This window comes from Benincasa hispida, chromosome 3 (assembly GCF_009727055.1).
Source record: "Benincasa hispida cultivar B227 chromosome 3, ASM972705v1, whole genome shotgun sequence".
NCBI lineage: Eukaryota > Viridiplantae > Streptophyta > Magnoliopsida > Cucurbitales > Cucurbitaceae > Benincasa > Benincasa hispida.
In genome coordinates, this window is record NC_052351.1 from 53,661,575 (window position 1) to 53,733,663 (window position 72,089).

General features: G+C 32.8%; 2 protein-coding genes across 3 annotated transcripts; one reads left to right on the forward strand and one right to left on the reverse strand.

Moving 5' to 3' along the window:
• The first annotated feature begins 9,684 nt into the window (after positions 1–9,684).
• LOC120074644 lies at positions 9,685–13,672 on the forward strand. 2 transcript variants are annotated; one of them, XM_039027831.1, is made up of 4 exons: positions 9,685–9,819; positions 10,547–10,681; positions 13,047–13,147; positions 13,277–13,672. In XM_039027831.1, exons 3-4 carry the CDS (start codon positions 13,054–13,056, stop codon positions 13,423–13,425), a joined length of 243 nt encoding a protein of 80 aa, XP_038883759.1. In that variant the 5' UTR covers positions 9,685–9,819; positions 10,547–10,681; positions 13,047–13,053; the 3' UTR covers positions 13,426–13,672. The 2 variants fall into 2 exon arrangements, with proteins under 2 accessions (XP_038883759.1, XP_038883760.1); XM_039027832.1 differs by having other exon boundaries at positions 9,775–9,918.
• An 881-nt stretch (positions 13,673–14,553) lies between these two features.
• LOC120074042 (leucine-rich repeat receptor-like tyrosine-protein kinase PXC3) lies at positions 14,554–18,355 on the reverse strand. Its single transcript, XM_039027022.1, has 2 exons — positions 15,309–18,355; positions 14,554–15,216 (listed from the first exon to the last, which is right to left on the reverse strand). Exons 1-2 carry the CDS (start codon positions 17,653–17,655, stop codon positions 14,891–14,893), a joined length of 2,673 nt encoding a protein of 890 aa, XP_038882950.1. The 5' UTR covers positions 17,656–18,355; the 3' UTR covers positions 14,554–14,890.
• Between the last annotated feature and the right edge of the window lie 53,734 nt (positions 18,356–72,089).

Genomic DNA, 72,089 nt, shown 5'->3' on the forward strand with positions numbered 1-72,089 from the left:
ATACAATTATAATAGCAAATCCTTATTGTGATTTTTTTTTTTTATAAAAACACACGCATATATTAGATTATTTTGATATCCTTCTTTCAATAAATATCCACTCAGGCGATTGTACCACATCCGTCCTGATTGTTTCAATTCATATAGTGATTTTTGTAACTTTATTGAATATCATTCCTGGAAATTTTATTTACATGTTTCAAGTATCTTAAATCCTTCTGGGATTCTCATATGAATATCATTATCAGGAGATCCATATAAATATGTTGTGATTACATCCATAAGATGCATATCCAAACTTTCATACACAGTCAGGTCAATTAAATATCTTGGTGTGATTGCATCCACCACTAGAGAATATGTCTCCTCATAATCAATACTATGTATTTGTGAAAAAACTTGTGAAACTAGTCTTTCTTTGTATCTTGTGACCTCATTATTTTCATTTCTTTTTCTCACAAATATCCATTTATATCTCATAGGTTTGACACCTTCTAGTGTTTGGACTACTGGTCCAAAAACCTGTTATTTTGAAAGTGAGTTTAATTTTGTCTCGATTGCTTCTTTCCACTGAAGCCAATCTTTTCTATGTTGACATTCTTCAATAGCTTTTGATTCAAGATCCTCATTTCTAGATATAATATCAAGAGCAACATTATACGCAAAAATGTTTACAATAACTACATTAGTTCGATTCCATATTTTTCCTATCATGACATAGTTGATTGAAATCTCATTATTATCTTTAGATATTTCACTTTCCTCATTAGTCATGTCGAGGATTTCTTCATGGGTATTTACATCCTCAACCAAGTCTTTTTTTTTACTATTAATTATCTTTTGTTTTTTAGGATTTTTATCTTTAGAACCTACTAGTCTACCACGCTTCTGTCGTGTTCCAGACTCATTAGTGATAACTTGTTGTGTTGGAATATCAAATTTTGATGGAACATTTGCAGTTGGTATACGTGACTTAGTTAATTTATTTGCATCTATAAATGTATCTGGTAATTGATTTGCTATATTTTGCAAATGAATTATTTTCTGAACTTCAAGTTCACATTGAGCTGTATGAGGATCTAAATGAGACAATAACGATGCATTCCATATAATTTATTTTTCCAATTTCTTAATTCCTCTCCTTAATGTTGGAAATTTTATCCCATTAAAATGACAATCAGCAAATCATGCAGTAAATACATCACCCGTCAATGATTCAAGATATTTGATAATTGATGGGGAATCATATCCAATATATATTACTAACCTCCTTTGAGGATCCATCTTAGTGTGTTGTGGTGGAGCAAAAAATTCCAAGAAATATTTAGCTCATGACCATAAGCTAATTTTAATCATGAGTACTTACGATAAACTATTGGCCTGATGCGTATAAGTGATGTTGCATGCAAAATAGCATGTCCTCATACAGATGAAGGAAACTTAGCTTTTATAAGTAATGGTCTTGCAATTAATTGCAAATATTTTATAAATGATTTTGCTAAACCATTTGTGTATAAACATGAGCTACAGGATGTTCAACACTTATCCCAATTGACAAACAATAATTATCAAAAGCTTGGGATGTAAATTCACAAGCATTATTAAGACAAACGGTCTTAATCGTATAATCATAAAATTGTGCTTTTAACTTAATTATTTGAGCAAGTAATCTTACAAATGTAAGATTTCGACTTGATAATAAAGCACACTGTGACCATCTACTGGATGCATCTATTAATACCATAAAATATCTAAATGGTTCACTTGGTGGGTTAATAGGTTCACATATATCACCATGAATTATTCTAAAATTGCAGGTGATTCAGTTCCCACTTTAGTTGGTGATAGTCTAATTATTAATTTACCTTGAGAGCAAGCATTGCATGATAATTTATTAGATTGAAGAATCTTCTGGCTCTTTAATGGGTATCCACTTGAATTCTCAATAATTATTCTCATCATTATAGACCTTGAAATACCCAATTTATCATGCCAAATAACAAATATATTTGGATTTGTTGCATATGTTTCAATTACTCGTATATGAGTATAATACAATCCAGAAGATAAAGCAAGCAACTTTTCCAATATACATTTTTCATTTGAGACAGTAGAGATAATATATATATATATATTACATTATTCTTATAACTAGTCTCAATATGATAACTATTGCAACATATATCTTTAAAACTTATAAGATTTCTCTTTGATTAACTAGAGAACAATGCATTATCAATTGTAATTTTGTTCCTCTAGGCAAAATAATATTTGTTTTTTCAAAACCTTCGATCAAGTTTGCAGAACCTAATAATGTATTTACTTTTGCTTTCAGCATTGCCAATTCGAAAAAGTATTTTTTTTATTTGTAAGTATTATGTGTAGTTGCATTGTCTGTCAGACATAAATCTTCTTTGCTCATTTTTGAAACACCCAGCATATGAAAATGATCCATATTTCTTCATTAAAAGAAAATAATTACAATAAGAAAAACAACACTTAAAATATGCAAAAGTTACTTTAAAAAAATATGAAGATAGATAAAAGAAAACAACAACATTAAGTCTAGATATTCTCAAAGTATTAAAAAAAAAAAAAAAAAAAAAAAAAAAAACTTGATGTTCCATCAACTGTGCCAATCTTCTCTTTATGAGATTCAAAAAAGTTCGCCACATCAAATTTGTCATGTGGGATGGGTCAAAATATGTCATTATCCTGGTATACAAAATTTGCTTCCATATTTTTCTCTTTTTCCTTCAAGGAGGCTTGATAAAGGTCAACTAAGTGTTTTGACGTACAACAGGTACGTGAACAATGCCTAACCATTCCGCATCAGAAGCATTTATTTTCAACACTCTTTGAACTCTTATCTTGTGGAGCTTTTCCTTTGTCATCATCATTTTGTGTGGTTCTTTTGAAATTTAAATTATTAGAATGACCACTAAGAAAATAATAATTATTTCTTCCTCTACTACAGTCATGACCTCGCCCACGACCACTATCACGACCTCAACCTCGACCATGATTATTATCATTCACAACATTCACTTCATGGAATGGTGTTGTTCCAGTTGGTCGAGATTCGTGGTTCTTCATCAATAACTCGTTATTTTGTTCGACCACGAGAAGACATAAAATTAGTTCAAAATATTGTTTAAAACATTTCTCTTGATATTGCTGCTGCAGGAGCATATTCGAGATATGAAATGTAGAAAATGTCTTCTCTAACATATTAGCATCAATATTTTTTTTCTCCATAAAAACAATAATTTTGAAGTAATTTTAAATAATGCAGAATTGTAATCACTTATGGATTTAAAATCTTGTAGCCTCAAATGCATCCACTTATAATAGGCTTTAAGAAGAATTACTATCTTTTGATCATAATACCCTTCTTTCAAACTTTTCCACAAGACACGAGGATCTTTTATTGTAAGATATTCAATTTTTAATCTCTCGTTGATATGGTGACGAAGAAAAATCATAGTTTTTTCTTTGTCCGGACTAGATGTCGTATTTTCTTCTTTAATTGTTTCTCCCAAGTTTATAGCATCTAGGTGAATTTTGGCATCGAGTACCAATGACAAATAATTATTGCCATTAATGTCAAGGGCTGGGAATTCTAATTTTGTAAGGTTTGTTATGGCAATACTATCACAAAATATTGTATTTATATTAGAAATTTAATATGTACTAAATATGCAAAACAACATTTAATTTATTAACTATAATAAAGAGGAAAAAGACCGACCTACCTTTAGGACCTACCTTCAACGATGGAAGTAACAGGAGTTCGTGCTGGTAATGTGTTGTGAAATTGAGGAACACAATGGGAACACAGATATGAAGAAAATATAATATAATAATATATTTATATAATAATAAATAAATAAATTATAAAATTGAATAATATGAAAATTAATGAAATTTTGAAGTGGATTTCTCACCAATGTGTATGATCTTAAGATCCACCAAATACCACTACAAACAAGTAGGGTCTGAACTTACAATGACACATGGCTTTTAAGGCACTAAGCATTGGACATCTATTTTTATGATATTTATAATAAAAACATCCATTATTGCAGTGAAATGCTAAATAATATACATGAAGCTCTAAATATAGGAGGGAAAAAGTCCAATTATATCATTAAAACGTAAAAATAGGGGGAATTTGAGTGTATGGCGGAATTTGAGGTTTCATTCTGAAAAATGGTAAAACTGCCCAGGAATAAGAATTATGGCAACTCATGTGACATGCACATGGCCACAAATTTCTAAATCCTTGATTTGCCCTTTCCTTGTTCGTAGATGTTGTTGTTGATGAAACTACAAATGGCAGGTAATTCCAAAATAAGAAACAGGGTCGAGATATATATACAGGATATTGATATTTGTCAAGAACAACTGCCTTCCTAATTTTGCTTAGGGTTGGCAATGGGACCGGGGCGGGGCGGGGGAGAGTCCCCCGTCCCTGGCCCCGTGGGGGAAATTTCGCGGGGAATCCCCACCCCAGTCGGGGAAACGGGTCCCCGCGAGGCCCCATTCCCCGTTTAGGATTTAGGGTTTCGGGGAATCCCCTATTAAATCCTCGCGGGGATTCCCCATTTTTTATTTTAATTTTTTAAGTTTGGGCTTAACTTTTGGGCTTAAATTTAGAATTTATATATTCAATATTAGGCTCACAACACCATAAGTCTATAGTATACATTATAAACATACATATAAATATATAAAATCGGGGTCGGGGCGGGGATATGGGGACGGGGCCCCGAAAAAAATTCTTGGTTTGACCCCATCCCCGATCAAACCGGGGATTTCCCACCTCGATCGGGGCGGGACCCGCGGGAAATTTTGCCAACCCTAATTTTGCTCATGTAGTTAACATAATCTCTATATTTTATTATTATTTTAGATTATATTTAACCACTTTTCGAATTTATTTTACCTTAATAAAATATCCAAATTTTTCTACTAAATTTATATTTGAAATATCTCTATATTATTAAATTCTTTTATCCATATATTTTATTAAATCTCTATATTGTTTTTCATAATTGTATACATATATTTCTAATAAATTAGTGGTATATTTCTTGCATTTTTAATAAATTAGTTGTATATGCTATTTTTTATATTATTTTAACGTTTTGGGAAAAGAAATATCACTTCCTAAAAAAATGATCATGATTGCACAAGAATCAATGGATTGTTGCTTCATACATTGCCATAACTTTTGTTACTTATTATTTTTGCTATAACTTTACAATTAGAATTTGATTTAAAATAAACCAAACTCTTTCTCATTTTTCCCTCTTTTGAAATTTAGATTTATTTTTAGTATAAAAATTAGATTTTGATAACTACTTCACGAATTGATTTAAAATAAACCAATCTCTTCCTCATTTTTCTCCCCTAATTGATTCAAATTAGCTATTAGTTTTGATTTGATTTAACCATTTTTTGAAAATATTCCGAATTAATCAATATTTAATTTGTTTATCACCATTTGGATTTTAATTTCTAATACATCTTTAGATTTTATATTATTTTATTCATTTTTTTATTATTCTAAATTTGGATTAATTTTTTTAATTTTAGTTAGGATTTTTGTGAAACCCGGATCTCCATTTCCCTACTTAAGTAAGTGATTAAGGGGTTAATTAGGAGAAAATTAAATTCTATGTTATGTAAATAATCTAATAATTCTACAATTGTCAAAATAACTATAATAATTATCACCTTTATGTATATCAACAATTAGTAAGAGTGAATGTAAACTATAATGGTTAGGTAGTAACCATATTTGATCCAATAGTACAAGTAGGGAGGACCCTAAAAGGATAAAAAGAAGAGAAAACCGTGGGGACTTAAATCCTAATTAGTAAAGAAAGGATTGAAGAACTGAGGAAAATATAGAAAATTATTTGGAAAAATTCGTGTAGAAGTTGCACGGAAATAAACCATATTCACAGTAGCTAATAAGATTAGAGAGAAAAGTATGAGAGAAATTGGGAGAGAGCGAGATTGGAGAGAAAGTTGGAGAGAAACTAGGAGAGAGCGATATTAGAGAGAAAAGTTGAAGAGAAACTGGGAGAGAGCGAGATTGAAGAGAAAAGTTGGAGAGAAACTGGGAGAGAGCAAAACCAACGAGAAAATTGGAGAGATTGAGAGTGGAAAGAGCGAAACCAGCGAGAAAGATGGAGAGAGCGAGAGCGGAGAGAGTGAGATTTTTTAGCGAGAAAGTGGGAGAGAGCGAGAGTAGAGAGAGCGAGACCGGCGAGAAAGATGGAGAGAGCGAGAGCGGCCTGAACGCCTCATTCGGACGTCACGCCCACGCGATCAAAGGAAACCACCTGTGCATCAAATGGCCGGGCAAGCTTTTATGCGTTGAATTTGGCCACGTTCTTATAGATTATACATTGAAAACCCTAAAATAGAATACAAACAAAGGTTGAAGACGTAAGAACAAACGTTAGCCAAAATTAGGTTTCTTATTAAGAGAAATTCTTAAACATTAAGTAATTGTGGTGGATGCGTATGGGAAGAATACCTTGAGTCAAAGTAAGGTAAACTTGTATTGATGAAGGGAGAAATAACCACTTGGCCATGCAGCCAAGTAGGTGGTGTCAAAACCATAGGAGATTTGTACGCCTATAAATAGAACTTTGGGATTTCATTTTCAAATCACAAAATCATAAAATTCGTAAAAAGAGAGGGGGAGAGTAGAGTACATTGGACAGTGAGGGTGGAGGAGAATGCATCAACTTGAGACGAGAAGATCTCCCAATATACTCGTGTGTTTGATGTAATTCCAAAGTCATCTGAAAGCTAAAGAAGTCTAGTTTTCATGGTGAGGCTATCGGAGAAGAAGCTCTAAGGAATGGAGCTGGAGAATGAGGAAAAGACAGAGGGGTTAAGTTGTCGTGTAAGCTGGACCAGTCTTGAAGTTTTGAAGATTCCGGCCAAACCATGAAGAGTTATGAGCTAAGATTTTAGGGTAAGATTCTATTTTAGAATATGTTTGTAGAAGGAAGTATCTCAAAATAAGATTTAGAACTATGAGTAATCTAAGCTGTAAGTTGAATCTAGATTCTAGGGAGAAAAGGGAGCCCGAGGTAAAAGGAACTATTAGAAAGGCTCCTAAGCTATCAAGGTGAGTGTTATGTTGCTTTGATAAATAGATGCATAGCAGGAGTGTTATTGTGGCTTTGTTATGTACTGTGAAGTTTATGAAAGAAATGCATGTTAGGTACTATCTACGTGATCTAGTTTTAATATATATAACCATGGTACATATTACACAGCTTTAATAAATGAAAGTATACTGTGAAAGTTATGTGATATAGCCATGTTAAGTAAAATGCATATTGTGAATATTTACACAGTTTGATAATAAATGCATATTGTGAATATTTCTTTAACCTATACTTAGATATAGGAATATATGCATAAGTAGATGCAAATTACATGCTTTGATAATATGATGATTGCCATGATCTTGTTTGTATGTGACTATGGAAACTGGGATATAGTTAACATGCTTAACAAAAAGGTGCTTGGTGGGAAAAATTGTCGGCTTCGATCGGCGGAAAATAATTGTCGGTGACGACCAGCGGAAAAAATAGTCAAGTACCTAAGCATGACTAGCGAGATTAATAAAAATAGTCAGTGTGTACTTTGGCGGGAATTGGGTCATAGGAAGGTTTCCATAGGTGATTGTGATGATTGTTGTTGTGATATGCATGCCACGTGTAGCATGGAACTAAATAATGATGATTAAATAAATAAATCCATGATCATGCATGAGTACACTGTGATTATTATTATGTGATTGATTTCCCAAAAATGATGATTTTCAAAATGATTTCCATCTTAAAAGAACCACTCACTGGGCTTAGTAGCTCACTCTCTTTCAAAATGTTTTCTTACCCCCCCAGGTAGAGGAAGGTGAGGAGTTCCATGGTGCTGCTAAGGTCAAGATCTGTCACGTGCCACAGTTACACTTCCGAAGGGTTTTAACGGTTGTTGTTGTAAACTTTGTTGTTAAGTCCTTAAATTGTATAAACGTTATATCATTGTCGTTATAAAAGATGGGCCTACTTAATCCATTGTAGTTTATCTTCTTGACTTAATCATTCCGTTGTGTATAAGTTATAGTATGATATCAGAGTTGTTCCGTAAGAGTCATTAGGCAGTAAGTGTCAGCCCAAGGGTTGATAACTGCTGCTAGTCGCATCCCTCTCCCAAGCTCGAAGGGTGGTCTGGGGGTGGGAAGTGACAATTTTACGAAATATTTTATACATATTATCATCTAATCAATTGTATATTTTATTTAAATTTGATCATTTTTTGTATTTTTTTAATTATCTTTTATTCATTATCATATTATTATATTATTATATCATTAATTTGTCTTTTTGACCAACAAATAAGTATTCACTTTTACAATCTTGTTGTTTTTGCTATGTCTCTACAACGAGTTGAGTTTTTTCATAGGTTTTTGTGATTGTGAAGTTATATACAATGTAATTGTTGTAAATAAACGAACTCTCATCCTGATTTTTCTCCCCGAATTAATTTGAATTTATATTTTATTAACAAATTAGATTTTATCTAATTACTTATCGATTATTTTAATAAACAAAAACTTAGCGTTTTTTCTCTCCAATTTATATTTGAATTTATTTTTTTATTATCAAATTTGATTTTATCCAACTAACTTTTGATTTGTTTATATGTTTGTTACAAATTCAATTGTATCTAAATATTTTTTTTTTATTATTTTATACATATTGTTATCAAATTAATTTGATTTTTTTTTCTTTAAATTTTTTATGTTTTCAATTTTTCATAAACATGTAAAAATGGTTTGTTGAACCTAAAAAGCATATAAATGGGAATTAAATTTTAAATGTTTGAAATGTGTATAAATATATATTTTTCAGTTTATTATGATCAATAACATTAATATTAATAATATTATTATAATAAATATTCTTATTCTTATTCTTCTTCTTGTTGTTGTTGTAATTATTATTATTTATTAAAAGAAGATAACAAAAAAAAAAAACCCTAAATCTCATCTTCATCTTCTTCACTTAGTCGCTCCCAAAATCTCATTTCTCCTTTGAATCTCATGTCTTCGATCGTTGCTTCAGCAACTCTTTCTTGAATTCAATCATCTTGGCTAGCTTTTAACAACCACCCTCATTAGATTGTTGACCTTTTTTTGCTTGCACACATGTTTTTCTGCTTTTGTTTCTAATTTGAACATCATTTTCAACAATGACGTTCTGGAATTGATAGTGTTTGAACAACTTTTTACTGGTAAAATCAACTTTGCTCCTTGGAGGAAGTCCATTGTTGTATATATCATAAATTTCTAATGACCTCCATCGACTGCTCGTCATCTTCCCTTGCATAAAGGACCATATTGGGTGACTTTTTATTTTTCTTCTAGAATGTTTAAATACTATGTATTTGTGGTTCTAGAAGGTCTATAGAGTGTATATATGGTATTTCGTGTTGTTTTTGAAGCAGTTATCTCTTCGTTTTGCTATTTCTATAATTTTGAAATTTATTTACCATTTTTTCAAATAAAACTTTATAATTTGTTATTTCTTATGTCCCCTAAAAATAAGTTATTTCTTATCATTTCCGTTTTTAAAAATGTAGTTTATCCCTGTTATTTGATAGTTGAACTTTTGTGGCGGCCCAAGGCCCAGCTTCAATTAGATTTACATACTCAGAATTCCATCTATTCGGCTCTCTCTTGTTTCTCGACTCAGTCTCGTCTCTCTCTCTCCACATTCTACGGTAAGCCCTGCTCTAGATCTCTCTTTCCCCTTCCATCTTCTTCCTTTTTCCCAATCTTTCTCTGAGCTTCATCGCTTCGAAAATCCTCTATTTTCATCGGTATGTCTCTGTCTTTGAAATATGTCTTAGCATTTATAGCGTTTTGGTAGAAATCGGTGGAAAATAGAAGGATATGTTCATATGGATTTGTTTTTGTTATGCCATCATAATTTCTTTTCTAGTTTCTCTGGAATTGACTAATTGTTTATAGGTTGTTGTTCAATGGGTAATTTTTCTTTTTACTTGTGGAAGGTTTGCTACGTTCGCAGGTTGGGATTTGTTCTCTGTTTGTTGAATTTTTTTCATGGTTGATTGGGCTGTAATTGTGAATTTTGTTGCTAAATTACTTTTGAGCAAAACAGTGCTCATCCCAATCCAATCCAATCCTATGGGGATGGGGTCGGTTTGATAAATTGGTGTTAATCAATAGAATTAGTGATGAATATCGTGTACTCTATGCCTATGTACTCTATCCTCTTAATCTGTTTTGGAATATATCAGAGAATACCTATTCTGCAGTCTTTTTCTTCTTTTCTCTAAATATTAAGGTTTTATACCCTTTTATGGTACCGAAAGAGGCGAGTTGCCATTTTTTATTTGAAGGTTTTTTCATTTTTGTCCTAAGTTAGCCGCTCGTACTCACCTCTCCCTTTCCTCTCGTCTCTGTTAACAACTCACTCTATGGCAGCTCCATTCGGCGTTCGGTGTTCGACTCTAGCTTGGACTTCCGTTCGGCTCCATCTCCATTTTTTTTTTGAAGAAAAATTCAGATCTCCACTTTCTCACATTGCAGTAGCCGATTTCTTGGGTGTGATTCTGTGAGGTATGTAAAATTGTCAATTCTTTGGTGGCTGATTTTATGCTATGTTGGTGGAGGATTTTATTCTTCATACTATGTTGGTGGAGGATTTTATTCTTCATACTATGTTGGTGGGGTGGCTGTGTTGATCCTTTTAAAAGAAATTTATTACTTCAAGTCTTCAATTTTTTGAATTCCAATTCCATAAATCGAAGCCCTAACTAGTTCACGAGATTGGAGTAGTGTTTTAAAAAGCCCTCTTAGGCGTGCCTAGGCTCAAGGTGTTGTTCTGGCGCCTCATCTTGAAAAGGCGAGCCTCACGAAATAAGGCTCACCTCAGGCGTGTGCCTTTTGTATAGCCCATGGGCCTTGGGGCTTTTTCGTTATTTTTAAAAATTAGTAATAATTAAGTTTTTTCCTTTATTAACTAAAAATCAATTTTACTGAGCCTAAATGCAAAAGTTATTGGGTTTAGGGGTCTTTCTTTCCATATTTCCACATCAACTATGATTTCTCTTCATAATGTAATATTTTTAAATATAGTGCGCCTCACAAAAAAAAAAAGCTCACGCCTTCTTCTCTGCCTTGCGCTTAAGCTCCAAAAGGCTATTGCACTTTATTGAGCTTTAAAAAGCACTTGTTTGGAGCTCGTTTGTAGTTTCTTAAATAGTTATGTATTATGTAAAACATTTCAGTAATGTTTTGAATCATAAACTTGAAGCGGATTGATTCTTGTTGCGGGTTATGAGAGAGATATTTTGAGCTATATTAGGGTTTTAGCATGCATATGAACTCGAATATTTGGGGGTTGGGACTAAATCAATGTGGAGTTATTGAGGGAAATCGAGTCCTTAGACTTGGTAATAGTTACTTTGAAAGCTCCGAAAAGGGTTGCAAAGCATTTTCATGTTAGGATTTTGCCTGCATCAGACCGATTTTAAAATATGTCTAGATTGCTTGTAGAATGAAGAAGAAACCAAGTCTTGATATTGTAGCCTATGAATTTGATCAACTTTGATAAATTATATGAAAAAAAGCAACAATTTTCCGAGAAGCTATGAGAATTATGAAAAGGGGAAAATCCCAAAGCCCTAGAGCTAATAGGATCTTGCATAATGACTCCAAATGACATTTATAAAAATAAAATTGTGATTACCAAATGGTTTTGATGGTGCACACCAAGTAGAAGCCATAATTTAGCTTCCTTGGAATTTCCTTATTGGCATTCAACTTCTGCCTTGAAATCTTTGGTTCTCTTTGAATGAGAAGGTTCGTAGCTACTCAATACAGATACCCCAGCACCCAAGCAAAATAATGAACCAAAGAATTTGAGAGTACTTCTCTCAACACTAGGATTTTATAAGAGTAGTGGGAAACCAAGCAACCCTTGAGTTTCCAATTACTACAAAATGCACGCCAGTTGGGTCAGCTATTTTTCATGTCTGTATTAACTACACTTCCTATGACCAACCCTTTGGGAATTTGGTACTCCAAGATGGCCTATAGGAGTCCTCATGGTTGGCTTGAGATGGTTATTAAGGTTTTGCAACAAGTCCTAGAATTTATTTGGTTAATGCTAAGGAACTATTAAGCAATGATATCCTTTCACTAAACAGATCAGGCAATGATATGGTTAATTTGGATATATATTTCTTAAAGTTTGGACACACCAATGCATCCCGATGCAGGACACACAAACACATCAACTCGAAATTAAAAAAAAAAAAAAAATTTAATTTGAGCCTTTTATAATGCTTACTGCCGAACCCATTGCTAGGTAAAACCAGACACTGAAACTTCACTTGGCCCTAAAAAACTGTATGAATGACAAAAAGAAAACGGCACACTGCCACTTACATGTTTTTATGTACTTTAGAGTATTAAATGTCCATAGATCCATATATATTTTAAAATTCTAATAGACCTCCTATATTTAGAAAATATGAAAGAAGAATCAACAAGAAAAATAGGAAGGGGGGTACAAATGTAAATGAGGTAGAGGAAGAGAATAAACGTAGTTAGAGGAGAATGAAAGAGTAGGGACCACTGTAGGGGAAAATCTGTTATTTTTGTTGCTGAATTAGTATAAAGCAAGAGGAAGGGGAGAGGGATAGATATAGAAGTTTTAATCCAAATTTAGCTTGCAAGCTTGTAAGGAGGAGGTCTCGGCTTCCTAGGCTAATTTGAGCCAAAACAGTAAATAGATAACCGAGTTCTTATCAAATTCATATCTTTAACTTGTTTTTGTGTTTGTAGTCCTCTTCATCTTTGTGCACGTGTCTGTCTGTGTTCAAGTCCACATTAGGATACTAGCTTTTGGTTCAGTATGGGTGCAGTTTGATGTAATTATGTGTAGTATGGTTCAATTGATTTGGGAAGTCCATTGCAGTTAGAAGATGGCAGCAAAATACATAGTAGGTTCCTTACTTGGAGCAACTGCTTTGGCATATATTTCTGACCATCTTATTGCTGACAAGAAAATATTTGGAGGTAATTATCATATCATTTGGTCTCGCTGTTTCTTTGGTCTGCTACTGCTACCCTTGCTTGGCTTTGCAGTTTCTTTGATGTGCTACTATTCTCCATTGTCTTCATCTTTTTAATGGATTTCTTATTCAGGAACAACCCCAAGTACTGTTTCAAACCGCGAGTGGTGGGAAGAAACTGACAAGAAATTCCAAGCATGGCCTCGTACAGCCGGTCCACCTGTGGTCATGAACCCCATCAGTCGCCAGAATTTCATCGTCAAAGCTCGCTCTGAAGCTTAAATGTTACTTTGGTTGTCAATTTTTACACTTTTGATTGGATCTAACATTTTGAATGGGGGAACTTTAAGGATTTCTTGTTTGTTGTTCTGATAGATATAAGCATATTCTCATTTCCTGTTTAAGTTGCATCATTGGCTTGTTATGTTGATGGTGTTAGGATGTTGATTCTAAATAAATCAGTGAAAAAAGAAACTTCCCTTCATTGTTCTTATTTACTTTGATTTATAAGATCACCAAGCTCTCCATAGTTGTCTGATCTGCTTGTTTGTACAAGGACAGTAACTTCTGGAAATTCTTTCCTCAGAATTGCTGCTCAAGTTGGTCTCTTTGTGAGCTCAAAACACAATTTGTTTGTAAACTCTAACATGGGGATTAACTTTCTACCACTGATGACAGGTTTATTCTTAGCAGAAATTAAAGAGTTGTTTTATTTGCATGACTTTTTGAAAAATGAGTATTATTATATTTTTTTTAGTTCCTAAGACTTTCAAGAACATTAAATAGTCTTTATGAAGTTTGAACTCTTAGATTTGGACGGAAAACAATACTTATCATTCTTATTTTTTCCCCTAATGTTTTCAAATTTTTAGGGCTTGTTTAGGATTGATTTGAGATTGTTAAATTCATTTTTGTTATGTTTATAACAATTATGAAATACACATTTAATTATTCAAAATTAATTTTAATTTTACACAATTTTTATATCATCAAACTGATTTTCAGTTATTAAAAGCATATTTTAAAGTGATTTTAAAAACGATAAAAATGATTTTAACCAGTTTAATGATACAAATAAAAGATTATTTTGTTTAAAAAAAAGGTTTTATTTTGATGTAAAGTTTCTAAAGTTGATTTATCAATACAACAATGGAGAGTGTTGATTGATTTTTAGTTCACTTTATAATCAAGAGTGTTAGGAAATTTAAAGCTTAGCTTAGTAAAAATAATTTATTTTTAGAAGGATTCAGGAGTTTAATTAACTAGGTATTATTATTTCTGATACAAGCTTCTTTCTTTAGAGTTTATTTTTGTGGGTGTCTTTTTTGTACGTTCATTGTATTTTATTTTTCTTTTCATTTTTTCTCGATGAAAGTTGACGTTAAGAAAAGAAAATTATAAAGAATTATATGTTGTGCCTTCCTTTTCAACTTTACTTCATTGCACAAGTCTCTCAATCTCATTAGAGCAACTCACAACTATCTGTATTCAACTCAAAGAAGAGATTACACATCAACCATTATGTAATATACTTTCTTTTGTCACAAATCCGGTTGGTTGATGATCAGAAAACAACAACCAGACTATACAATTATGTATGGACACTCATTCCCGCCTTCATTAAAACAATTGCATTAGTTTGAAGTACTCGAATTCAACCTCCATTCCGAATCATTTATCTCGCATCAAGCATGGCGTTCCTCGAAAAAATTCACAACATCAAAAACTCGGGAAAGTCAGGAGCCCATCAATTTTGCTTGATCTCCATAAGCATTTCCACCACCTTCTTCATTTTTGGCCTCTTGGCTGGTATGCTATCAGTACAAAGCAATGCAATCTTAAGTGCTGCAAGCATCTCCTTCCTCCAGCCAAACGACACCGTGCTCAGCCGGGAATCGAGTATCTGTTCAGGAGTTTCACCCCTCGAAGGAGCACTATGCACCCACTTCACCAAATCTACTCCTTCACCAAATTCCTCATCAACTGGCAGTCTGGTAGTGAGGATCTCAAGCAAGATGACACCGTAGCTATAAACGTTTCCTGGGGCCGTAACTTGCATTGTGTATGCATATTCTAAACCAAAAACAAAGAGTTAGAACTCAATCAGAAAAAGGAGGGGAAACAAATAAACTCGTCAGAGAAGCTATGGGGATTCAAGCAAGTACCTGGTGGAATGTAGCCAAATGAACCTGCAACTGCACTAATACTTGCAGTTCCTCTTGATGGATCTAAAAGTTTTGAGATCTCAACTTCTCCAACCAAAGGTTTGAAGTTGGCATCTAAAAGAACATTAGATGATGAAATATCAAGATGGATTATGGCCAAATGATGAAGGAAAGCAAGCCCTTCTGCTGCTCCAATGGCAATGGAAAATCTTGTGGGCCAATCAGGTTCATATTCAGGTTGTTTTGTGGATTCATGAAGAAGCTGAGCCAATGTCCCATTGGGTAAGTAATTATGAAGCAACAGAGCCACATCTTCATATATTACATATCCAATGAGTTGCAAAAGATTAGCATGGTTCAGTTTGCCAAGCCTTTCAAGTTCTCTAATCATCTTGCTTTGATGATGAATGATTGTCTTATCCATGGATTTTAGTCTCTTAACTGATACGATCATACCCGAAGGCATAACCGCCTTATAAACACTACTAAAAGTGCCAAAGATGAGCTTGTTTGAATCCTTCAAAGTTGCTTTCACAACTACATCGAGATCTATTTCCTGTCGAAGATTGTTGTCGAAGACATTTCCTGCTATTATCGGTGGTTGATCATTGATCTTTTCATCATCTGCAGTCCCAGAAGATTTTGCTGCTTTTTCCTGCTTTTCTTTCATCACAAAAAGTAAGACAACTATAGTAACCGATACAAAAACTGCCAGCCCAGAACCAATGACAGCCAGTATGATCTTGTATGAAACCTTGTGATGGTAATCTTGATTGATACCAATCGAATTCTTACACAAAATGCTTAGTGGTGCCCCGCAAAGGCCTTCGTTCCCCAGAAAACTGGAATTTGCACTTTTCTGGAATGGAACAAAAAATGGAATAGAACCAGTAAACAGATTATTTGAAAAATTCACCTCGATCAAGCTTAACATGCCCTTGAGCTCAGAAGGGATATCGCCCGAAAGATGATTGTTCGATAAATCTAACGAAACCAGTTTATCAAGTTTCCCCAACTCAGGAGGCACTGGTCCATTTAGATGGTTGAAGCTCAAGTTCAAAGCTATCTGTAAGTTCTTAATACGACCAATCTCGGAAGGGATGCTTCCAGTCAGATAGTTACTACCGAGTCGCAGGTCAAGAAGCTTTGTACATTTTCCAATGTCATTAGGTATCTCTCCTTTTATTGAATTCTGTTCCAAAAGCAAGTATTGCAATCTTGATATATTGCAGATATCTGAAGGAATAGTACCATTAAATCTATTGCTGCTTAAATCAAGCTTGTTGAGATTCTTGCAACTGAGCATCGATCTTGGAATGTCACCATACAGGCTATTACCAGAAAGAATAAGCTCCTGCAGATTCATTAGCTCTCCTAGTTCAGGAGGAATCACCCCAGTGAACCCGTTCGAGGCTAGATTCAGCAGAGTAAGGTTAGAGCACCGTGAAAACTGAGATGCTATATCACCCGAAAGGTGATTGTTATCCACTTCAAAGTAAGCAAGGCTAGTAACATTTCCAATGGCTGGAGGAATCACACCAACAAGATTATTGTTCCCGACTCGGACGCTAGTAAGCCTTTTGCAGTTCCCAATCTCTTTAGGAAGATTGCCAGTCAATCTGTTTTGTGTAAGAACCAAAATCTCAAGCTTCCCTGAAGCAAAAATGCTTCGAGGAATTGAGCCTTCAAGCCTGTTGGTATGCAGATTCAACACTTGAAGTTCAGAAACTGAACCAAGATTGTCAGGAATTACACCACCAAAGTCATTCTCATAGGCTGTAAAAACTCTTAGATGACTCAAATTTCCAACCCAGTTTGGAATTGAACCACTCAACCTGTTGCTAGAAATTTGAAAATCTTGCAACTTCTCTAAGCCTTGAAGCTCATCTGGAATTTCTCCCACCAACAGATTATTGGAGAGGTTCAATGATTTCAGGTTCTTGAGACCACCAAACTGAGGCGGGATCGAACCATCAAACTTATTCACAGACAAATCAAGGAATTCGAGCTCTGGTAAGCTTGCAAAACTCGACAGAATCTCGCCATGGAAGTCATTGTAGGATATGTCAAGCCATTTCAGAGCTTTGAGCTGAGAAATCAGAGTTAAATTACCTCTAAGAGAATGACCAGAAAGATCAAGAGTTTCAACCATGGAGTGATTCAAACCACAATGAACACCTTTCCAAGAGCAGTACTCAGAGATATTTGAGCTCCACCCAGGAACTTGAAGCTCCTCTTTAATGGTGGACATGGTGATTTGATCATCAAGCTCAGCTCTCAAAAACTGGGAATTTGAAAGAAGCCCAACAACAAGAAAAATGGAGAAATGACAACACAAAAAAGCCATAAAGATTAAAATGTTCCAACAAAAACCCCTTTTGATTTTGAAGCTGCCAAACCAGATCTTCCTCTTCCTTTTTCTCTTCCTCTATGAGAAACACATTGCATGGCAAAAACCCATTATAGACCAAAAGCAAACGAAAGCAAAAATCAACTTTCCCACCACATTAACCACTTCAGCAAACAGAGAATTTCTAACAAAACCCATCAAAGGGAAGCTTCATTTCATTTCAATCCCACAGAAAAAGGGAAAAAAATAAAAATAAAATAAAATAAAGTTAAAGCCCAACAACAAACCAATCTATGAAAACAGAGTAATCCCAAGAACATTCCAGACAAGAAAACACAGAAACCCCAAAAATGTCAGAAAAGGCAAAAACAAACCCAAAAACTCAAAGAAACGAAGGAAGAAGAGCCAAAACCCAAAAAGGCAAACAAACAACAAAAACAAGAAATAGAAGCATTACAAGAAAACCTGAAGGAGCAATGGAGGAAACATCGATACCCAGATGAAATTGATGAAAAGGAAGAAGAAAAAGAAGAAGGAAAATGAGATTAGAAGAGAGAAATGGAAAAAGGGGTTTCTTTTTCTGAAGGGTTTTTTTGGTGGGAAAAATAGATTTGTGGGTCTGAAAGAGAAAGAGAAAGAGAGAGAGAGTCACGAGAAACGGAGAGGAAGAGTGAATGAATTGAAAGATGATTTTTATTTGGTTTGGTTATTTGAATAAAAGAAAAAGGGAAAAAGGTCAAAGAAAAAAACCACTATCAATCACTAGTAAGTGTTGCAGAGAAGAACAGAGAGAGTGTGGTGGTATGTAATGTATGTATCATGGGACAAGATGCTTTATTAGTATATTATTTCAGTATCCAGGTTCTGTCTTTTGGATTTTCTCAACTAAATTATCCCCTTTTTTATATATAGATTTTGGGAATGAATCATTATGATGTAACTTAATTTTATATTTATATATGTAATGGTTCTAACCAAAAATAAATTATAGAAACAACAATCAAAATAAATTTCAAACTAGTAAATAAACCTTTGGGTTATTTTTAAATATGGAAAAATAAATCAAAATATTTATAAAATATAACAAAATTTTATAATCATCAATGATAGACGTCGACAGACACGGATAGACTTCGATTAATGTCTATCAGTTATATTGATAGACATTGATATCAGTGTCTATCATTGATAGTTCTAAAATTTTGTTATATCTTGTAAATGTTTTTAACAGTTTTACCATTTGAAATAATTTCCCTAAACCTTTTATGATTTTGAAAGAAGTTGACATATCTATTATTTATAATAAATTTACATTAATGACATTTCTTTTTTATTTTTTATGTTTTATGTTTTTTTTATATTATATTAGAAATATCGATTCATCTCTCATATCGATAATAAGCCTATAGAAACATAAAAATATTGAGATGTTAATGGAAATATAATACCATGGTTCTAAAAACGGGGGAAGTAGACCAAAATGAGTATAGCTCAACGCCAGTAATTGACATATATTTTCTACTATAAAGCTGGAGATTTAGATTCTCCTTATGATCCAAAAACGTTGAATTGGACCAAAATGAATCTAGTTCAACAATAATTGACATATACTTTCTACTTTGGAAATGGTGATTCAAATTCTCCTGCATCATTTATTGTACTAAAAAAGAGATTAAAATCTCTAATCTTTTGATTAAAGATATATTTCTTAATCGATTCAACAATGTTTAGGTTTAGGTTGACCATTATAATGGTTTTGTAGTTTGCAGAATCATATTCCAAAATTTACCAAATTTGAATATAGCTCAAGTTAGTATCTTCCACTAATCTATTAATGTGCTTTAAAGAGAGAGGAAATTCAAAAAGGGTGATAGCTAATTTGTACTCACATGGTTCTTAATGAATATTTTGGTCAAGAAACTAATTAGAAGTCCATTCTATTTAAGGAAAATGTTACATAATTCGAGTCAAAGGATGTTAATAATTTTTTTCACACCACTAGGATTTTTTTTTTAAAATGTTAAGGAATAATTAGGAAAATACAAATTTGACTATAGATTAAAGTCATATATTTTTCTATCATATTTAAAATTGGATAAATCTTAAAATCATGGCGGCAACCTTTAGAAACTAATGGAATTTGTAGGATTTTGGCAAAATATTAGAAAAGTAGCAATCTCACGTCGAAAAAGTTCAAAGAAATGATACTCAAAATACTATAAAAGGCGTCTACGACTTAAATCGTCTTAATTAAAGATACTTTAAACTTATATATATTAACTCTGTTTAAATTTTCTTTTGTATTCTCTAGTATAGTGGTGAGAAAAAGGTGTGAGTGGCACAAATGTTTTGAGAGAGTTCTTGTGATTGAGATCAAGAGAAAAAAATACATATGATTGAAATAATTTTTTATAAAGTGAATTTCTTTATAGTGGGTCGTGGTTTTTTTTTTTTTCATTATGATTTTGAAGCTTTCCATGTAAATACTTGTGTTTCTTATTTTTGTTGTTTTCTTTTTATTTCTAAATTATTTTCTGTTTATTCCGGCAGTAAAATGAGATTTTTTTCAACATAATTGACATCATATAATGGGTCAGGTTGCAACCACTTTGGGTGTGAGTTGTTTTCAAAGTATACTAGCAAACTAAATAAAGAAAATATTGCATTTTGTTTCTTGTTAATTGATTATAAAAAGGGTCATTGATAGATACGGATAAAAGTCTCTCAGTGTCTGTCACCGTCTATCATTGATAGTTCTAAAATTTTGCTATATCTTGTAAATATTTTCAATAATTTTTTCATTTGAAATAATTTCTCTTACAAAAATCACTTTTGTTTCACGAACTTTCATGAAGTAACAATTCAATTATTGGTTTGCAACGATTTAGTTTTTATACTTTCAATTTTGAAATAATCTAATCTCTAAACTTTAATGTAAAACAATTTAATTTCTCTTGTGAAAATTTTTGTTAAAATTTTAATGAGAGTTGTCACATAATAAATAGATCGATCAATTAATTAAGACTCAATATGTTTATAAGCTACCAAATCCCAAATCTTCAGATAATAAAATTTGATATTCAGTTTTGATGAATATTTTAATGTATGAATTAAATGGTTCTAAATTTAAAAATATGAGATTAAATCGTTATAAATTTCAAAGTTATCATAATGCGAAGTTTAGAGATTAATGTATTCAAGAAAATTGATGAACAAAAGTTTTTTTTAACATATTTATAATATTATATCGATGATAATTAAAATGTAAATATTTTAGGAGTTATTTTTTTAATTAAATAGCTTGCAAATAAAATAAACCCCTCCAAAATGGTAGATTAATATAACAAATGTAGATTGTATTGTGTCATTGAAGAGCTTATTGTCTTGAAAGTAAGAATAGTGCGATCTTGATGTTAAACTGCAAAAAATCGGTTGTTTTTCAAGGTTTATACAATTCTCGATCTCTGACGTGGACTTGGCAGAACGGATCGGAATTGATTGAACAATAGCTTAGAAAATGGCCACAAAAATTCGAGAGTATCAAAAAGATGAATTAGGTTTTCTATGTGTGCTCAAGACAAAAGTACATAACCTTTTATTAGAAGGGAAAAAAATGTTTTTTTAGATATGATAATTAATTTCTAGATCCACTATGGTAATAAAACGAGAAATGTATTAAAATAAATATTTCATTTTACACATAACACGATTACGGGAACCCATCCACCCTACCAAACAAGTATCAACGACAATGCACACTTGTGAAAAAAGTTCCTACTTCGACCACAACCACAATTTGGAAATTCCTTTGCAAACCTTTATATATAAACTATTTGGCGAGACAAAATATTTTAATGTGGTACAAACTTCTACCTTCTTTGCCTTAAAATTACTTTTACTTTTTGCTATAGATCAAAGGTCCAAAGTCATTCCCAACATAGATGTGAAGACTACTTGTTGATATAGTTTCACAAAATAATAATAAATAAATAAATAAAAATATTATGAGTTTGGTGTCATATCCATCCCTTCCATTTGACAATATATTGTAAATAGTTCTCAAGTTTGGAGTTAGTCAAACAACGGTACAACTAACTACTCTCTAATCTCCACATAAAGAATGATGAGAGCCTAAATAATCACAACAAATAGACTAATTTAGATTGTAATTTTAAAAAAAAATCAACAAAGTGTTCACTCCTACAAGTTTGATAATGGACACGTTTTCTTTATTTTCTCTCCTACGCTAGTTGTCCTCAAAATTATTATCAAAATTCTCATCATGTCTCTCTTTTTTTGTATACTAAATTCAAAGATCATATTAACACACACTAAACTTCTAATGTACAATCTTATCAAAACATTTAAGTATTAATGTTCCAGATGGTTTTATTATTGTTTCATTATTTTCTTTCTTCTTGTTATATGCTATGTACCTTAATTGAAGAGGATAGTTTTAGAAAGTAGGGAATGGAAGAAGGGTGATATTGAAAAAGAAAAGGGAAAAAAAGTGTTAGGTCATAGATTGAAACAAATGAGAAAGAAAATGAAAAATGAAGGCCATGAGGTGTAGACAAACAATTGTTGTCCATATAGTAACGGTAATGAAAAATTTTCAACTTTTTTATAGGTTAAGAGTATGAATGCAATTTTTAAAAGTTTAGGGGTATTTTTTAAGGTACCAATAATTTTTTCTATCTATATACTTAATTTTAGGTATTTTTTTAACTTTTCTTAAATGTTGATCAACAACTTTGAAACATTGAAGGTTCATTGGAGAAACATTTGAAAGTTCAAAAATATTTTTTAACAAAGTACTAATATTTCCATCTAAAACTAACTATAACGACATTTTTTAACTTATTTTTTTAAAAAAAGTTTGAGGGTATTATTGAAACTTTTGAAAGATCGAGAGTATTTTATGAAATAAAAGTACAAAGTTGTGAAGTATTTTCTACACTCTAACCTACATTTTAAACTAAAATTTTAACCTATTGTCCTAATTACCTTCTGGTCTATTTCTTTTATGCCATCCATGTAAAATCATTCTAATCTCACAAATGTTCATGTTGGTTTTTTTTTAATAAATTATTAGAAAAGTGGTTGTCCTGGACTTTAAGAAAGTGATGAGTTCCAAGTACTAAAAGTATGACTTCGAGTTTGAAGTTTTCTACATAAATTTTCATGTTTTCTTTTTTTTTTTTTCCTTTTAATTTCTCGTTTATCTCATTTTACTTGTTTTATAGTAGTAGTGAGAGATTTTTGCACACACAAATATACACTTTCAAGAGTCTAGGGATCAAAATAAAAATCAAATAAGTTTGTGGTATAATTACAAAAATATAATTCACTTTGAATCAAAATTTTCTTAATATGATGAGTAATGATCATGCATGAACAATTAATTATGATAGCACAACGCAGCATTTCATAATTCCAATTTTAATTACTTTTTATTTTGTATGTATGTATGTATATATATATTAAGTGAATCAAAATTTTCTTAATATGGTGAGTAATGATCATATATGAACAATTAATTATGATAGTATAACACAACAATTTTGATTACTTTTTATTTTGTATGTATATATATATTAAGTGAATCAAAATTTTCTTGATAGCATGACGCAGCATTTCATAATTCCAATTTTGACTACTTTTTATTTTGTATGTATGTATATATATATTAAGTCAATTAAAATTTTCTTAATATGGCGAGTAATGATCATACATGAACAATTAATTATGATAGTACAAGACAACATTTCATAATTCCAAATTTGAATACTTATTATTTTGTATGTATGTGTGTGTATATGTATATACGATGCTTTATTTATAAACTTTTTTCCTTATTTAAAAATGAAAACAATATTTTTGAACGCTTTATTTATAAACTATATATATATATAGTCATTTTTGTCCTATTTGGTAACTATTAAGTTTTTTGTTTTTATTTTTTGAAAATTAATTCTATTTCATTCACATTTCTTACAATGATTTACATATTTTTTTAAGTATAATAGTTGAATTCTTAGCCAAATTTCAAAAGTAAAACTAACTTTTTGAAAGCTATTTTTTTTAGTTCTCAAAATTTGACTTAGTTTTTTTAAACCACTAGTGAAAAGTAGATAATACATGAAGAAATTTGGAGGTGGAAGTAGGAAAATTGGGAGAAATTGCCTATTGAAAGTTTTTCTTTGGCAAAAGGACCATTATATCCTTTTTTTAGGAAAAATATTCAAAATGTCAATCCCTCCCTCTATGACCGTTGTCTTGCAAGCCTTCAAATTCCTTTCAAAACTCCTCACATTCTTTCAATTTTTCTTCAACATTTTGGTTTATCATCTTCAAGTTCATCAGTTCATCTTCATCAAGTAAGTATTTATGCACATTTTAGGATGGTTTTGGTTTTGGATTTTTTGGCATTGTTCTTGATTTTATGAGTTTTCATGGGATTTAATAATTTTTTAGATTTTTTCTAAATAAACGTTGCATTTTAAAATGATTTTGAGACCGATAAATAGTATATGAGCTGATTTTTACATTATAAACCATTTTTTTTTTGCTTTAAACTCCAATTTTCGAATTTTGAAACATCTCAATTCGATGAAGCCCCGGGCTTCTTTAGATCTTGACCGAGCGGGCAATTGGGTAGGACATGTTGTGGGAAATTGGGATCGGGAAGGGGGACGGGACCGAGAAGGGAGAAGTGGGCTTGATCGGGAAGGGGGGACAGGGTCGGGCGAGATGGGGCGAGACCGAGCGAGAAAGGGAGTGGACGATTTTTGGCCCGGTCTCGGGACCGACCGGGTATGAGGCTGGATGACTTAGAAAACGAGGCGAGACCGGCAAGAAAGGGAAGGGACGTTCCTTTTGGCTGGGTATGGGGCCGGGCTAAAAACAGGAATGGGGATCGGGTAACTTGGGACTGTGAAGAGGCAGGTAGGACCGCTACTGGTTTTTTACCCAGTCCCAGGCCGGGCCGGCTATGGTGCCGAGCCAAAAAACCAATAGCTATAAGGTTGGGACTGGGTGACTTAAGACTGGGAAGGGCCCGGACCGAGCAATCTTCAAAGCTAGGTACTAGTTTTTGGCCTGGTCCTGGGCCGGGCCGGGCCAAAAACCAGTAGTTTACATTTATTATTTTTTTTTTGTATTTTTAAATATTTTGACGCATTTTCGTGTTGTATTGACTTCTAATTTATCGATTTGATGAAAAATGTATGTTATAATGGAACTAGAAATGAAGGTTCATCCTAATGATCATTTTCCTGCAGCCATTTCATGTTGTTCCCATATACTAAAATTAAGAAAAAAATTAACTCTGACACAATTAGCCATGTTTAGACAAACATGTTTTGATCCTCTCCTTGACACAAACATCATCTTTAATGGACCACTGATTCATTATATTTTTCTTCGAGAGGTAGAGGAACCTAGGAGAGATGTTATTAGTTTTAATCTTATGGGGAATAAGGTATCATTCAACCAAATAGAGTTTAACCTTATTATAGGACTAAAACATGAAACTAGAACTGTGATGGGAGAAAGTTCTTTTGTTAGACTCAGAGTTAAATATCTAAATGATAATGAGGGTATGAAGGTATATGAGTTGAACTCTATTTTTCCAACACTTGAGTTTGAAAACGATGTTGATGTAGTGAAAATTGCATTGTTTTATTTTATTGAGTTTGCTACGGTGGGTAGAAAGAGGGAAAAACAAATGGATTTTGAAAATTTAGCGATCATAAATGCTGGAATAGATTTTTTAATGAAGATTGGAGCAAGGAATTTTTTTGGAAATACAATCAAACGATTTAAACAAGGATTGAAAGATAAAACACTGGTGTATAAAGACAATGCAGATGGAAAACCCCCGCAACTCAATGTTAAACCCCCGCAACTCTCCTCCATCGTAATCCTTTTCCCTTTCATTCCAAATACCACTGAAACAAATCTAAACACGAGGCAGTTTCCTACAATTTATAACAAAAGTGTATTAATGTAATGTAGTTAAAGAAAAAGCAAAATGAAAAAAAGAAACTAAAAAAAAATTGGCTCGATCGTCCACTCGGTCGGGTACAACACCAGGCCAAAAAATAGAATCCTTACTTTTTGTGCACCTGGCCAGGCTGGGTTAACTCTACCGGGCCCAGACCAGTCTCAACCTGGTTCCTATACCGTACCCAGCCCGGTTCCTATCCTGTACCCTGGAAGACTGGGTCAATCAATTTATTTGATACCCAGTGAAGACGTGAAGCCTGACCGAGAATCCAACTTATTCCAACAATTATTTTGTATCCGGTGAAGCCTAACTGGGTAATTTCAACTCATTTGATTTCTACCCGATGAATCCCGGTCGGGTATCCTACTTATTTCATCAATTACTTTGTACCCAATGAGACCTCATCGGGTAATTTTAACTCATTTCCTTTCTACCCGGTGAAGCCCATGCCTTGGTAGACTGGGTCAATCAACTTAAATATCAAATGCATGACATTATAAAGAAGAAGAAGAAAAAAGAAACAATTAGTAAAACAAACATAAATCAAACTCATGAAGTACAAGTGTACAAACATAAATACAAGGTCATTTATCTTTGTCAATTTTTCGAGAAATTATCGAACTATTGAATATATACAAAATGAAATACATACCTTCTTAAGAAGTGTACAAAATTACAACTTCGTGAAATATAAGTTTTGGACTTGACGAATTTTGTTCTGGAAATAATTTGTGAAGAGAACTTTTTGTGGGGTTGTAAACAAATCAAATTTGGTAGAGAATTTTTTGTGCATAATTTTTTGTTAATGATTTTTGGATAAATTAATTTTTTGCGAATAAATTTAGGTGGAGAATTTTTGGTCAATTAATCTAGTCGGTTGGTTGTTGAAATTGAAAGTGAAAATTTAATAAGGGGCATATGAGTAATTGGATTTTTTTTGTGTGAATAATTTTTTGTTAATGGTTTTTGGATAAATTAATTTTTTGTGAATAAATTTAGGTGGAGAACGTGAATTAACATTGTAGGTCATGGTTGAAATTGAAAGTGAGAATTTAATAAGGGACATGAGAGTAATTGTACAACCAATATTTACCTTTACAGCATTTTCATCATCAAGGGGTCAAAAAACTTGTTTTTAAAAAATAGGTCAAAATGCAAAATCAAACTTCCAATGGATCATTTTTGTCAATTCTTCGTGGAAGTAGTGTCCATAATCTTAATTTTCAAAAATAAAAACAAAAAACATGATTACTAAACTGGATTTTTTTTTTAAATTTAAGTCTAGCTACTTCTACCTTCCAAATTTTTTTATTTGATATCTACTTTTTACCAATGATTTAAAAAGCTAAGCCAAAATTTGAAAATTAAAAAAGTAGCTTTTCAAAAATTAATTTTATATTTAAAATTTGGCTAAGAATTCAACCATTATACTTAAAAAAGATGCAAGTCAAGGTAAGAATTTTAAAAAAATATGCTTAATTTTAAAAAATAAAAAACGAAAAATAAAATGGTCACTAAATAGGATCAAATTAATGGCTAGAGTCCCATGATCTCTTTCATTAAAGGAATGTTCTTAGTAATGACTTTAATGCAACTCAAAAAAAGGGTGCTACCACATGAATTTTTAATTGAAATCCAACTATTTAATTTAAAATATTTGAAGGTTGCATTATTTGAGAATATTCTCGAGAGTTAAGAATTTGAACCATTTTTTGTGTTTCATATTTTACCTTATGCGAATTAATTTTTTCCCCATATTTAAAGTCACTTTATAATATAGGTTTATAATGCCAAATCTTGTCTATTGAAGTATCATTCTCACCAAAATAAACTTGATTCTATTTTAATTTTAAACTTTTAAATGCCTATTTTAGTTTCTAAACTTGATTTTGATTTTTAATAGTTTTTTTTAAACCAAATATAATTGTTGGAAAAAAAACCTTCCACTTCTATCGCAAGAATAAGTCAAAAAATAACTAAGAAATTAAAAGAAACAATAAAACTGGAAACACAAGAGTTTATGTGAAAATCTCCCAACTCGAAGAAAAACCACTATCCACCAGAAAGAAATCCATTATGTGAAAAATTGTTACAATCACACAGAACAATTCTCTCTCCCGATCTCAATTACAAGAGTATTCTCTCAAAACTTTTATACTAATCGTACTTTTTTCTCACTCTCAAACTAGAAAATACAAGAGTTAGCACACCCGAACTTAAAGTGGTTTTAACTAGGACAAAAAAACTCAAAGGCATAGGCTTATTTCATAGTGCTTAGAGCCCATGATTTTCCTAAACTTTTTCAATATAGCATAAGCTCATGACTTTTTTAAACCGTTTTTATGTGGGACAACTACACTTCTAATATTTTGCCAAAAAAATATCCAACAAATTCCATCTTAGAAAGGTATTTGAAGAATCGATAGCTTCTGTAACATCAATTGTCTTCATTGATAATCATAATTCTCAACTCATAGAATTATAACCTACTTTACTATGAAAAGTAGACCACTTAGAATACCACTTTCCAAGATTCTTTTTTGTCACATGTCGATAAACCTTGCTAATATTTATGGTGCAACTTCCACTCACTTGGCTCATTTGGAAGTCCTTCAGCCATCGATATTTCCACAACACACCTTGCATAACTGCCAAGTCAATGCTTGTATGCAAACTTGTGGAATCGCTAACATCACATCCTCTATCATGATAAAGCAAACATACCATGAGGATGAATTTTCATCTTCTTTAAAGGAAATCATCATTTCCCTGACAAGAAATACATTGTCAACATCCGATCTAGATAGAGCCCTTTGACGAACCTGTTATATTTTTCATGTGCCTAACAACCTATCTTGTACTGGAATCACTCATGATCTACACTGGAATACCATCACTGCTTAACTTGCACTTATGTAATCCAAATTGTATTAATACATCCTTGACTTGCTCTTGCCAAGAATCGAAGTACATCCTTCCACCAAATTTCCCCACGTCAAACTTTACTGAACTCATAAAGTTTGATATATTTGTTTCTCGTCCTAGCAAAACAACAAATAGTGAACAACTCACACTATTCACAATATTGCAGCCTGTTTCAAGAATTATTTTTTGACGTAGAAGGTCAGACAATGCTGCTAAAAGAACCTTGTAAAGGGACCATAAACGGAAGCGAATCGTCCCAATTCCCAAAATTTCACATAATACTAATTTCACAGAGAACATAACAAAAAGTATGCATATAACAAATTATACAACATGCTTTTAATAATTTATAGAAAAATAAAATGGGCTCGAAACCCTTACCTTTGAAGAACGACTCTTCAATTGAACAAAACCCTCTGTGAACCCCGAATCCCAATTTTACACTTAAGTATATTTTCTTATTGAATTTGTCTTAATTTTTCACTTAATTGTGTGTTCCTATTTAAATTTGTATAAATAAGTTGAGTTTTAATTGGTGAAATTGTAGTGGAATTTGTATAATAAATAGGTTGTTGAAAATAGTTAGTGTGATTAGTGAAAGAAGGAATGGAAATTTGAAAGGAGAAAATAATATTGGAAAAGTTGGGAAAAAAGATTAAGTGGGAATAAATATAGAAATTAAGTACGTGGAATTAATTGGAATAATATGAAGATTGAGTTTGAAAATTCGAGGAAGAATACGGCTAAGTATGAAAAATTAGGTGAAGTACGGAGTAAGGAATTAAGGAAAAATATAGAAAATATTATTTTGGAATTATCCTGGAAGATCCGTGTAAAAATATCATTAAGTGGTGAGTAAACGGGTAGGAAATATACGGAGAACATTTGTCACAGTAGCTAAAGATTGGAGAGAGAGATTGGAGAGAAAGATTGGAGAGAAAGATTGGAAAGAAAAGTTGGAGAGAAAGTTGGAGAGAGTGAGATTGGAGAGAAAATTTGGAGAGAAAGTTGGAGAGAGCAAGATTGGGGAGAAATTGAGAGAGAGCGAGATTGGAGAGAAAATGGGAGAGAAAGCTGGAGAGAGCGACACTACCGAGATTGGAAAGAGCGAGATTGGAGAGAAACTTGGAAAGAGCGAGATTTTGAGCGAGAAAGTGAGAGAGAGCGACACTGCTGAGACTGGAGAGAGCGACATTGCCGAGAGCGGAGAGAGCAAGAGCGCCTATGCGTTAGTCTTGCCTTGTCCAATTCGAACGTCACGCCCACGCCTCGCCTATGCATTGAACAGTCGAGCAAGCTTCTGGACGATGTATTTGGACACGTTTGGATGGATTATGCATTTAAAAACCCTAATTTGAATGCAAACAAAGCTGGTAAATGTAAGGGCAAACGTCAATTAAAATCTAAGTGTCCGATTAAGAGAAATTTTTAAACCCTAAGAATTTTTTTGGATGCGTTTGAGAAGAACACCTTGAACTAAGGTGAAGTCAGCTTATGTTGATACAGGGAGGATTAAACATTTGGCCATGCAGCCAAGTAGGTGTTGTCAATCCCACGAGCAATTTGAACGCCTATAAATAAAGAGTTGGGATTTCATTTTCAAATCACACCAAAATCATAAATTTCGTAGAGAGAGTATAGGGTAGTGTGGGTTCAGAGGAATGTATCAACTTTGGAGGAGGAGATCTTCCAATCTACTCGTGCGTTTAGAGTGATTCTAAAGCCATCTGAAAGCTCTGGAAGTCTAGTTTTCAGATTAGGGCTGCCGGAGGAAGAAGCTCAAAGGAACTAGGCTGGAGATTGTGAAGAATGCAAAAGGGTCAGACTGTCAGATCAATCTGGGCTAGTCTTGAAGATTTTGAGATTCCGGCCAAACCACGAAGAATTCGGAGATGAAATTTTAGGGTAAGATTCCATTTTAGAATAAGTTTGTAGAAGGAAGTATTTCCAAATAAGATTCGAAACTATAAGTAACCTAAGCTGTAAATTGAATCTAGATTTTAGGGGTGAAAAAGGGACCTGATGAGCTACTAGAGTGAAAAGTTCCTAAGAATTCGAGGTGAGTGGCTAAAATGTTTTCGAACTTAAAGTTGTTTTGGATTACAACATTTACAGAAAGCATATTTGTGAAAATAATTCTCATGCCTACTAGTTTTATAAAGTGGTTTCCAAGCAAGTTTGAATTGTGATTTGAACGCATGCATATTGTTGAAAAACTAATTACATATGTATATATATTGATTTTATCCAGCATGCGTTACCATCTTTAAAGCTATGTTGTATATGTGTTATACTATACATGCTTTAAAAAAAAATAGTTGTTTATAAATAGTTTTGATAAAATGTGATGCTGAAGTACAAGGAGAAGGCATCCACCCAACTAGATACTGAAGTACAAGGAGAAGGTATCTATTAGTACTGAAGTACGTTGGAGAAGGTACCAAGCTAACGGGATACTGAAGTATGTTGGAGAAGGTATCCTAGTAGCTCGATACTGAAGTACAAGGAGAAGGTATCTGAGCAGTAGTACCTAATGTGGCTACAGGTGAATTAAGTCGGAGATTCAACAAAAGGGTTCTCTCTAGACTAGCAGTTGGTGTTAGGATTATTTTACCCGTTATAAAGTACTTGATTTGAGAAATACTTTTACTGTTTTATGTTTAAAACAATTTTATATAATTTACGCTTGGAAAATATTTATGCTGCAAGAGTTTATATTTCAGATAAAACTATTTTCTGAAATTAGTATGAGAATTTTCTATGTTTTTCTCGGTCACTCACTGAGCGTAAGCTCACCCCGTTTTCAAATGTTTTTGTTCCCTTCTTCCTTCCTTCCCCCCCCCCCCCCTCCAGATAGCGATCAAATCCTCTGAAGACAGCTCAGTATCTGCTCTGCCACTAAAGGACGGAAAGACTTGTAACCGTTTGCTAGGTGGTTACTGTTAATATTGTACACATGTTACTGTTGTTCATATAGGGACTAGGGTTTGTGGGTTTTTGGGACTTGTAAATCTAATGTTGTAAATACTCTAAACATACTAAGTTTCTAAGTTAATAAAATTGTGGGCCTAAAGATGTTCCCGTTGCATATAATTTGTTATTGGTCAGAGTTATTTCGCAAGAGTTTTTAGGCATTAAATGTCAGCCTAAGGATTTGATAAATGTTGCAGTCACGCCCTTCTCTAGGCTAAGAGGGTGGTCTGGGGTGGGGTGTGACACTTGGAACTCCAAATAGGCACCACCGTGAAGGAAACCTAGGGTATTCTCTTAGGTGAGAATCCAAGAGGATGTTGAGGCTCTGACTGTTTTGGGATTTTGAGAGGGAAAAGATTAAGAGATGAGATAGAAGTGGGACAACAAAACACAAACTTAGAGAGATCTGTCTTTTCTCTACCTTTCTTTTCACACAGGAAGAAAGAAGAAAAACTGACTTCCTTATTTACGCGATGTGGAGAGAAAAGAGAGGGGGAGGAAACAACTCCCTCCCTTAATGATTTTAAAAAAAAAATGAAATAAACTTAATTTATTTTAATAAAATATTATATATATATATATATTATATATATAATATATATACTATATATATATTGATAAACAGTTATTATTATAATATATATGTTAAACTATATGTTATATCAAATATAACATATAACTTATAGTTTATATATTGTATCAAATACAATATAACCTATAATTTCTTTTCTCTCACCAATGACATTGAATATAAATCACATTTATATTAAATTTAATAATATAAAACCAATTCATATAATAAATATTTGAATCATATTCAATATTTATTTCCTCTCATTAATATTATAATGTATCAAATACATTATAATAATTATATAATATATAATTAAAATTGAATCAATTATATCATATATAATTAATTCTCTCAATTAGTTTGAACAATTCAAATTAATCTAAAAACGGTTTCTCATTAAATCCCGTTGAGCTACCAAGGGGACCTCATGGACTTAGCTTGAAGGTCCAATAGTACGTGAATAATTAAGTAAGCTCTTTAATTAAATTATTCACTATCCGTTAATTGTCAAACACTCCATTAAAGACTGACAACTGCACTCTTCCCACTACAGATATATTTTTGTGTCTATTGGATAAAACCAATCAACAGTACAATGACCCTTCACAAATTGCTCGTAAGTCCAGCTATGTCAAAATTATCGTTTTGCCCCTATAGTTTCATCTAACTCCTTAAGTACCACTGATCTCTCTAATGAACAATAAATTATAGTCCAACTAAGACCAAAGGCTAGGAGAGGGTGTGACGCCACATTGTTCAAGCCCCAAAATCAACCCTTAAGGGAGCAATTCATCTTCTTACCCCAACGATAGGGAAAAAGTGAATTCCTTTCTATGAAGTTGTGTTCCCAACTCCCCAATCAAACGAATCTCCAAAATTGTAGGCTTGTTGAGTCGGTGATTTGACCACTCTCACCCATATAAATCAAAGGACTACCTTCATAGACACCTTGAAATTCATTTTAAAAGTTTGTAAAAATCGTTATAGAGAATTTAGATCTCGATATAACTCATTAATCTTTTTTTTTGGATTAAAATATCATTATTAGTCCATGTATTTTAGGTTCCATTCCATCTTCATCTTTATGATTTCAATTATCCCCTATATTTTCAATAAAAATTGTACTTTCAATAAAATTTTAAATTTAATTTCTCAAATTTATTTTTTTAATCAATTTTGGTGAAATAATCACAATAATTTTATTGCAATAAAATATCTATGAATATATATTTCTAAAATTTATAAAGCGATTGCTAAATAGTGACTATTTTAAAAATTCAACAATAATTTTTTTTAAAAAAAGAAAAAATTCAACAATAAATTAATAACAAGAACTATTTAATTAACAGTATATGAACTAACATTTAAAAGACTAAAAGAGAATGAAAATTTAAAATTGTAGATACTAAAATGATATTTTTATTTATTTTTATTTTTGAAAAAAATGATATTTTAATCTTTTGTTTTTATAGTTCAAACGGGTGACAATCACCTTTTTTTTTTTTTTTTCTCTCTCTTTTTATAATAGAGGTAAGTGATGTAATTTTTAATCTTAAAAGTACTAATGCCGTTGGCTTTGCCAATTATTATTCTAAAAAAAAATAATGAAAAAAAAAACTTTTCTATCTCTTTCGCTAATATTCTCTCGCTGAAAAAGATTTATTTTTCTCATTACTTTCTCTATGTCTTTCAAACGTTAAAAAAAGGAAATTTAAATAGTCATTCAACAACTTCCAATTATGTTTGGTTCACTCTTTAGATTTTTTTTCTCCTTCCCATAGTACTTTAAGTGCTTCTAATTAAACTTCTTTTCCTAAAAAACATTTTTATGTTACTTTCTAGGGGTGTTCAAAAAATTTGATGACTCGAAAAAATCGATCAATCCAATCCAATTCGCACGGTTTTGATTGGGTTATCAACTCATTTGGGTTGAGTTAGGTTCAAATAAATTAAAATTTTATGGGTTGAGTTAGTTCATGAGTTCACATAATATAACCCAAACTAACCCGAACCAACCTGAATTTATTATTAATTTTAAAATATATTTTTTTATTACATATAACACAATTATTTATACATATATTGATTTTAATTTTATTTAATTCTAATATTTTTTAATAATTTATTCTTCCACAACTCCTAAAAGTAGTTTTTTTGCACTTTAGAAAGAACATTTTCACTATATAAATTGAAATTGAGTTGTTAATCTTAATTCAATATATGAAAATAATTAAATAAGATTTTTACATATATACGTTGAACTTCTTTTTAGAACAAAATTTTAAACAAATGACCTGATTAACCCAAACCAACCCAACCCAAATATTTCATGGTTGGGTTGGGTTCATTTTTTTAATAAGGGTTATTTGGATTGAAGAAATTTACAACCCGAACAATTGGGTTGGGTCTAAAAAGTCTTTCAACCCAACCCGATCCAACTCAACCCATGAACACCCCTATTACTTTCAAACCCAATAAATTAACAATTGGTTTTGAGATAGAATCTCATATTATCAAATATGGTAACAGAATCCATAAAGCCCAAACGGATATTCGTTCTAATAAAAAAAATAATTGTGATCCGATAAAAAATGATAAATCTAAAAGAGACATCATCTTGAGAGGCATGTTGAGAATCCCAAATTGGAAAAAATCAAGCGGTCTCATACATCTTATAAGATAGATGGGTCATCCCTCTCATTGCCAATTGATTTTGAGATGTGTAATGCCATACTATCAAATAATTTGGTGTTTCTTCTAAAATGTTTATAGGAAAAGTGCTTTCCCCTTAAAAAAAAAAAAAAAAAAACCATGAAAACCTAAGATTCTTTCCATGTGCAAGAGAGAAGGAAAAATAATGTAAAATGAGGCAACCATGTGAGAAGAAATTTCATTTCTCTTAAGAATAGACATCTCTCTCTCTCTCTTGAAAATGACCAATGTTGCATTACCTAAACATGTAGCCAAACATCATTTCAGATGTGTATGTACAAAACAACTAGGCCCCATCACATATTGGCATGCTACCCCTAATTTCAATTTATGGGGTTACCCATGTCTTTTTTTTTTTTTTTTTTTTTCCCATTGGAAAGTCTTTATTTCAAAAGTATATATGTAGGCAAAGTTTAACATGTGTTGATGTCGACGTCAATGTTGAGATCTCAATTCTCTAGATATATCGATGAAAATATTGATAAGATGTTGATGTCAATGTCGAAGTACTTAAATTAAATAAAAATTTTACGTTTTTTAATTAACCGAACGTGTTTGCTATTTATATTATATTTACATTAGTGACATTTTATTATTTTTTTTTATACCTTATGGATTATATAATGGAAAATTTGATTCACCTAATCTCATGTTCATGTCGAGCTCATGGAAATATCGATGAGAATGTTGACATATTAATGAAAATTTAATACACCTTAATAGTTAATTCTTATACTAAAAAATAATAATTTAAAAAGTTAACCTTTCCTTTCTCTAGATTTTAATCTTTTTTTTTTTCTCAAACATTATTTTTATCATTACAAAACTCCAAGATTGCTTTTGCATCCATTTTTAAACTATTTCTTCCTTCCCTTTTTTTTTTCTTGATTGTATCACTTTTTCCTTTTCCCTTTCCTTCTTTTCAAATCATGGGAGGTGAATATTGAACTAACCTAAAAATCCCTTTATTTGCTTGAAAATTGTCTTTCAGACTATAATTTAAAAAAATTGGTCAATATTATAAAGTTGATCTATGGTTAAATGTCAGCTTAGTGCAAAGCTTAAACTAATTCAAATATGCGAACATGAACATATAGCTCAGTGATTAAGGTGATATCTAAAATGAATTCTCAATCTCACATTTTGAGTACTTAACCTAAAAGTAAACAATTTATAACACTATTAATTTCACAAATTCACCTGTCCTTTATATGTTCTTTTAAAAAGAAAAAAAGAAAGAAAAGCGAATAATATACCTATCACAATTTATTTATTAAAAAAGAAAATTTGTTAACCAAAACATAACCAACTCTCCCACCTTTGAGGAGGCTATTCAGGCCAATTGGTGTCCTCCATTCTTAATAAGGACCTTGTTAGTAGTTACTTTTGGTCTATAAAGCAAGAGACACAGATATAGTTACATGATACGATATGATCGGATACGGTGATTTGTCAATTTCTAAAAAAAACTAAATACGGATACGTCTAAGGATACGTCGTTTTTTATATATATATTTCTAAAATAAAGGACACTGATACATTGAAGATATATTTTCTTTTTCTTAAAAAATCTTGGATATAGATAAATTTAGCATACAAGTTAATAACAATAATACAAAATAGAATATAAACACTAAAATACAATACAAAAGAAGCAACATCTAAGATGTTGAAGTACAATAGCTAATAAAATGCAATAGAAAAGTGACTCATATTACAAAGAAGAAGAATATTAGAGGGAGAAGTGTGAAGATAAACGAAAAACTTATTCATTGAATTGTTGAAAATATCCAAATGGTTTATATTTTTGTAGACTATGTGAGGACTCAAATGTGAAGATGAAGATTAGATGATTCTAGGGTTTGGTCATTTATTTATTTTTTTCCTTTTAGTTTTAGACTCGAGTAGTGATCTTTTTAAATAAGTTGCCTAGTTTTAAATTGGAAAAGATAAGATGAGTTGCTTGTCTTTTTTCTTTTAAAAAAAAGGTATGCATAGAAATAGATACGTTAAATCGCGCGTCAAATACGTATCTGAAAAATATCTAGAAATATCGATATTCAATACGTGTCTCATACGGATTCTTTGCCTCACATGAAATATTTGTATTTCATAGGTTTTCGTTAACGAAGTGATTTTTGAAATAATAATAATAATATTTATTTTACTAATATAATTATAAAGTGTGGTGGGTATATTATTCTATTTTTTCTTCAAAAAGGTTTATTATTAAAAAATATTAAAAAAATTCAAATATTATTCCAAAATCCCTTGAATTGCTGAAAGATTATCCTCCTATCCAATGGTCACACTACTATTCTAAATAGTATTAATAGAAAAAAAAAAAAAAAAAAAGAAGGAAAAGGACAGTTTTTCATGTGGAACTTATTTATTATCTATGCTATGCATGTTTATTTGTTATGAAAAAATATAATATATAATGTCCCAAAAATTAATTATGTGAGAGAATATAGAATAACAGAGCTGTCATGAGAGAAAAGGGCAAAGTCAGAGGTCATTCAAAGGCAAAAAGAGATTTGATTGGATGGTCAATGTCAGTCACATTAGAGTTGGGTTACTTTAGATTAGCTAAAGTTTCACTTTTGATTAGAAACCAAACTTTGTCATTTAATTGTACCAAATCATTCTTCTACAAATTTCATGTTTTAAATATCTGATTGACGGAGGTTCTATAAGTATTTAATTTAAAAAATAAGTCAATTTAGAAAAGATTAGAGTATTTGACAACTACATAAAATAGTTTTTTAATTTTAATTATTTTTTTATCAAAAATATTTAAATATTTTTTTTGAAAAATACTTTTTTTTTCTCAAGTCAATTCAAATAGACCCTAAATCATCCATAAACTTTCTCATATGTGTTTTTGTCCTTGATTTTAACAAATTTTAAGGTTGCTTTGACCTATTTTAAATAAATTTTTATTTTTTTGTTAAAATTGAATAAATAGTAATTACGATTTTCATAGAAGAAAACATGACATGTGAATATGTTTTTAAAATTTATAGTAAAATGTTAACAAATATTCTTTTTTTTTTTAAAAAAAAATCAACAATAAATTGATATTAGAAACTAAATTTAAAATTTATTGAATATATAAAAATACTAAAATTGAAAATTTTGAAACTTTTTGGCATTTTTATTAAATTTCAAAAGTAAGAGATGAATTTCTAAGAACTAAAATTTTGCATCTCATCTAATAAAGCTTAAAAAGTTGATGTCAATGAAAACAATTCTAAAAATATTGATAAAATGTCGATATCAATGATTATTTCTTTAAAATATATAAAAATATATTTAAATCAATAAGTAACCCCGTTACACTTTGAAGTAAGTCAGAATTTTTATTATTTATACTATATTTACACTAGTGACATTTTGTTATTAAATTTATTTTATTTTATTTTTTGTCTTATAATAAAAATGTCAATTCATCTCTTATGTCAAGATATGCAAATTTCAACGAGGTTTAATATTTTACATTAATATAGTTATTTCTTTTTCAAAATTAGATTGTTTAGTTTTAAAATTATATTGGAATCTTAGCCCAAATTTAAAAACACCGGAAACTAACTTTTCTTATTTTTAAAACTTAGCTTAGATTTCAAATAAAGTTTTCAAATGCACAACAATGGAAAATAGGAAATTCGTTATTGCAAGCATACTTATATATAAATTGGAAAACAAGAAAACAAAAAAAAAACTTGAAGTTAAGCCTTATCTTAGAACAAAGCATACTAATAACAATAATAAAACAAGTCTATTACTTCATAAGAGAATTATTTTAAATCATTTTATTGGTGAAAATATTTTCAAGTATAGTAAAATGTTATTGTTTATTAGTGATAGACGACGATAGACACAATAAACATCTATCACTGATATTTATAAATGTCTATCATGATCGATCGTAATCTATTGTTGATAGATAATAAAATTGTGTTATATTAATAAATTGATTAGTTTTCCTATATTTGAGAGTAGTCCAATTTCTTATTAAAATTTCAAATTGTTTGGGTTTTAAATCAAAACAAAATATAAGTATTAGTAGTGTGGACACCTTTTAAATAAAAGATATAAAAAAGGAATGATTGTCAAAAGATGGCCAATAAAAAGATCTTCTATCATTTAGATAAGAGATGATTTGTCTTTGCTTTGCTTTGCTTTGTTTGTTTTTTTTTTTTCTTTTAAAAAAAATTCATGTTTTCTATTTTTTTTTTAGGATAATAAATATTGAGATAAAATTAGGGGTGTGCATAGATTGAGTTAGATTGGATTGAGGATATTTTTTGGACCAATCCAAAAGATGGGATTGGTTGGGTTGGCAACCTAAAAGACTCAAATAAAGTCTTCAATCCAACTCAATCCGATCCTTAAGATTCAGGTTGGATTGGGTTGGGTTATTGGGTTATAACTTATTTTTTATTTTAATTAAAAATATATAAATTTATCTATAACGTATGATTAATAACTAAAATCTCATAAATTTAAATACAAAATACAAAATATTTATGATTTTTATTACAAACTTTAAACAAAGACAATTATCATAACAATTTTAAAAAAAATATTAAAAATTCACGAAATTAATCAAACTTTATACCATATGTATACATAATTAAGGTTGGATTTGGACAACCCAATTTTTTAGGAGAATTGGAGTGTATGATAAAATTTAAGGTTTGATTCTGAAAAATGGCAAAATTGCCCAACAATAAGATTTATGGCTAGTCACGTGACATGTACATGACCACAAATTTCTAAATTCCTAATTTGTCCATAGTTAAATTGATGAAACTACAAAAATATCAATAATTGTAGAATAAAACTGTGTAATGGCTGATTTTCTTCAAGAACAACTACGCTCCTCATTTTGGCTATGTAATTAACATAATCTTTATATTTTATCATTAATTTAGATTCTATTTAATCACTTTTCGACTTAATCTCACCTAAATTGAATATCTAGATTTTTCTACCAAATTAATATTTTAAATATCTATATATTATTAAATTTTATTTTATCTAATCAAATTTCTAATTTATTCAAATCTTGGTTTTTCATTATTTTTTACATATTCAATTTTATTCAAATCTTTGAATTGTCTTTCATAATTTTGTACATTTATTCTTAATAAATCGGTTGTATATTTTTCATATTCTTGAAGGATTAAATTGTCTTATATACTAGTTTTGCTATTTATTTAACTATTTTCATAATTTTATTCATATATTCTTAATAAATTAATTGTATGTTTCTTATATCCTTGAATGACCATTTTTTACAAAGTGTTATTTCTTTTTTCCAAATCACTACAATATTCTTTATTTTTTTTATTATCAATTTTAGCACTTAACATATTATTATAGTTATGTTTATAAAAGATTTCTTCAATTAACTAACATATAGTTACCATAATAGTAATATGAAGCTATGAGATTTAATTATTTTACATTCACATACATCATAATTGTAATGTAAACTGATGAGATTTTAACCATAATTTTTTTTTGATATGTTATTATAACAAAATTTTGTATCTCTTAATTTTTCTCCAAGATTATCTATCCAGATCTATATTTTGTCATCAGATTTGATTTTATCTTATTCATTGTCGATTTATTTATACATTTTCTTATCAAGTTTGGTTTATCTTATACATTTTGTTATCAAATTCTATTTTTGTTACTTCTTTTTTCAAATTGATTCAGTTTTATCTAATTATTTTTCAAATTTTTTAGTATATTTAGGATTTGTATTCTTATCACGGTTTAACTATTTTTTTTATTTCATACATTTTTTCATTTATATTATTACTATTTATATAATTTATTTTTTAAAAATTGTAATATAATAATATATTAATATATCATTGGTATATAAACTGTAATATTCCGAGATCTTGTGAATTTAAATTAATTATCTCAAATTATTGGATTTTGTTTCTTTTTAATTTTGTATTTTAGTGTCAAAACTAATGTAATTGAGAAGATAATCTATTTAAATTTATTTGATACGAGATTTGAAAATTTGCATTTAAGTTGATAAAAGATTTGAAATTTGTAAATTTTAAATTTTGGAGGGTAAAGTATAAGAATTAACCTTACTTGGAGTTTTATATATGTATATATATCATTTTTGAACAACCCAATTTTAATTGACTTTCAAATGTCTAGATTTTGTTTTAGAATTCAATTTTAATATAATTTAAATCAATAAAAAGAAAAAAAAATGAATAAAAGGAAAAGATAAAAAAAATATAATCCTACGGACTACAACTTCTTTCTCTTTTCTCATTTCTAATTTCTATTGTTCTACCGTTATTGTAGCCGCATAACATACCACTAGCAGGTTAAGGTTTGTTTGTTTTTTTTTTTCTTTTCTTACTTTTTTTTGTTCGTTCATGAACTTGTAATCGACAACCATACAACTCCAATATATGATTTTTCTTTTCTTCAATCGTTTCTTATTCTTTGTGACAGTGTGTATTGTGTTCACCTGACGAAAAGGAAAATTGAAGAGGAATTGTAGTTGCGTGAAGAAATTCTTAAATCCCTTTCAAATCCCTATTTTTTTTTTAATTTTTATTTGAATTGTTGGTGGTTTTGGTTTTAATTATTTTTTATTTTGTATTAATACTTAGAGAATTGTAGTAATCATATCATGTAGGTGTTGATTGGACTTTTAGTAGGTTATCATGGTGATTGTTTAGTTACAGTGTATTTGAAGTTTTTTTTTGCTTCAACTTATGTAGATTAGGTATTTATTTGTAAGTGAAGGCAGTTTTGACAATTTATCATTATTATTTTTTATTATTTAATTTGATTTTGCCATTTTCACAATTAATTTTTTTTTTTGCTATTTTTCCAAATGAAACCTCTAAATTTGATATTTATCTGGTCAGTTTTTTTTATCCAACTCGCGACCCAACAAACAAAAATAGAAAAAGTTTAACTCAACCCAACTCAAGAACAAAACTAATCCAACCCAACTCGGTTATTCGAGTTGTCAAATCATTTGAACACCCCTAGATAGAATTTGAATATTTAATATATGTCAATTACCACTTAATTATGTTATTTTTCACATCTTCTAGTCTTAAATTTATACAAACCATGAAGTTCTACTTTAATTCTTATAAAATTTCTTTGTAAGAAAATCATCTACAAGGATGCAACACCCGTTATGTTCATATTGATTCACTTGATCATGTTTCCAGTATTAATATTAATAACGGACGCCGACATCATCTTGAAGACAAGTATATTTGAATGGTAGATCATAATTTAGTTTTGTTGAATAGGATAAGCTTTAGTTGTTTAGGCTTAGATTTGTCTAAACTTTATAAGTAATTATATCAAATATTTCGACTTTAAATTTCCTAAACTCTAAAGAACTTTTGATATATATTTTTTTTTTTTTTTAAAAAGTATATGGTAAATCTACCCAAAGCCACTTTTAAAATTGTTTTAACGTGCAAAAGTTATTTAAGGGAGCTTTTAGATTTTAACTTTCCTAAAAATTTGGTATCTTTCTTACCTGTAACGACCCAACTCCCTAGGACTTAAACTAGGTCGTTACTATAGACATGCGTGCATACATTGTAAAACAACACTTTTCCATGATTAGATAAAAAACCAAAATTAATAATTTTATTAAAAGTAACTAAATGAAATTCATTTAATAGGATACCCTAAAAAAATGAAATAACGAAAATACTAAAAGGGGGATCGAATCCGACAGTGGAAGCGTCTTGTTAGATTGCCTTGCATCCTGCAATCCAATTTTTACATAAACATAATCATTAAATTAAAATAGAATATAAACATGTAAATTAACATGCATTAGGAAAAAGATTAGAACGATTCTTACCTTTGTAAATTCCCAAGTGCCACGAATAATCCCCTCATAGTTTTAACGAATGGATCTCTAACGATCTTGATCATGAACAATTTCTTGAACAATCTCGAACACTACCACGAGAGTAACCTCGTTATTCTTTGGGACTCCAATAGAGGGATAGGTAGTATCCAACTATTGGGAGAGAAAGAGGAGAAAGGGTTTTGAAGAATAGAGAGGATTCTCTTAGAGAAAATTTTGCACAATAACACTAGGGTGTTGTGTATTGTCAGTGTTCCCACGAGGTTTCTTGATAAACTTATTTCGTAGAATTTGAACGTTGTATTTGTATTGATTTTAGTATAGTAAATACAATCTCTAATATATAATTCTTTGATGCGTTTAAAATAAACTTTAATCTTTAAGTTGGTTTATCTTCTTGGATGATGGGCCTTTGGGCTTGTTGATCTTCTTGGATGATGGGCCTTTGGGCTTGTTGATCTTCTTGGATGATCGACCTTTGAGCTTGTTGATCTTCTTGGATAATCGGCTTTTGAGTTTGTTGATCCTCTTGGATGATCGGCCTTTGAGCTTGTTGATTTTCTTGGATGATCGGCCTTTGGGCTTGATGATTTCTTGAAAGATCGTTGTTCATACGAGGTTTGCGGAGAAAACTTGTTTCTTGGAGTTAAACTTGAGTTGATTTTGATGTTGATATTGATGTTGATTTGATGCAATCTGATTCGATCTCTAGTACTTTGATCCTCTGATTCTCTCTCATTTGACTGTATACACTTAATTTAGGGAAGCGAAGTGCGTGATATTCTTGAAGTTGAAGTCTTAGAGAATGCTTATATCTTCGAAAGACTTCAATCTTCAATTGTGGTTAGCTTCAGGAGCCTAAGAGTCTTCTGATTGTTGGGAGAATTTTTTATGGATTCCCTGGAATGTAAAATTGCTGACTCCCACAAATGAGGAGAGTTCTTCTATTTATAGAGTTCTCTGGTGGGCCTCGTGGGCTTGGGCTAGGTTGGGTTTATGCCCAATTAGTTAGATTTGGGATTGATTTGACATTTGAGTCAAATTCAACTCATTTTTGGGCTTAGCTGGACTTTTAACCCAAATAATAATATCAAATTGAGTCAAATTAATCTTATCTAATTCATCGGTCATGTTGAAACCACGTGGCGTCGTCGAAATTTGTCTGCAACTTCAATTTGGGACACATGTCAACTCCTAATTGGCCTCAAATTTGATGATTTTGAATTTCATCATGAATGACGTGATAATTTATGATTGGTCCAAAATTTATCATTCAACAAATGCCCCTTTTTTGAGATTTATGCACATATATGGATAGATGAATTTTGAAAAATATAAAGTTGGACTCGAAATTCAAATTTTTGGGGAGGAAGTAAAGCCGCATCAACATTTTGGAGAAGAAAGGAAGCGCATCAATATTTTGAAGAGGAAGCGAAGCCGCGCCATCATTTTGGAGATAAAGTGAAGTCGCGCCATCATTTTGAAGATGAAGCGAAGTCACACCATGACTTTAGAGATGAAGTGAAGCTGCGCCATGACTTTGGAGATGAAGCGAAGCCGCACCATGACTTTGTAGACGGAGACATTGAAGATGGAGTCGAGCCATGCACACTGACCATGAATGTGAAGATGGAGCAGAGCCATGCATACCAATCTTTAACTTGAAGAAGGAAGAAGAGCCATGAACACCGATCTTGAACTTGAAGATGGAAATGGAGCCATGCACACTGATCTTGAACTTGAAGATGGAATGGTAAAGCCTCCGAACTTGAAGATGGAGGAGCATCAACGGAGCCTCTGAACTTGAAGATGGAGGAGCATCGACAAAACATCTAAACTTGAAGATGGAGGAGCATCGACGAGACCTTCGCACTTGAGTTTGACAAAACATCAGTGAATCCTCCGCGCTTAAGCTTGAAGTATTGACAAATCCTCCACACTTGAGTTTGACGAAACATCAACGAATCCTTCGCACTTGGGTTTGACGAAGCATTGATGAATCTTCAACATTAAGCTTGACTTCGTAACTTTGAGCATGAAGATGACATTGCGAAGCCTTCGAACTTGAGCATGAAGATGGAGCATCAATGAAACCTCTGAACTTGAAGATGAAGGAGCATCGATGAAGCCTTTGAACTTTAAGATGGAGAAGCATTGATGGAGCCTCTAAACTTGAAGATGGAGGGAAATCGACGAATCCTTTAAATTTGAATATAGAGGGGCATCAATGAAACCTCTGAGCTTGAAGATGGAGAAACACTAACGAAGTCCCCGAACATGACTTCAAAGGGGAAGTGAAACGCCATCCCAAATGTGTGTCTTTAATCCACTGTATTGCCTCATCATTAGGATGAACATCTTTAACTTGTTGTGTTGCCCCAGTATGGATATACATCTTCAATTTGGAGTATCATTCTACAATGGAAATGAAGTTTTCTGATTGTTGGGAGAATTTTCTTTGGGCTCTCTCGAATGTAGAATTGCTGACCCCTACAAATTAGGAGAGCTCCTCTATTTATAGAGTTCTCTGGTGGGCCTTGTGGGCCTGGGCTTGGATGGTCCATGAGCCTAGCCTTTGGACCTAATTAGTTGGATTTAGGATTGATTTGACATTTTGGTCAAATTCAGCCATTTTTTTTGGCTTAGTTGAACTTTAACCCAAATAATAATATCAAATTGGGTCAAATTAATCTTATATGATTCAACAGTCATGAAGAAACCACATGGCATCATTGGAATTTGTCTTCAACTTCAATTTGGGACACATGTCAACGAAATTGGTCCCAAATTTCAAGATTTGGAAGTTCATCATGAATCACGTGATAATTTGTGATTGATCCAAAATTTCTCATTCAATAGTAAGTTTTTCTCTTTGGTGAGAATGTGTGTCTCCCAATGGGCCATAGGGAGGTTTCTATATAGAGAAAGGACCAAACATTTTCCTAATATTTTCCTTTTCTATAATTAATTAGATAACACATATTTAATTAATTAGTCCATCTAATTAAATAACGCATATTTAATTAATAAATCTAATTAAATAATACTTATTTAATTTTAATTAACACAATAACACAATAACTATTTATACATTAAACCACTTTTAATATATATATTTAATTATCATATACTTCCCATAAATATGTACCAAACCTCTATTAATTAATTTTTTGTGAGTCTATTTCACATGAATTAATTAATTTGAATCTTTCCAATTTTATTATAGATCATATCCATAATTAATTATATATTAATCACATTAATATATAGTTTTCTTAAATTAATTTGAACAATTCAAATTATCCCTATTAAGTATCCTCTAGTGAGCTAACGGGGGGACCTGATGGACTTGTAGATTAGAAACTCCAACGATATGATATTAATTGGCTAAACTCATTAACCAAATTAATCAATATTCGTTAACTGTGGGTACACTCCTCTAAAGACCTACAGCTGCACTATTCTCACTACAGATATATTTCTGTGTCCACAGATATAGACCTAAATACCAGCAAGTTAGTCCTTCAAGAGTGTTCGTAACTCCAACTAGGTCAAATTATCGTTTTACCCTTAGGTTACCTCTGACTTCTTAAGTATCAGTGCTCTTCAAATAAACAACTTGTTTATGGTCGAAACAATAAATAGAAACCCCTCTCAGACCAATGAAAGAGTAGGGCCTTTTGTTCAAGTCCCAGAGGCACTCCTTAAGGAAACACTCATCTACTTGCTCTTAAGGCGGGAAAGAGTGAATTCTATCTTGTATTATTATATTCCCAGTTCTCCACTCGGTCTTGTCCCAAAAATGGTAGGCATATTGGGTTGACGATCTGGCCGTTCTCACCCATACAAATCAAAAGACAACACCCTCGTGAACAGAAGTTCATAATATACTTAGGATTAAGACTAAGTCACCTAGGTCATCTTAATGAAATAGGAACCTAACTAGTAAACGGTATTACATTTAGTGGTTATTATTTCGCAGTCCAGTCTTATGCAAACTCATTGCATAGGATACACTCACTCACGTGTCACGTACACGTACGCGTTGAATCATTAGGTTTTTATCAAATATAATGTGGGTCATCTTCATACTGTTACCAAGATAAAGTACCTAGCCTTATCCATATACTATAGACCCTTTAGGTTGTATATTAAACATTGATCCCTGTATGTCTCTACATATAGTTAAGACTCATAAGACAACCTTGATGTTAGTTTATTGGATTTAGGGTTATTAAGACAAAATAGACAACAATATAAGCAATAACATTTATTGAATTAACATCTATAACTCTTTATTGATGACGGTCAATTAACAACATTTACTATCTACAAGTTTTAGGGCATAAAACCCAACAAACTTTCACTTGAACTAAAACTCTAGTCAGTGGCTTGTACACAATCCAGTAGGTAGGATAATGCTAAATACAATAAACCAAGGCATCCATATACCCAATACACATCTCCCACTTGCATTAGATTATACAATGTACATGTCTCGTAGACCTAGTGTCACACCCTGTACCAGATTACCCTCCTAACCTAGACGAAATAGTGATTGCAGCAGTTACCAACCCTTTTGCTGGCATTTACTGCCTATTTTACTTGTTAACTAATACTCAAACCCTAAATCATACATATTAACTCAGAACTTAATACATTTACATTACAAAGTTCCGTAGCATTGATTATACATGGATATTACAACCTAGTGAGTCCCATCAAGAATACTAGTCACTAGACAGACACATGTGTACTAGCTAATACACTTGTGTACTAGCTAATACTAGTCAATTACGCTTCCTTCAACCTGTTTCTTTGAGTGGCAGAGCAGTACCAGAAAAGTCTTCTGGGAACTGACCACTACCTGAAAGTAAAACATTTGAAAATGTGAGCTAGAAGCCTAGTGAGTGACTTAATAAAACATAAATCTCATGCTTAAAACCATAAGCTTAAAAACATAATACTGAAACTAGAATATTCCAAGCAAACATGTACATAAAAACCTTTAAAACCATCATATCTGGAACTTGAATCTTAATTGAGAATGAACATTTACTGCTCTAATTCCCAACATCAAGCCATGGCCGGATGAGACCTCTACCTCGACCTGTTCACATTAAACTATGGCTAGAAGAGATTCCCACATCGATCTCTCTAAATATTCCGATGGCATCTTAAACAACATCCTTAAGATATAAACGTTGATAACAACTCTTATACGTCAATAATCATCATTACATCTTAGTTGAGAACGAGCATACATTACTCTAGCTCCCAACGTCTATTATTGGCCAAGAGACCCATACTTCGGTCTCTCATTCTTACCTGCCTACATACATATGGAGTTTGCTATGTACCGTCAACACCTTAGGTACATTTATTTAGATACCTTCCCTACCAGTATCTCTACTCATTATGTTTAGAAATACCAATGCATGTACCTTGGCAACCTTAGGTATTTAAAACATAGTACGTCAAGTTTCATTCAATCTTAGCTTTAACCCTAACACAAGCTTCATATTTTGTGAAAGAAGTTGGCTTAAAACATATTGAACTAACTTGTAAAACCACTAATCATGCGTTAGACATGGAAAACATACTTGGAAAACTCATACATTAGTAAACATCAAACGTCGATAAACATTCACAAGCATTAGAAATTTCAAGCTATCCTTTTAGCCTAGAAGAATATATGACTGCGTTTCTCTTTAATTGAGAGGGAACTAATAGTTTTAACCCTCAACATCAACCTTAGTCGGGGAAAAATCTTTTGCTCAATCCTTCGACGTCATATTACCTACGTGCACGTGGTTATAACTGAGTACCGTTGTACCTTATGTACTTGACTAGGATACCTTCTCATTGTCCTTCAGTATCCTCAGGTACTTTTGCTCAGATACCTTCTCAAACGTCCTTCAGTATCGAGCTGCTAAGATACCTTCTCATATGTCCTTCGGTATCAATTTGGTCGAATACCTTCTCAAAAGTCCTTCGGTATCAAATTGGCCAGGTACCTTCTCAAGTGTCCTTCGGTACCAAATTGGTTAGATACCTTCTCAACGTCCTTCAGTATCAAATTGGCCGGATATCTTCTCAAAAGTCCTTTGGTATCAAATTGGCCAGGTACCTTCTCAAGTGTCCTTTAGTACCTCGTTTTAAGTAAAACTAGTCATAAACATTTAGTTGAAAGGATACCTTCTCATTGTCCTTCAGTATCCGTCACGTAACTAGTCACAACATTCAGTTGAACACTAAAGATTAGTGCTCAAATCATCATACTAGTTAATCCACCATACTGATTCATCATAAAAATGGAGTTACTTAAACATACTGGATGTATTTGGACAAGATAACATATCTACATCAATCCCACAGAAAATATGCTCTACTTAGCCTGAGAAACAGTTTCATAAATATGTTGCTTGGCAATTCATTTAAACACTTATCATGAGAACTGTTTTCAAAGAAACCATAATTTCTAAATCAATAAAGCAGTAAGCCATCGTGTAGTCACTCACAGCTTGTTGGCCTCTTAATAGGTTACATACTTCTTCTACCTATTCTTGGCCTAAAATGACATATTTCCCCGTTAAACCACTGAGAATTCTTAGTAAAATACCTCAATTAATTCATTTATTAAAGAAATTTTACAGAGACGGCTCTACTGGTGAGATCCCCAAGAGCCACACCGGCGAGATCCCTTAGAGCAACACCAGTGAGATCACCTTGAGCGATTTGATACCAGCGAGATCTCATTACCAGCGACACCAGTGATACTCAGCCACCAACGACACCAGCGATACTCAGCCACTAGCGACACCACCGATACCTGCCCAATTTCTAGCGAGATTCCCCTCTAAAGCGAGATCCTCTTCACAAAATCTCGCTATAATCTCACTGTGAGCTGTTTGCTTGTTCTTCCCAAGCAGCTGTCTGATTATGCACAGGTTCTCTGTTACAACTTTAAAAATCCATAACTCAAAATCCAGACCTCTTTTGAAGAAACTTCTTTCTACAAATATGTTTAGATTTGAGTTAATTTCTTACCTTAAAATTTTAGCCACAAATTTCTTATAGTTTGGCCTCAAGATCTCAATCTTCTCCTTGGGCCCTGATTAACCCAAAATTCTATCTTTTCTGTAATTTCATCACTTTCCATTCTTCTTCTCCTGCCATCTTTCTCCGGCAAAACAACTTTGAAAGTTAGATTCTCTCAGCTTTCAAATGGCACTGATTTCACTAAATTTGCTCATGTAGATTGCCAAAACCAAACTTTCGAAGTTCCTTTTCCCTTTTAATCTTCCTACCGCCTCCTAAATTCAAGGATAATTCGCCACGTCAACGCATATCTAATGACTCAGCCCAAGCCAATAAGTGAGTTTCTTTATTTAATACGTTTTTCTTTTCCTTTCTCCTCAACCTCTATAATTTGCATGGATTTTCACTTATATGATATTTAATATATCATTCCTTTGGCGAAACATACTTGTTTAGGAACTTAGATTTCGAGGTTTACACTTAGCTTACACGTGCTTATTTCTTCATGCTTCCACCCTCTATCCTTCCTAAGTCATGGCTTCATTCAACTCATTAAGAGACATCTCATTACTTACTCTTACTTAAAATAATTAGGGTTCGAGCTTTACACCTAGATCCTCTAGATGACCTTCAAACACTTTAGCCGAGAGAGCCTTTGTAAATGAATTTGCAATGTTGTGCTCTAAGGCAATCTTTGTGACGATCATATCTCTCCTTTGCACAATCTCCTGTATCAGGTGATACTTCCTCTCAATATGCTTTCCTCGTTTGTGACTGCGAGATTCTTTAGAGTTAACTACTGCCCCATTGTTGTCACAGTATAAGGTGATGGGCAAGTCTATATTTGGAACCACTTCCAAATCACTTAGGAACTTTCTTAGCCAAACTGCTTTCTTTGCTGTTTCACAAGCAGCTACATACTCAACTTCCATAGTAGAATTTGCAATGTATCCTTGCTTGATACTATGCCATACTACAGCTCTCCCTATCAGGGTAAACACTGATTCTGACGTGAATTTTCTAGAATCCTTGTCAATTTGGAAATCAGAGTCTGTGTATCCTATAAGGATCAAATCCTTAGCTCCATACACCAGCTTGTAGTCCCTCATTCTTCTAAGATACTTGAGGATGTTTTTAACTGCTGCCCAGTGGTCTAAACCTGGATTAGATTGGTACCTATTGATAAGTCCCACTGCATAACAAATGTTTGGCTCAGTGTAGAGCATAACATACATTAAGCTGCCCACAACATATGCATAGGGAATACATCTCATATCCTCAACTTCTTGAGGTGTCTTAGGACACTATTCCTTAGACAAGTGAACCCTGTGTCTAAAAGGTGACAAACACTTCTTAGAGTTCTATATAGAAACTCGAGTTAACATTTTGTCTATATAAGTTGCTTGAGACAAAGCTAGCATTCTATTCTTGCAATCCTTGAAGATTTGGATCCTAAGTACATACTGCGCCTTTCCCAAATCTTTCATTTAGAATTGGGCTACCAGTCATTCCTTAATGTCAATAAGGTACCCTACATCATTCCCATGAGTAGTATATTGTCCACATAAAGTATTAGGAAAGATACGTTATCGTTGATGATTTTTTTGTTGATATAAGGTTCATCAATGTTTTGATCAAAATCAAATGATCTGATCATTGTATCAAATCTAATATTCCAAGATCTAGATGCTTGTTTTGACCCACAAATGGATCGATTTAGCTTGCAAACCTTTTGCTCTTGACCTTGGGCTATGAACCCCTCGGGCGGAGACATAAAGATATTCTTCTCAAGATTGCCATTCAGAAAAGTAGTCTTTACATCCATTTGTCATATAGTCATAATATGTGGCTATGGACAAGAGAATTCTTATAGACTTAAGTATAACAACAGAGGAAAAAGTTTCCTCATAGTTAACCCTTTCCTTTTGGGTATAATCCTTTGCTACAAGTCTAACTTTGAAGATCTATACCTTTCCAGCTACATCTCTCTTTCTTTTGTAGATCCATTTACACCCTATGGGTTTGACCCTTTCAGGTAAATCTACAAGCTCTTATACTGAATTGGAGTACATGGACTCCATTTCAAGGTTCATGGCTTTGATCCATTAGTCTTTGTCTACGTTATTCATCACTTGTTTATAGAACAATGGATCATCAACACCATCATCTGGTATAAAAACCTGAGTTTCAGTTAAACCCAAGTATTGTTCAGGTTGTATCACAACCCTCCCACTACATCGAGGCACTCTCAACGATCAGGAAGGACGAGATTGACTTGAAATGCTGGCTCTTTCATTAACTCTTGATGAAGGACCAGCTTCATCAACAATCCTTGTTGATTCTTCAATAGCTTCACTTGATACTACTTTGCTACGTGGTTTATGATCTCTCATGTGGTCTACCTTTAAAAGTGTAGCATTTGTCGATACAAATACTTTATTTTCTTATTGGCACAACATTGAATGAGGTTCCAACTTCTTAAGATTTGCCACTAACACATGTGCAAGACAACCCCAGATTTTGAAGTAAGTAAACTCGGTTTACACCCTCTCCATAACTTGAAAGGTATTTCAGGAACACTCTTCAAGGGCACATTGTTCAAGATGTAAACTACAGTCTCTACTGCATACCCTAAAACAAGTTAGACAATTGAGCATATCTCATTATAGAACGAAACATATCTAATAAGGTTCTATTTCTCCTTTTTGATACATCGTTCTACGGAGGTGTACTAGGTGCTGAAAGGTGGGATTGTATTTCATGTTCTATCAAATAGTCCTGGAATTCTAAATCCATGTACTCTTTACCCTGATCAGATCAAAGTGTTTTAATTGTTTTGTCTAATAAGTTTTCAACTTCAGCCTTATACTCTTTGAACTTTTCAAAAGCTTCAGACTTATGTTCCATTAGGTATAAGTAACCATATCTTGAATAATCAACATGCATTAAGATTTAAGGCAAAACTAGGCCAATTAATAAGCCTCCATCGTCTAACAAATTAATTGTGTGAAATTCATCTAAGTAAATGCTTGCTAATTGGAATCCCAAATTAACACAACAAACCTACTTAACTCATGCTTCTAGGTGACAACTACCTAAAGATTATAAATTAGGGCCAATCAAAGCAATCAGTTTAACATGCATAGCTAATTTGTCAGATTATCCTATACACGAAAATTGATGGATATGCTCAAGATAAATTTCATAAATTCATAATAAAACTCACGAAATTACAAAACCAATCTCAAAAATTAAATTGGAATGAACTTAAACTAACAAACTCAAGCTAAGTTCTTATCCTTCAGCTATTAAACATACTCAAATTCAACACAATTGGCAAGGGGAAGAATTCTTTTCAGAGTTTTGGTGTAAAAGTGGGCTAAAACTAGGTTGAAACAGAGTGCGATGTTCACAATTGGGTGTACTAGATCTTCTCTTATTGGCTGGACACAAAATTTTCTTTTATAAAACTGTCGCAGCGTCGCAACGCTAGGAAGAACGTTGTAATGATGCAGCGCATAATGACTGAGTGTCAGGCAGGAACTGCAGCACTGGCCTGACGCTGCATTGCACATGTGCTAGGGTTATGCATCCATCAAACTCCATAGTGTTGCAACGCTACACTGATACTTTCGTCTTTCAGCGTCAAGGTTCAAGCATCAAGGTACGTTGTGACAATGGTGTCATAGATTCTCTGGAGCGTTGCAACGCTCGGGGCAACGTTGGAACACTGCCCTGTGTTCGAGCATTCTATCCAATAGCATATAGCTAGCGTTGGACTTAAGTTTAAATAGAGCGTTGTGACGCTCGGCAGTGCAGAAACCTTCTTACTTCGTCATTTAATCGATTTAGCTCTTAACTTCGTCCTTTTAGCGCCTTTTAGTTCTGAACGCTTAATCCAACTGCTTGTACACTCGAGTCCTACAAAATAATCAATTAAACCAAATTAAGTAGCTAAACAACCCTGAGCTAAGCGGAAGAAGATAGCACATTTCTAGTGCTATCACCCCCCTCTAGCCTTTACATTCATTGGACCACAAAGATCCGAATGCATGAGCTCTAAGGGCTCTTTGGCTCTATAACATTTTTCACTAAAAGGTCTTTTAGTCATTTTTCCTTTGAGACAGGATTCACATGGTTATCTTTTAACTTGCTTAGAAGTCCATTCTATACCATTCTCCCGATCCTATCGAGATTTGTGTGGCTTAATCTCAAATGTCAAAGGTACGTATCATTGTTACATGGAGAAATTCTTCGCCTCTTAGTTTGAGTATTAGCAGTTTTAAACATCTCAAGATTTAAAAGTGCTTTTGATTCAGTCAGTCGTAATACATATAAGTTGTCTTCTAGTTTAGCTAAACAAATTGTCACACCATTTTTCATAATGAATGCTTCATTTGAATTAAAAGAAACTGAGTATGATTATTCAATTAAGCAAGAAATGGAAACAAGGTTCCTCTTCATATTGGGAACAATGCATAAATTTTCTAAAAACAAATCTATTTCCAAAAGACAATTTAGAAGCTCCATTGCACGAGCTAAAATGGCGTCTCTTATTCCAACCTTGAGCGTCATTTCACCCTCTTCTAGTTGCTGGAAGGAACTAATTCCCTATAAAGAAGAATAGACGTGATTAGTGGCTCCTGAATCAAGTATCTAGGCATCATGGTCATTCACCATTAAACAAGTTTCCATGACTAGTAAATCATATTTACCTTCCTTCTTTTTCTTCTTCTTAGTAAGGTACTTGGGGCATTTGTGGTACTAGTGACCATGCACATTATAGTGGAAGCATTTTTCCCTTATCAGCCTTAGCTTTGCCCTTTCCTTTGCTAGTAGTGAGAGCCTTCCTCTTCCTTCATTTTTTTTTTTGGATCCTTATAGTATCAAAAGTTGAAGGATCAGACTTAGTTCTAGAGGATGAATCCTTATGGAACTTTTTAGAATGGGTAATATTTGTCTCTCCTTCTTCTGGTCCGTTACCTAGGAGGGACTGAAAAGTCTATAACTCGTTTAGAAGGGTAGTCATATAGTACTGTATTTTGTTCATTACTGCATTGTTGCAAAATTGAAGAAAACTCTTCGAAAAAGATTTCAAAATAAAGTACACCTGACTTTGCTCGTTTATGATTGCACCGTTCATTTCGACGACATTGAAATGGACCATCAGGTCGAGAACAAGTTCTCTCACTGGTTGGCTCTCTTTCATAAGCACATTGTAAATGTCTTGACGGTCTCGTGTCGGATCTGAGTAGACATTTGTCCAAATATCTCCTGGAGGGACTCCATGATATGACGTGCAGTCATTACGACCTCATGCTTGGTAAGAACGTTAGAAAAACTTGTCAAGATGTAGATTCAGGCCTTGTCATTAGCCTTGTCCAACAATCATAAGCATCCTTTAACGCTTGAGATGCATTTCGAGGGGGGATTGGAGGATTCCTCCATCAAGAAAAATCGTAATTCATCAACAACCAGAATCATATTCAGTTTGATTTCCACATCACATAAATTTCACCGATTAATTTTCCATTTTTAAGCAATGATATGATTGTAGAAGACATGCTAAAACATATAACAATCAATTGATCTTATTAGTTATCTTTGTCATAACCCATTATTCAATTATCCAATCAATTTAGCAAAAACACATGTAATTATAGAATCCTAATTGAGCTATTGATTTTAGTTTTTGCAACAATACTGTAGAGGTTTAAAGCAAAAACCATCGAAGGGATTAGCTAGTCTTCCTCTGAATTGAGACAATCTCAGCCAATCACTAATACCAGAATAACTTTTATTCCTAGAGTTTTTAGTTACCGTTGTTTCGATCAATGATTCTTTAACTAACTTAATTTATCCCATAAGTGTGACCCTCCCATTTTTGGATCCCAGAGGTATGCTTGAACAGGTTATCGAAGAGAAAGACAACTGTTGAAGATTAACCTAAGAAACTCTATCCATTGCTGGAGTTTACGTTGTTCCAATCTCTATGATAAAACCCTCCAAAGGGATGGTCTCTCTATGACGACACACAAATAGACCATGGGAATCTCAGGGTGCAACCTAATGGAGGAGATCATAGGATACATTGACACGCATCCCTCTTCTACTTACTATGAACACTTTCCCCATTCATCTTGTTATTGACCCATGTAAACACTTTCCAAAAGGAGGCCGCATCCAGGACGACACGAAGCCGAGCATGAATCTCATGGTGTGAACTCTTGGGGATGTAAACTTCCTCCCACTAACGTATTCTAATATTTTATTAGGATTTTATTATACTTAGTTAAAACCCAGCTAATGAATTTATCTAAGTCCTTTACATTTGCTCAATATAACATTTACATTGATAGTTTAACAATACTTGATTTCATTTATTAAACTCTTTTAATAAAATCAATCAACTTATAAAATATCTGCCCAATTCACCTTCCAGGTTGGTTCCCAGGTGGAGGTGTTTCATTTCTGTCAACTTAAATACCCACTCCTAAATAGAACTTTCCTTGGACAAAGGTCCCTTATGGGCAATTATTTTATAAATTTAATCTTTTATTGAAATTCATTTTAAGCCTATTAAAACAAATTAAAAGGATAACCTATTCCCAATCCCATTAGAAATAACATAAGTCAAATTTAAACAATTTAAAATAATTTGGACCTATGTTTGGATGCAATCTAGATTATAGATTTTAATCTATTTCATTTAATATTATAACTCTTTATAAATTAATGAACAAATAAATCTATAAAAACTTCAAGCATTCACATACATCATTCCACTATTTATTAGAACAATTTTAATATATAGTATGATGCATAAACATGCTTAGGTTAATTATACATCACTAACATAACACTTATTTTATGATGCATGAGCATCTTAATTCAATCATGCATCTATAAAATATAACCCTTTATATTTAATTATGATGCATGTACATGTTTATCCTAAGGTGAGCATTTTTGAATCTATATGACATACAATATGTAATATGAATTCAAAAAAGAATTTAAAACATATATTCAATGCATAATTAAATTAAACAGCAAAAATTGGACCGATTTTTGTCATCTTAATACAAAATGAATCGATTAAATGTAATATGAATTCAAAAAAGAATTTAAAACATATATTCAATGCATAATTAAATTAAACAGCAAAAATTGGACCGATTTTTGTCATCTTAATACAAAATGAATCGATTAAATGTAATATGAATTCAAAAAAGAATTTAAAACATATATTCAATGCATAATTAAATTAAACAGCAAAAATTGGACCGATTTTTGTCATCTTAATACAAAATGAATCGATTAAATGAATATAACTATTATATTACTTCAATTAATTAATTAATAAATAAATAATTACAATAGCAAACTAAGTTAAACACCAAGCAACAACCTTCTTCTCACACATGTCGCTAGGTCTTCGTTAGAATTCGAAGCGTTGCAACGCTTGCAACTCAACGCTTCTGCCTTTCAGCGTTGCAACGTTATGATAGTAGTGTTGCGACGCAAATCGGCAAAACACTCCCGTTCTACACGATTTCTACTTCGAACTTGCTCCGAACACTTTTGTTTCTTCCCGATCTCTTTAGAAACTATTGCTTTATCAATCGACATAAATTTACAGACTCGAAGCAAGAATTAAATTGCCCAAAAAAGACAATGGACCCTTACAATTTAATCAAATTAAAAAATAATCTAGTGCCAAAATCGAGAAACATCAAATTTCGCAAACCAACACTCAAACATTCCATAATGAAGAATATGAAACCCACCTCTAAACGGTTTTGTTTCAAAAAATATGAAGAACAAATATGCAAAGAATTGACTCTAATACCAATTGAAAGGGGGATCGAATCTTGCAGCGGAAGAGTTTGTTAGAACGCCTTGCATCCCGCAATCTAATTTTTAAATAAATATAATCATTGAATTAAAATAGAATATAAACATGTAAATTAGCATGCATTCGGGAAAAGATTAGAATGATTCTTACCTTTGTAGATTCCCAAGTGCCGCGAACAATCCTCTCCTAGTTCAGACGAATGGATCTTCAATGATCTTGATCACGAAATTTTTTTTTAACAATCTAGAACACTACCACGAGAGTAATCTCGTTATTCTCTAGGATTCCAATAGACAGATAGGTGGTATCCAACTATTGGGAAGGGAGAGGAGAAAAGGATTTTGGAGAGTAGAGAGGATTCTTTTAGAGAAAATTCTGCACAATAACACTAGAGTGTTGTGTATTGTCAGTCTTTCTCTTTGATGAGAATGTGTGTCTCCCAAAGGGCCAAGGGAGGTCTTTATATAGAGAAAGGGCTAAGCCATTTTCCTAATATTTTCTTTTCCTATAATTAATTAAATAACACTTATTTAATTAATTAACCCAATTAAGTATAGGCTCATGCCCTTAAGTTTTTCTAGGCCCAAAGCATAGTTTAAACACTTAGCCAAAATTGCCAAAATTCTGACCTGAACCTACTATGCTTCCAATTCGTGAATCTCGACTTTTTCCTCTCAATACTCGACCAAACTTTTCTTCTCCTTTTCGCTTCTAGACCAATATATACTCCACTCCCGAGTCAACCATATGCTTCCAACACTTAGAAATTTTCCTAAGTACTAACGCTTCCTCTAAAGCATAGTTCAGACACTTAGCCAAAATTTTACCCTTCAAGTTTTCAGCATATGGGTAAAACCTGAACCCTAATTACTTTAAGTAATGTGATGTCTTCTAAATGAGCTAATTAATGCTAAGACTCATGAAGGATAGAAGATGGAATGCTTAATAAGCATATGAATGGGACCAAACCATCTAATGAGAAGTAGAGCTGAAGTAATGTTGTGAGTAAAGTTACAAAAAGAGAAATTAGCTAAATCTTAGCCCTTCATCACAAATAGTGGGCCAGGTGGCACAAGGAGGATTAATGTTGGATTTTAGGCGGTGATATAAACAGGAAGATTGAGTTCATTGGGTCGGTTTGGACAAATTACTTAGGCTATTTGTGTAATTCTAGTGGCGTTCTAAAGCTATGTGTGTCTACTTTCTATGGCTAGGCTACTGGAAGGAAATTTCACGGGAATAAGGTCGGAAGGGCAAGATAAAGACGAAGGGTTCGTTTCTTGAGTTAATTTAGGTCATCAGTGAAAAATTGAAGCTCCGAGACGAATTACGAAGCGTTTTGAGCTGGAATTTTGAAGTAATGTTGTTAACTCAGTTATAAACAATTTTGTAGAATGAAACTTTTTAAGATGAGGCTTGGGAATCGAGTTATATAAATTTGAAGTTTGAACTGGAAACTGTTGAACAAGCAGATAGCTACTTGAATTCGAGCCAATGATGAATTTTTGAATCTCTAAATTAAACTATTAAGAATTTGTGGCTGAAATTTTAATGTAATAAAGCTAACTCAATTTTAAACATGTTTGTAAAAGGAAGTTTCTACAAAAGAGGTCTAGATTTTGAGTTATAGATTTTTAAATCTATAATAGAGAACTTGAGCACAAGCAAACAGCTGCTTGGGAAGAACAAGCAAACAGCTTGCTACTGAAGGAATCTCGCTAAAAATTGTGAAGGGGATCTTGCTCTCGGGGGAATTCTCGCTGGAAATTGGAATATAACGCTGGTGTCGCTAGTGGCTGAGTATCGCTAGTGTCGTTTGAGAAGATCTCTCCAGCATCGCTTGTAAGGCTCTCGCTAGTGAGGCTCTCGCCAATGTCGCTGGTAAGGCTCTCGCTAGTGTCGCTCAAGCTGATCTCGTGGGTGTCGCTCATGGGAATCTCGCTGGTTCTACTCTTGGGGATCTCACTGGTAAGGCAGTCTGTATTGATGGGAATTCCATTAGTAAATGAGTTGCTTAAGGTATTTTGCTAAGAATTTTAAGTAGTTTAACTGGGGAAATATATTCTTTCAGGCCATGAAGAGCTAGCAGAAGCTCGTAACTTATTAAGAGACCAACAAATGGTGAATGACTATGATTTTTTACTGTTTTACTGGTTTAGTAAATTATGATTTCACTGGAAGTATTTCTCATGTTAAGTGATCAGAGTTTGAGTATGGTTTTAAGGTGAGATAGGCAGTGGGTACCAGCAAAAGGGTTGGTAACTGTTGCAGTCACTATTCCATCTAGGTTAGGAGGATAATCTGGTGCGGGGTGTGACAAGTTGGTATCAGAGCCATGTTATTTTGGGAAGAGAGGGGAAAAGTTTATGTAAATATGTCTGAACTTGAGTCCTTAGCATGTGTACTAGCTAATAAAAGGAGAATGTTAAGGAAAGTGGCAAGCAGAGCAGACAGAAAAACAACGGGAACCCTGACCCTACCTTTAGAAGTTTCGAGATTCGAGGGAATTCAAATGTTAGTGAATAGAAAGGTAAAGACTCGGTAAATCAAAAAATAACTTCCAACGGGGAGTCGAGGGTTCCGCAGACAGTAATAGATCCTCAGTTAGAGGACAGAGTATGTAACAGGATCGTCAAGGGGTTGGCGAAAAGTGTTGAATCCATTCTGGCAGATGCGAAAAGGAAGTACGGTATTAAGAATGACCTAATAGGTATTGATAAAAGACAGAGAAGGAAGAAGCCAAGACTTGTGGTTAGTATAGATGATAGATCAAGGTTCTGGCATCCTACCAAACTGGTAACTGGTACAGGTAAGGAAACCTTATGTACGAATTGCGATAAGCATCTTCGAGGGTCATATTGTAAATGGAAAAGTGTATGTTTCCAATATGGGTAGGTAGGACATTTCAAGAAGGAATGCCCAGCTAAGTCGAGGGGTTCAGATAAAATACAATATAACTTTACAGATGTAAAGAAGGAAAATGAGGAAGGAAGCAGGACGCCCTCAATGTCAGGGTGGGTTTTATGAAGTGGCCTACCAGGAGGCAGAGGAGTCACATAATGTTGTGAATAGTAAAGTAACATTAGGTATCAGTGCATTTGTGAATTAGTCGCTTGTGATACTATACCATTGTTGTTACTTAGCATGTCGCACTGTTTGTAGGAAAGATTGTGGAGAGCAAGACCCTAAGTGGATGTTGTTATGGTGTTGAAGGGTTGTAGCAGTATAAGAGTCTTATAGGCTCTAGGGTAGTGGTTGATAAGTATGGTTAAGAAGTGATTCTATTAGATTTCCTGGAATTGATGTCACTCTAGAGCATGGATTCCCTGAAAAATGTTACAACCGTATGAATTGATTGAAGGAGGGACGAGAAATTTGGTAAGTAAGAGACAGTAGTTGTGGGAAGCAAATGAATACTTCAAGAAGCTTAATAATAGCAGTGAAGGCTAGAAAGCTACTAAGTAAAAGGTGTAAAGTCTATTTAGCCATATGACGGTTTCATAGGATGAGAAGATGGAACCTGGGGATGTACCCATTTGTACAAGAGTTCCTGGATGCCTTCCCTGAAAAGTTAACAGATTTACAATCTGACAAAAAAGTTGAGTTTACTATCGATTTACTTCTAGATACAACACCTATTCTCCAGATACCATAAAGGGTAATGCCAGAAGAACTTAAGGGGTTGAAAGTCTAGTTACAGGTTATAACAGATCCAGTGTGTCACCTTGATGACATATTGGTGTATTCAAGCAGTGGGAAAGATCACAAGAACCATTTGAGGATAGTTTTGCAGACGTTGCGAGAAAAACAATTGTATGCCATGTTCAGCCAATGTGATTTTTGGATAGACCAGGTTGTATTTCTTGGTTATATGGTTCCAGCAGCGAGAAGAAGTGGCTCTAAATACTTTAAATGTTATAAGTAAAATTGCTAAAGCGTATGAATGTTTAGCAAGGTATGTTTACTGAAAGTTATTTATGACCACTACTCTTGAATAGTTACCAAACAACGCACCTCACATTAATGTTGTATTTATGCTATGTTTTGCAATGACCATGAGGATGCGTTGGTAAGGAATATGGTTGGGCAATCAAGTTGTTAAGGGATAAGAATGTGCAAGCTAGTAAGTATGGATAACTCAGTACTGAAGTACATAGAGAAAGTACTGAGGCTTTGCCTTAGAATGTGAATAGCTCGATACCGAAGGACACAGAGAAGGTATCTGAGCAATAGTACCTAAGACATGATGGTATTTGAACTGAAAAATTGTGCAGATAAGGGAAAAGTTGTGATGGATAGTGTCGAGAACACTCTATTCTATCCATAGATTGATGTTGAGGGATTGAGTAAAGATTCTCTCTCAACTAAGAATGCAAGCTATGATTGTAAGAAGAGAACCAGAAGAGTTACTTCTCAGTTACGTAGTAACACAGTAAAAGATGGTAAAGAGTGAGCTTAACGGCCACTCTGGACTAATAACTAAGGTATAACTTAGCAAAATAAGAAAAGTACTATGTGATGTTTGATTTGTCAACGTGTAAAACCTGAAGGGCAAAGGCCGATAGGGTACTAAATCCACTACTAATACCCGAGTGGAAGTCGTAGATAGGTAAACACAGACTTTTCACTGGAGATAGAATGTATAGCACGTTTTTTCAGAGGTTGGTGGCAAACGTAAAATCTATTTTAGTGAATATAGAGGAAGGGGTGTAATTTAGAGGAAGTCCTAGTCAGATTACTCCTAAGAGGAGGGAAAAGACGAGCAACAGTAAGCTCAAAGTGTACCAGGGGTACATTGAGTATGAAAGTAAGGAACAAAACGGTCAGTGGAAGAAAAATAAAGAAGGAAAGGTCCAGATTTGTTGAGGTTTCAGGTAATAATTTAAAGTTTGAATGGTAACTAAGCCAGTGACTGGTACAGTTAAGAAAACCTTATGTAGACAGTATGGTAAGCTATGGAATAGGAAATGTTATAGTGCAAAGAGTGTCTTTCCTTAGGTGTGGATAGAAAGGACATCCTAAAGGAATGCTCTTGGTTAGGTCAAAAAGCCTAGTGGACACAAATATTGCTTTCAGGACTAGCAATTAATTCAAAGTATGACAATTGGAAAAGAATGTTCCAGGGGTATTGCCAGGAAATGGGAAAGGACCACCCTAGTGACAAATGAATAGTATGACTTAGTAGAAAATGGGAGAGTTACCAAAGGATGTGACAAATACAGTGGGGTATGATGACCAAGTTGTTCATGCATGCTGGTATTATTTACCATGAACAAAGTTGATATTGGAGTGGCGCAGTGAAAGCGTAGTAAAAAGGGGAAGAAGGAAGAAAAAGAAAAGATTGTAAAGTTTACAACCAAAGGATGTAGTGAAACCCTAAGTTATAGGTAAGTCCGAGTAAATTTTGAGGACGAAATTTCTTTTATGGGGGAAGAATTTGTAAAACCCGAACCCTAATTACTTTAAGTGATGTGATGTCTTCTAAATGAGCTAATTAGTGCTATGACTCATGAAGGATAGAAGATGGAATGCTTAATAAGCATATGAATGGGACCAAACCATCTAATGAGAAGTAGAGCTGAAGTAATGTTGTGAGTAAAGTTACACAAAGAGAAATTAGCTAAATCTTAGCCCTTCATCACCAATAGTGGGCGAGGTGGCACAAGGAGGGTTAATGCTGGATTTTGGACGGTGATATAAACAGAAAGATCGAGTTCATTGGGTCGGTTTGGACAAATTTCTTAGGCTATTTGTGTAATTTTAGTGGCGTTCGAAAGCTATGTGTGTTTACTTTCTGTGGATAGGCTACTGGAAGAAAAATTCACTAGAATAAGGTCGGAGGGGCAAGATAAAGACAAATGGTTCTTTTCTTGAGTGAATTTAGGTCATCAGTGAAAAATTGAAGCTTCGGGATGAATTACGAAGCGTTTTGAGCTAAAATTTTGAGGTAATGTTGTTAACTCAGTTATAAACAAGTTTGTAGAATAAAACCTTTTAAGATGAGGCCTGGAAATCGAGTTATATAAATTTGAAATTTGAACTGAAAATTGTTGAACAAGCAAGCAGCTACTTGAATTCGGGCCAATGATGAATTTTTGAATCTCCAGATTAAACTGTAACGAATTTGTGGCTGAAATTTTAAGGTAAGAAATTAACTCAATTCTAAACATGTTTGTAGAAGGAAGTTTCTTTAAATAAGGTCTAGGTTTTGAGTTATAGATTTTTAAATCTATAACAGAGAACTTGAGCATAAGCAAACAACTGCTTGGAAAGAACAAGCAAACAACTTGCTACTGAAGGGATCTCGCTAAAAATTGTGAAGAGGATCTTGCTCTCGGGGGAATTCTCGCTGGAAATTGGAAGGTAATGTTGGTGTCGTTGGTGGCTGAGTATCACTAGTGTCGTTTGAGAAGATCTCTCCAGCATCGCTTGTAAGGCTCTTGCTAGTGAGGCTCTCGCCAGTGTCGTTGATGAGGCTCTCTCCAGTGTCGCTCAAGTTGATCTCATAGGTACTTGGCCAAATTGATACCGAAGGACTTTTGAGAAGGTATCCGGCCAAATTGATACCAAGGGACATATGAGTAGGTATCTTAACAGCTCGATACTGAAGAACGTTTGAGAAGATATCTGAGCAGAAGTACCTGGGGACACTGAAGGACAATGAGAAGGTATCCTAGTAAGGTATATAAGGTACGACGGTACCCAGTTATAACTACGTGCACGTAGGTAATACGACGTCGAGGGATTGAGCAAAAGAGTTCTCCCCGATTAAGGTTGAGATTGAGGGTTAGATTTATTAATTCAATGTCAACTAGGAATAGAGATAGTCATATTTCCTTCTAGGCTAGAAGAATAGACTGGAGTTGTTAATGCTTGTGAATGATCATCAACGCTTGATGTTTAATAATGTTTGAGTTTTCCAAGTATGATGTACATGTCTAATGCATGTCGGTGGTTCCATAAGCTAGTTGAATATGTTTTAATTTAACTATTTTACCAAATATGAAGCATGTGTTAGGGTTAAGGCTAAGGTTGAAGGAAGCTTGATGTACTACGTTTAAATACCTAAACTTGCCAAGGTACATGTGTTGGTATTTTAAAACAAATGAGTAGAAATACTGGTAAGGAAGATATTTGAATAAAGGTACCTAAGATGTTGACGGTACATAGTAAACTCTACGTGTATGTAGGCAGGTGTGAATGCAAGACCGAGATATGGATCTCTTGGCCAATAACAGACATTGAAAGCTAGGGTGGTGTATGCTCGTTCTCATCTAAGATCTGATGAGTATTGATGTATAAATGTTGTTATCTACGTTATGTCTTAAGGATGTTGTTTGAGACTACCATCAGATTATTTAAAGAGATCGATATGGGGATCTCTTCTGGCTATAATTTAAAGTGAACAGGTCGAGGTAGAGGTCTTATCCGGCCATGGCTTGACATTGGAATTAGAGCAGGGAGTGCTCATTCTCAACTATGACTCGGGTTCTTGATACGATGGTTTTAAAGGTCTTTATGTAAACATTGCATGGTTTAATCTAGTTTTGGTACTACGTTTTCAAGCCTATGGTTCTTAAACATGAGATTTATGTTTTATAAAGTCACTCACTGGGCTTCTAGCTCATGCTTTCGAATGTTTTCTTTTTCAGATAGCGGTTAGTTCCTAGAAGATATTTCTGATGTTGCTCTGCCACTCAAAGAGACAAGTTAAAGGAAGTGTAATTGAAGATCGGTATTAGCTACACGTGTCTGATTAGTGACTAGTATTCTAGATGGGGATCACTAGATCGTATTATTCATGTGTAAACAATGCTGCAAAACCCTGTAATGTAAATGTATTGAATTATGTGTTGTTATGCATGTATACAGGGTTTGAGTATGGTTTTAAGGTGAGATAGGCAGTGGATGCCAGGAAAAGGGTTGGTAACTGTTGCAGTCACTCATCCGTCCAGGTTAGGAGGATAATCTGGTGCGGGGTGTGACAATGTGTTCCAACTAAATATCCTTAGCTCCAATGATTATTCAGTGATTTTTAAACCTATGTGGAGGGAAAAGAAGTCGAGGGTTTACAACTGCCTTGTTGCTCTGCCACTGCTCAAACGACTCGTCATCATCGCTCGCGTCGTCGGAACCCGCGACCAGTCACCAAAATTGTCTTTTTTTTTTTTTGTAAAGTTATCAAATTGATGTTTAGATAATGAAATTAAAAGTCCAAAGTTAAAATTGATAAAATCTTTTAAATTTGTTGCTTAAATTGATGAAAAAGAGAATTTAGAGTTAAAATTGATATAGTGAGCCAATTTTAGGGTCAATTTTTTTTATTAATGAATTTAAATGGTCTGTTGACTTAATATCAATACATTAAAATTCATTTAAAAAAATTGAGATCAATGATTATAAAATAGTGAATGAAATTATAAATCTTTGAGATGATAATGAGTGTCTTTTATTTTCGTGAATTTAAATATATTCTTAATAACATGTTTATTATCAATAATACATTAATCCATCAATAAAATTACTGGATACTAATCACAAGTGCAACAATTTCGATAAGAGAAATTTTGTTTTCCAAAGATTTTAAATGACAATGTGATAAGCCAGGGAGGTAACCACGCAAAGTCTCGACTCCAATAATTGGACAATTTTTATATTTTCAAATATTTGAATTCTTACTCAAATAATAAAAAAAAGAAAGTTATTTTTTTTTTCAAGTACAATTATAAAAATAAATAACAAAACAAATAAACTCATAAGTAGAAGCATTATTTATTAATTTAATATTAAAAACTAAAAAGAAAAACTAAAGTCCCATTTGGTAATCATTTTACTTTTGAAAATTAAATTTCTGAACATTATTTCCATCTCCAAATTTCTTCCTTTTTTATCTACTTTTCATCAATGATTTAAAAAACAAAGCCAAATTTGAGAACTAAAAAAAAATAGCTTTCAAAAAGTTGTTTTTATTTTTAAAATTTAGCTAAAATTTCAACCATCTTACTTAAGAAAGATGCAAATCGTTGTAAGAAATGTGGATGAAACAGACTTAATTTTAAAAAAATAAAAATTAAAAATGAAATAATTATCAAATGGAGTCAAAATTAGAGGGAGAATGTTGATTAGTGATGGTGGAAGAAAGGTAGGGTTGATGTAGGGTAATTGAAATGTAAGAAAAATAAAATGAATAACAACTCCAAGGAAACAGAACCAAACAAAGGCAAACAAAAACTCCTTGAATGAAATTATTGGAGGGAAAGTGGCATTATTCATGTTATATTTAGCTCCTACAAAAAAATATCAAATCAAGTGGGGATGTGGGACCCAATGATGGGCATAGAGTTAAAATAAACCCATCAACACACACAAAATAGGGAGTAGAGAGTAGCCCAAACATGTTATATTTCATCATAAGAGCTTTTGGTTGGGGGGGCATTTGTTGAACATCATCATGCTCCAAAGAAAATCAAAACCCTAAATATAATCAATGCTTTCCATATTGCATTTAATACTTGGAAAGTTGAGATATACCAATTTAGAAAAATAAGGAAAATCTTGGATCAATAAAATTTGGGCAAAATTACCATTTTTAGTGAACTTGTTTCCTTGTTTCAATTTTCACCACAAATTTTTTGTAATGCCCCATGTTTTTAATGTGAGAATATCTTTTTCTTTCTTTGAGATATCAATTAAATTTTGGTTTGATTGAGTTAATTGGAATTGTTGCTTGAAGTGATTTAAGGTTGGTTTAACTAAAATAATTAAAATTTCAAATTTTGGAGGAGAGAATTTTTAATTAAGTCTAAAATTCATAATTTTGAGAGCTTGACTTCTCCAAATTTTATTTCAAGTTTGAAAAGACTCAAACTTTTTCTAATGAGTTTATGCAACGGATAGTACTCAAGGTGTGCTATTAAGCACAACTCAGGTTTATTCTTGGATTCAATATGCTTATTTGATGGTTTTGAAGGTTTCCAGCACTGAAGAGGTAGATTTGAGTGTTGGGATGAAAATCGAGCTTAAACAAAACATTTGGAGCCTAAATAGATTTGAGTGATAAGAAAAATGTTTTGACTGATAAAATTATATTTCTTGAACATGATGGTTGTGAAAAGGATAATTTGATTAAATCACTTAAAGAAAACGAATTAAATGGTTTGCAAGAACGTGATAAAGCGAAAGAGTATTAAAAACTCGACATTGGTGCGCAATGATTGGACAACCAATTTATTTATTTAATAAAATATGAGATGTTTTATATTAGTCTAACTTTTATATTGTACACTTCACTAGCTTTAGGACAAGTGGAAGAAAATCTCGTGGGTCATGTAGTTTTTAATTTTAATGTACAAACAATTTATTTATTCAATAAAATATGAGATGTTTTATTTGAAATTTAGTAGCATTAACCTACAAACCAATAAACTAACATCTAAGGTTATCATCTGTAGCTTAAACATGTATGTAGAGACATATGAGCGTTGGGTACAAGCTTTAAAAGACTCAAGCATATATCTTGGCAAGCTCTTCTGAAGTCTTGGCTAATAAGCATGAGCCCATGCTCACTGCCCATGAGATCATGGGGTCTCTGTAGGGAATGTTCGAAGAACCGTCCGCTCAGCTCAGGCATGACGCTCTTAAATACATCTTGAATACTTATATGCAAGAAGGGGCATCTATTCAAGAACATGTTCTCAGCATGATGGTCCACTTTAATGTGGTGAGGATGAATGAGTTTTTCATCGATGAGGCCAGTCAGGTTAGCTGCATCTTAGAAACTTTACCTGAAAGTTACCTACAGTTCCATAACAATGCTGTTATGAACAGGATTGATTACAACCTGACCACCTTGCTCAATGTGCTGCAGACTTTCTAATCCTTGATGAAAGTCAAAGAACAGAAGGGAGAGAAAAATGTTGTCTCATCCTTTGAAAAGTTCTTCAAAGGTTTGACCTTTGGAACTAAGTCTGTTCCTTCTTCTTCCGACACCAAAAAGTGGAAGAAGAAGAAAGGTGGAAAGGGGAAAGCTAACTCACCAGCTGCTGCCAGAAGGGCAAGAAGGCCAAGACTGGAAAGGGAATCTATTTCTGTTGCAATCAGGAGGGACACTAGAAAAGGAATTGTCCCAAATACTTGGCAGAAAAGAAGAAGGCCAAGCAAGGTAAATATGATTTACTTATTATGAAGACTTGTTTAGTGGAGAATGATGATTCAACCTGGATAATAGATTCATGTACCATTAACCATGTTTGTTCTTCATTTCAGAAAATTAGGTCATGGCGCCAACTGAATGCTGGAGAGATGAAGATGCATGTTGAAACTGGACACGTCACCTCAGCTAGGACAGTGGGAGGATTCCGATTTACTTTACAGAAAAGTTATATTTTGTTGGACAATGTATATGTAGTTCCTGATTTAAAAAGGAACTTAATTTCTGGAACGTTTTTAATTGAATAAAATTATTTTTTTTACATTTTTCTTTAAATAAAGCGTTTATTTCTAAGAATGGTGCATAACTTCTGCTAAGCTAAAATACAATCTTTATGTGCTAAGATCGTTAGCAACTAAAGTTGTCCTTAATATTGAACGGTTTAAAAATGTGATAACTCAAAATAAAAGACAGAAGATTTCTCCTAAGGAAAATGCCCATTTTGGCACCTAGGATTAGAACACATAAATCTCAATAGGATTGAGAGGCTGGTCAAGAATGGACTTCTAAGCGAGTTAGATTTTTTTTTTTTTTTTACATGTATGTGAGTCATGCCTTGAAGGCAAAATGACTAAAAGATCTTTTACTGAAAAATGCCATAGAGCCAAAGAACCCTTGGAACTTATACATTCAGACTTTTATGGTCCAATGAATGTTAAGGAAAGAGGAGGGTTTTAATATTTCATCATTTTTACTAATGATTATTCTAGATATGGTTATACTTATTTAATGCAATATAAGTCTAAAGCCCTTGAAAGGTTCAAGGAGTACAAGGCTGAAGTTGAAAATGCATTAAATAAAACCATTAAAACATTTCGGTTTGATCGAGGTGGAGAGTATATGGATCTAAAATTCCAAGACTATTTGATAAAACATGGAATTATATCCCAAGTCTTGGCACCTGGTACACCTCAGCAGAATGGTGTATCAAAAAGGAGAAATCGAACTCTATTGAACATGGTTCGGTCTATGATGAGTTATGCTTCCTTACCTGACTCATTTTGGGGTTATGTAGTACAAACTACAACTTACATTTTGAATTGCATTCCGTCCAAAAGTATTAATGAGATGTTCGCCCTAAAGCCTCGTAGTTATATGTTAGTTGAATCAATGGTTGATTAGTTTTATGAAATTTATGCAATAATCCATTAAACTAAAATCCAGAAACTATCTTCTGTAACTTAAATATGTATATATAAGTTACAGACATGTCAAAGCCCATCACACTTTATTGTGATAATAATGGTGTTGTGGCTAATTCCTGAGAGTCTAGAAGTCACAAGCGTGAAAAGCACATAGAGCGAAAATATCATCTCATTTGAGAGATTGTGTATCGAGAGGATGTAATCATCACACAGATAGCTTCGACGCACAATGTTGCTGATCCATTTACAAAGGCCCTCACGACTAAAGTGTTTGAGTGTCACACGCAGAGTATCAATCTATGGGACAAGCCATATTTATTCTAAGGCAAGTGGGAGATTTTGTACTAGGCACGTATTATAGTATAATTTACTATTTTGTGTACTTTTATATTAGTGTGACTTTTATGATGTACACCTCACCAACTGTAGGATAAGTGGAGGATTGTTGGGGTTGATGCCCTAAATCTCATGAGTCTTGTAGTTTGTAATTGTAATGTACAAACGGTTTATTTATTTAATAAAATATGAGATATTTTATTCGACATTTAGTAGCATTAACCCACAAAACCAATAAATTAACATTCAAAAGTTATCTTCTGTAACTTAAACATGTATGTAGAGACATACAGGTGAATCATGTTTAATTGATAACCTAAATGGTCTGTTGTAGATGGATAAGGTTGGATACCTTATCCAACCTTATCCTGGTGACACTATGAATACGACCCACTTTATAGATGTTACAATTATTGTAAAGTGCTACAAATGATCTGATTCTGATCATTCATGTGGAGACATGTGAGCGGGGGTGTTTTATACAAAAGGGTTTGTATAAGATTGAACCACGGAATGAATAGTCTCATTATATACCGCTGTTAATGGTAGGACTTACATTTTACCAGGATGACCATAGGTGACATGACCTAAATCCTGAGTGAGTTGTGAATTCCTGTCTATGAAGACGGTTCTTTAATTTGTATGGGTGAGAGTGGTCAGATCGCCGACTCAATAAGCCTACCATTTTGGGGATTTGTTTGATTGGGGAGCTGAGAACACAGTTACACAACATGGAATTCACTCATTTCCTAATGTCGGGGTAAGTAGATAAATTGCTACCTTAAGGGCTAATTTTAGGGCATGAACAATGTGACGCTACACCCTCTCTGGGTTCGAGAGGGGTTTGGTCATAGTTGGACAATGACTTATTGTCCATTAGAGGGACCAGTGGTACTTAAGAAGTTAGATGTAACTACAGGGGCAAAACGATATTTTGGGTCGACTGTATTACGAGCAATTTGTGAAGGGTCATCGCATTTTTGACTCGTTATATCCAATGGACACAGAAATATATCTGTAGTGCGAAATTGAGTGTCGATCTTTAGTAGAGTGACCGACAGTTAATGAAGTTAGATAATTTAATTAAAGGAGTTTAATTATTATCTTAGTACCATTAGAGCCTTAATCTGCAGGTCCATAAGGTTCCCTATGTAGCTCAAAAGGGATATATGAGAATTAATTTTGGATTAGTTTGAATTATACAAATAATTGAGGGATATAATTAATTCAAATTGATTATATGTGATATAATTAATATAATGTATTTGATGCATTATAATATAAAGTTTATTTTGAGAGAAATTAAATATTGGAATATGATTAAAATATTAATTATATGGATGAGATTCATATAATTAAATTTAATATGAATTGATTTATATTAAATACCATGTATCATTGAGAGAAATTAAAACTATAGTTTATATTGTATTTGATACAATATAAAACTATAGGTTATGTGTTACATTTGAGTATTCATATAGTTTATATATATACATTTAATAAAGTTAATTATATATATATATATTATGATTATTATTTAAATTAAATTAATTTTACTTTAATTTAAGTTTTGAAATTAAGGGAGGCAAATAATTTTCCTCCCCTTAATTCTCTCATAGATTAATGTGGTGAGTGGGGTAGTTTTATGGGATTTTTCATCTTCTTCACAGAGGATTTTTACAAAGTTTGTATGTGTGCTGTGTTATTGATTGATTTGTCAAAATCTCCTAAGAACTACTCTCCC

Coding starts and splice junctions, on each gene's coding strand:
- LOC120074644 (XM_039027831.1), top strand. CDS start 13,054: ATGGCAGCAAAATACATAGTAGGTTCCTTACTTGGAGCAACTGCTTTG. Junction 13,148..13,276: donor TGACAAGAAAATATTTGGAG/GTAATTATCATA, acceptor TTTCTTATTCAG/GAACAACCCCAAGTACTGTT.
- LOC120074042 (XM_039027022.1), bottom strand. CDS start 17,655: ATGGCTTTTTTGTGTTGTCATTTCTCCATTTTTCTTGTTGTTGGGCTT. Junction 15,217..15,308: donor ATTTGGCTACATTCCACCAG/GTACTTGCTTGA, acceptor TTTTTGGTTTAG/AATATGCATACACAATGCAA.